This window comes from Nipponia nippon, unplaced genomic scaffold (assembly GCF_047370975.1).
Source record: "Nipponia nippon isolate SJK-2023a ecotype South Korea unplaced genomic scaffold, ASM4737097v1 scaffold_4, whole genome shotgun sequence".
Taxonomy (NCBI): Eukaryota; Metazoa; Chordata; class Aves; order Pelecaniformes; family Threskiornithidae; genus Nipponia; species Nipponia nippon.
Window position 1 is genome coordinate 64,549,580 of NW_028262358.1, and position 61,345 is coordinate 64,610,924.

The window sequence follows — 61,345 nt, forward strand, 5'->3', positions numbered from 1 at the left end:
GAGGTTGGTGAAGAAGCTGCAGTGAGGGCACAAGCTTACCAATAGAGCTCCTTGCTCTGTGAGCAGTGCGGGACCAAGAACAAGAGTCTCCAACAAAACCAGCTGCTTGTGAACCAGGTTCCTAGCAGGTACAAACAACAGTTTCCTCAGCCTCAACACCATACCCTAACTGAGTGCCTCCAACATTTATCTTATATTTAGCATTACAATCAGCACTAACTTCAGGGGTGACAGAGGACAGTGTTGCCGCTGCTGCTCTGACCTTTACAGCGTGTTCTCGAGCCTGCACTTCAGCTGTTGTTCTTGTAAGCATCATATGCCAAAGACAAAAGCATACAAAATCATTTGCATTTCTAGCAGAACCACAGAGGAAACTCTTCTGTTGGCTTTGCAAGTAGGTATGTTTGGCTATTTTGCTACAAATTCATCCTCCTAAGAACTCAACAACAGATTATTTCTGGGTTAAAGTGGTGAGATAGCTGCACTTAAACAGGCAATTCTCATTTGGTGGTATGTATAGGAATAAGGAATTTTTTTAAAGTGGGATTTCTATAATTTCCTATTAGAAAAGTTGGGTTCACCAGAATTGGAAAAAAAAAGTCATCTCTGGCTACTGCAAAGCAGTGGGGTTAATACATGGTACAATGCTATGGCTCCTCACCCAAGATACCACAGTTAACATTTGCAGCCTCCAAGCCATTGCAATGTGGATTAAACAAGTTAGCTGGAGCTGCCAGTGTTGGGCAGGCTGATAGGAATGCTCCCTTTTCTTGGAATTGCAAGGGAGAAGGAGCAGAGTTGTAGGAACTGCAGCACCTCAGCTGGATGCAGAACCTTCCTAAAATGCACTATCGCATGGAATTGAATGAGCAGGGCTTAAATTTGGAAAGCTTTCAAAGAAAACTCAAAGTGACAAATAAATCTGAAGCAAAACTTAATTTCCATCTGAGGAAGACTCAGTAAGCAAAAGATCCCTGCTTTTACAAAACTCACTCTGTGTGCATGTGTGCACGCATGCATGCACGTGTGTGGTTCCTGTGGTTACGGTATAGCAGGCCATTGGATTATCAAGCCCCTAATTTTGCCATTAGTTTTTCAGTTTGCTTCTTGCATGCATATTCTGTGGTCAAATCCATTAGTAAGTTATAGTGATAAACACCTGGAGTCTATCAAAAACAAAGAGAGTCTTATTCTGTAGGTACAACCAGCCTGGTGAACATACCAAGCAGAGACTAACTGCATAATATAGAACTCAAACAGGAATATGTTTTTTATGATGTGCCAGCATAAGGGAGATCAAAGACTAAAGCCAAATAAATAGCAACTGGGTACCAGCAAAGGAAACATATTTAGACCTTAAAGTAATCAGAAACAAACCCAGTGTATGCCAACACCCTCTGAATTCAAAACTAACATTTTCCTCCTTTTCATAAAAGGTTCAAGAGCTGGCAGATTTTGCTTTGGTTTTAAATCTACTGTTTTTATGACTGGGAGGGAATTTTCATTTCTCACAGACAATGGAACATGAAGCACAAGAATCATCCCCTCACCCCATCATCCACTTCTGGTGGTTTTAGGGAGTTACACCCCCTGCTGCCCTCTGATTGAATTTTCCTTGGCTGCTTTGTGGAATTTGCCAGCTTACATTAACCATTTATTGAGCTCGACTCCTTATCTGGAACATCGCCTCGCAAACTGCAACAATCTGTCTGGCACCTGGGGACTGGCAGAGCAAATTTTTCCAGGTGGTACAAGCAGACACCCAGAATTTCATGCCAACACTATTTTGTGAGGCAGTTGGATCAAAAGGAAAAAGCCCAAATGACTAATGTTCAGTGTCATGTTTAGTACATGCAATGTATCTACATAAACAGTTTTAAATGACTACTAGTACTAAAAAACACTCGCAGGGTGGGGGGGATGGTGGAGGGGTTGGAGGGGGAAGATACAAGGGTGGCAGTGAACTGACAGGCTGAGCCTGGGGGCAAGCAGTTACATCTGTGCTTGATTTGTCAGGGATTTACATTAGTGAAACTTTAACTCTGCAGATGATAAGTAAGATTACACTTACAGAACAAGTTTATGCAAATAAAGCTTAGTCTATGGAGCGTGTGAGTCCAGACACAGTGGATTTGGCAGGTTTCACTGAGGCTGGTGGCTGGGTTTAATAAATTCATTTACATAAAGGATTAGGACATCTGGAAAAGTAGCATGGCAGTTTACTGAGATATAAATAACGTTAATTGAGAGGTCACAGGTATGCAAAACACTCCATACATGCAAAAGAAAATAATGGAAAATGAAGGGGCAGACATTTGCATTTTACTCTTGGTTACATCAAGCTAAGCAGTAGGTACAAGCTGCCCCATGCTTTTCTAAATGCCACTACTGATTTTAGTTCCCATTACAGAACCCTACTTCATGATAGGTATGGACATAAACAGTCCCTTTTTCTTGAAAAACAAAACCAAAAAACCCCAAATCGGTGGTTCATCTCAACTAGCATCAGAAGACAGCCAGAACTCGAAAAACCTGTAGGAAATTGCTTACAAACTGATTTAAATAAGCAGTGGGGTAGATAATTCAGTTTTACCCAAAAGCCTGATACCCTGTTGTGATGGCAACAACATCTCCTTTCAGCAGCAGAAGTAACACTGAAAAGTACGTTTACGTCTAATTCCAACTTGCTTTACAAGTTCTGTGATACATACTTACTACACTTCTGGATTTGCAAGCTAATATCCTAGTGAACTGGTAAGCATGAGATACCAACAAGTTGTACATGATCAAGCAGTTTGCAAGAACTATACTGTACCCCAGGATTAATTTATAGCTTGGTAAGCAATTCTAATTCCTTGTCATTATTTTTAAGAGTATAAAATGACAGAGTTTCTCAGCATAAACCAGCAGTTCAGCAGTGCACAGGCAAACCTTTTGCAAAGGACTGTAATGTCCGTATGTTTATATTCCAAGCAGTTTCCAATAAAGATTATTTTAAAACAATTGAAATGTTGCTTATACAGAGCTAAAAATAGCTTACTTTGAGTTTTTCCCTTTTTCCAGTTTTTTTTATAAGCTTTGCTTAGTTCTGTCGCTTCTCCAAGATGCTAAGTACCTGCAAACAAAAGATTTGTGCACATGCATACTCATTTAGATGTAGCACCGTATACATGCCACATTGAGATGTACAGGGGAACAACAATGGTAAACTCATCTGAAGTAACATACTGCTCTCCGGCCTGGTTGTGCAAAAGTCCTGTGTGAAGCGACTTGGCTTTAACTTTTACCTGAGATAAAGCGATCTGTTAGAATCGCTGCAAAATACACTGAAGAAATATATATGCACAAAGCAAAATATTTCTATCACCTGGCCTTAAAACAGTCAGTTTTGCTCTTGTGCAATCCAGTTATATCATTGCTATATACAGACAGAGTGGGAATCTGATGGAAATATGGGGCAGGAGCAGCTGGGCTTATGTAGTCAGTGGGAATGTTGTTGCCGTACATATTGACCTTATCCAAGCAATTCAATATGTAAAACTAAAAGCCAAGACATATAAGCGTGAGGTATGGACGTATCAGCAGCCATGTTCAAAAGGGATTAGCTTTTGGAAGGGCCAGTTCAGCTGTGTGCTGCTGCTGGCATCTGTTAAGAGCAGGGGAAAACACTCTTCATGTCTTGGTCCATGAGCCAGATATATCACTTCATTCATCCTCGCGGTGGGATGTTGATAACATCTGAAAGCAAACAAAGGTGATGATTTGGAGCGGCTGCTAGTAGGCACTCGCAGTTCTCTTTCCACTTATCATGCTCTGCTTTGGTTGGATTGTTTCCCCAACAGACAAGATTATAACTTGCCTTAGAAAAGTGGCCATGTTCACTAGCGATTACAAATTGTGATCACAGTCCAAATGTAGATGAGGCTACAGCACCCCAAGAAATACAGCCCAGCTAAATTAATGGGGGTTGTACAATCTTGATTCTGTTTGTGACCTTCTCACCTAAGGAAATACATGCCTAAGTAATTTCCTTCAGTGTTTATGATAGACAAATGCCAGCAACCTTCAGCTACTCGGTTCTCTCTGTGGCTGGACTAGTTAGTTCCAGCCCATCCCTGGCACAGGCTGAGGGGAGAGAGCTTCTAGCCTCTGCTGCTCCTCTTTGGCATTCAAGCCATTACCCACTCCTGAGTCAGCTAGCTTTGTAAAGTCAGAGTTCAATTTCATGCTGCTTGAGAAACATTATAAAAATTATCTTCAATTTACTGTAAACCTCTACATCAAATTCCAGTTATTGTCAACCTATTAAATCTATTTTTAGTCCTCACTGCAGAATAGTCATATCTAAAAGAACTATTTAAATAAACTGCATACTAACTACCCAGTAGGTTACAGGTAAAATTGCCCTAGAATAGCCCCAGATCTGCGCTAGAGAGATATTGTTGCAGATGGCAGAGTATCTCACACCACCATGAGTCATTCTGGTTAGCACTACCCGCTATACAAACTTTCTATTTTCCACATCTCATGCAGTTTGTTCCTGAGGACACTTGGTAAAAACAGTCCCATTTTCCTTGAAGTGAAGATACAGCATTTTCCTAACACAGTATTAAATGTACAGAAAAGCAGCTTATTATTCTCTGTCTCAGACTAAGTTAATTGGATATTAGAATTAGAATCATGTTAAGTAATCTCTATCAAATCCTATTAGCTCCCTTGCTTTCTTCCAGAGTATCTGCTGAATGATACAAAGCTTGTAGAAGACTTAATCATTATATATGCTATGAGTGCAGCCGAAGTACTTTGTTTGTCAAGGTAAAAGAGACCTCCAGGCTTCCCATCATCCACACCACAGGGAGAGCTGACTCTCCCATGTCACCCTTGGCAGTAACCAAGAACAGCAAACTGGAGATACTAACCTCTGCTGCAATCATAATTTTCGCAGTTGTTCATGACCTGGGTTGAGAATTTAAATGCAAAAATATATCGAAATCCAAAGCTATAGTTCCCACAGCAGCTATAACTCAGTCATTGGTATTTGGACATACATTGTGGACTATAGACACAGTAATGCAAAACACTAAAGCTACCCCTGGTTATGGTTGGCTGGGGGAACCATAACTCTGAGTTTCCTGACTTTTGTGTTAAGATCTCAACCATAAATATTGCTTTAATGTAGCTTTGTGCAGTGGGTTTACATTGGCATTGGGAGGTGCTCATACGGAAACAGTAGAGAATTAGTGTGGTATGCTTATTAAATGAGTAATGCTTTTAGAATAATTCCTGGGGTGAAATCATGGCCCCAGTGAAGTCAACGGAGCCAGGGTTTCAACTCAGAAACATCCTATTTATTCAGGGAAGAAAGCAGCAAATGTCCTAGTGGTTTTGATCTTTATCATAAAGGAAAGAATTTCAGATCAGCTCCCTCCATCCAAATCAGGGCTCTAAAGGAGTAATCAATTTATTCTAAAGGGGTGATCAACCCCCCACAACCAGCAAATGGGGGTGAGGGGTTTGCCTCCACAGAAAAGCTTAGAGGCTATTGGATTTATTTTGTTTTGTTTTGTTGTTTTCCACATTAAACACCCCAACGTGTCTATTTTTTCACAGACAGTTATTTGCCAACTAAGAAAATTTTTTACTTACTCTAACTTTTCCCTGTTTATCAGTAGATGATAGTAGAGTTAAGGATCTTGTAGAGTATCAAGCAACTGAAAAAGGGTCCCGGTTGAAAAACTTTCAACAGAAAAGGTTCCGCCAATCTTGGTATTACTTTCAGTTGTTAATTTCTGCATGCTTATTTTGAAGGTGGAAGTGACATAGCATTATCTTGCCTGGTAGGATGCTAGAAAACATTTCTCCTAGAGGACTGGTTTTTACCTTGTCATGATTTCGCTTGCACAAAACAGCCTACTTCATTATGCAAATAAAAAATAAATAAATCGGAGATGGGCTGGTCACAAGAGGAGAAAAATTTTGTATCTTGCAGTCTGTGACCAGCCAGAGGAATGCTCCGTTTGTGCCAATCTGCCTTGTGTTTTCAGCTGGGAAAGACACTGTGCAAACTGATAGCAGATGGTAGAGCCAAAAATAGGTGCTTTACATGTTTGATTGAGAGCCAGCATTTTGTCATTTAGTTGTCTCACGTCATTGCACTGCGTTATGTTGTGCAATCGCATGTGACATGCCGAAATCAGCCTTACCAACAGTATTTTCTGAAATAGGACTCTTGCCCTGATGCAGTGGGCAAGAACTTGGTGTGTGTACTGTTTACTGTTCTTGGAAAGGCTTCATCCGTTGGAAGCCACCCTCTGAGGAAAATTTCTGCCAGCTTATCCTGATGGGAAGGGCCAGTGGTGGCACTTGGAGAAATCTCTGTTCAAAGACTCTCAGGGGAAGAAATCCATAGCTCTTGGCAAAGGCTGGCGCAGGGAGGGGGTCTGTGGAGAGAGAGAGGGTGGTCCCTGCAGAGCGGTCATGAGCCGTGCAAATCTAGTGCCACCAGCTTGCCTTGCAAAATGAAAATGTTCCAGCTCACTGCCAAAATATGTCACGTGGCAGAACACTGACATCCCCCTATTTTTAGCTGCAAAGGCAGCTATGAGTTCATTTCTTTCTTTCTTTGCTGAAGCAAGGCTCTGAGATTGCTCTGCCATGAGCATGAAATGGTGCATGTTGGTGAAGACTGAATTCGGGTTATGCAGGGGCTAAGTCTCTGCCTTAGTGCTGGGTAACCATATTTTAAGCTGTTGAGTTTTTTTATTCAGGAATCTCAAATCTACGCATTTCCATGCTGGTCATGCAATAGTTCCTCTTCTCCATTACATTTCATCATCTGAGCAAGAAAAAGGAGGGAAAAGGAAAGAATAGAAGACCAAGATCACTGCATGTGATGGCAATATATGACAATCTTCTTCCATGAGACTATTTCCATCATGCTGCCCTTGCCTCTTTCTAGACTTTTTAGAATGTTGTTTGCATGGCAAAAAAACCTAATAAAGCTAAGAACAGGAAAACAGGCCTCCAAAATTTCCAGTTAGAAGCTAATGAATGCAGGTCATTAGCTTCATGACGCCTTCTAGTTTAGGCTTGCTGAGCTTGTCTTGCCTGGGAGTCTCTTCCCTTGGTGATATTTTACTGAGTTGTGACCTCTCCTTCTTCTGCTTTTCAAACTTCCTGCAGTCAGTGGATGCCATTCCCATAATTTCCACATTCACTGGCATTCCCAAACCACATTAGATGTTTTCCCCCTTTTATTGTTGAAAGCTGCATTAGAAATCAAGAAGTATGCAGTTGAGACTGTAACACAAGTCAGGATACAAAGCCTGACTGCAGTGCTTCAAATGCCTTCCATGAGTTTCTCTTCTAATTAGACTTGTTTCCTCTAAGGTAAAAGCCAGTGGAAAAACATCCATCAGCTCCGATAGTGTCAGGTGTTGGGACAATACAGCACAAAAAAGTAAAGAAATTCTTATATTCAGTCCATCAAACATGGTAATCAGTGCCCCTACTAGCTCAGTCTCATATAACTCCTGCTTCCTTCCTCCTAGCTGCTTAATAAATCTGAAAGTAGTTAGAGGAGGAGCAGAAAGGTAGGTTGGCTGGTGTATCCCCTTTGCTGTCGCCTTACATAAATAAATGCCAATATTTTTTTCTGATTAAGCATTTTCAATGAAATAATTTAATTTCTTTTGACAAAAATATCTCAGGGAATTATGGCAACTCAAAGCAGCTGAGGATGTTCCTCCCAAAATGGTCAGTAGGAGCCCATATGTACAGGCATACATGCTTAAGAGGATGAAGGAAGCATATTTGGTAGGCTTTGCTTTGGAGAACAAATATATTCATGGGCATTTTACTCCCAAAATAGGGGAGGCTATGCCTGCTGCATTGCAACTGGAATATAATATTCTCTAGAAACAAAGATTTGCTATGTTTTCTTAACTGTATATTAAAATAACAAAAACTGTAAGCAGCAAGATATGGTGATTTAAATTTCCCAATTGAAAGTTATTGCATGCATATCTTTGGTAGATGTTTTGGCTGATTAAAGAAATAAAATCAAATGAACCTTAACATAAACCCTTAAGAATATAACCGTTGCAAAAATTGTCAGGAAAAGATCCTTGTTTAAAACACTGCAGTCTTCTGTGACATAGGTATTTTTAGAGGGATTTTTACTTTGCATTCGACATGGCTTTATGTTTACAATTTGTTATGTGGTTTTAATCCTGTTTTTTGTGATACTTAAGGTATGGGTATGGTTTTTGTTTAATTTTTAAACTACACTGCTTACTTATTGGTTTCTGATAGAACCTGGAAACAAAACAAAAATTAGGAAAGTTTTAAAGACTTAAAATGTTTGTCAGATTTTTTAGGTAGAAAATTAAAAACATATTGCACAAATGTTAAAGATAACACATAAATTACCTATCACATAGAAACATAAATCCTTCTATATAGTTCCAAATGGATTTTCCTTGAGATTTGCATCCAAAGAGTCCATCAGCTTCAGTGGGAGTTTGGAGTGGTCCCTTATGGCACAATCACTCCTTCCTGCTAGCAGTTTCTGCAGGACATGCCCTTATCGGAGAAGCAGGGCCAGCTCAGCCCCTTGTGTCCTCAGCTCCCGGGTAGCTCACCCTCCACGCCTGGAAGGGAGCTCAGAGTCCCTGCAAGAGATGGGGCCTTTCTGACATGCTTCTTCTAAGAGCTTTTCAGCCATAGTCTGTTGGGGTCCAAAGACCTTAAAAGCAAGAACCGAAAAATGCAAAATTATTTAATAGGGTAAAAGCTAGGCCTTCGAGTTGAGTTGAGACATGCATGCAGACCTTCCTCATAGCATAAATCTTGCAGTCACCAGTTCCACTTTAATGGGAGCACATTTAGCCATTTGCTATTTATTCCTTTTCTAACCTTTTACATTGACATATACCAATAACTTGTCCAATACCCATAATTCCCATGGGACAAAGAAGTGGTACAGGTCTGTGGAAACTGCTGAAATCAATAGAGCTACTTCAGACCTGGACAAGTGTATATGGAAAAGAGATCTTGCCCATACTTCATACAAGGGATCCTTGTTGCTGAAATCTGTGCCATAATTGCGGGTTTGTTTGGTTTTTTCCAGCTTTCTTACTGGCAAGTGCACCATCCTGACTTCTCTCTTTCTTTCTTTAGGAGGCTTTTTGCATAATAGAAAGGTATTTGGCAGAGGTCTGCTTGGTTTCTTTTTTTTTTTTTTTTTTGGAAGAACAATGATCTTTCCCTAGGGTACATTTGGATGCTGAAGCAAATGCAACTCCGAAAAGCAACTTTTTTTTTTTTTTTAAGGATATTCACAAGTTTGATCAATGACAGGTTGTTATCTAAGAGGATAATTCTTTTAATGCTGAGCTAAAATGTCAAATGCATTATTTACTAGGAGGTACCTTATTCTGTACAGAAATGTGAATTTTCTCTCTATAAAACTGTAGCATAATAAACCATGCTGTTTAAAGCAAAACAAAACCAGTATCATACATCTGATGAAGGAAAAAATGCAGCTTGCATATTGCCAGAGTAGTATTTTTATCTCAGCACAGTTAGTGGTATTCACAGACCTACCGCTTCTCCTGTTTGCTTCAATGGTAACAAATGGGAGATTTCAAATAATATCTCAAAGGTCATCCACAATTTGAAGGCCAAACCACTGCTGAAAATGAATTTGAACTATACCATTGTCTTGGTGATGTGGTGGTCGAGCTATGGTTGATGATACTATTCAGCTACACTGTGCGTGGAAAAAACCTTTTAAAGAAACTATTTGTATTTCTCTGCCATGCACACAGTCTGTAAACTCACAAAATAGAGTCTGAGGAAAAGGTGAAGAGTGAGATTCAGACTGCTTCCTACAGTGCACAAATCAGGACCAAAAAGCTTAAATCCATCCAAAATCCGAGGGAATAATTCAACCAGCTCCAACAGCCCTCCAGGACTGGTGATACCTACAGTCAGTAGAGTAGTAGCTTCCTGGTGGCTGTGTTTAAGCTCCCAGGCATGCACAGAAGCACTTTTCAATGGACCACATAGAAAGCTTAGCTTCTGTGCAAGCAACATCACTGTTTGAATCCATGGAGGATGGGGTCTCAGCCTTATCCTGGCTATTTGGTAGGTGGCCTGGGGCACAGCTCATGCACTTTAACAGCAGGAAGCACAGCACAAAGCAAAGCAGATGTTGCTGCCTGTGTTCAAAATCACAAGAGTGTTGACAGTGTCAATCCATGCCTAGGATTTTAAAATATTGTAGAAATTATAATTTCAAAGCACCCTTAGGCTCTAATCAGTGCTCAGCATCAGTGGGGAACTTCAGGCCAAGATAAGGGCTGGCAAAAAAGGGATCTCAAAACCGAAACACTCAGAGAACAGAACTTGATCTGTACTTTCTCTGTTGCCTCCAGAAGAGCCTCAAAGAGAAAAGGATCCAGGACAGAACAACAGGCAAGCTCAGGGGCTGCCCCATCTCCCCCACCAGGTGTATGGGGGATATATAGTCACATCCCACTCCCTCCCCTGGAAGGACAGAAGTGACCCTCAGCAGGCACCTCCAGTGGTCAAAATATCAGCAAATATGAAGCTGACATACAAATTGCTAATCGTTATTTACTATTATTTGAGATATCTCTTCAAAGAAATTCTTCTACCCTCTGATGTGAAATTCTAAAATGAAATCCTGGTGGAGAAATTCTAAATCCAGGAGGGAGGCTGGGGTGAGCACCAATTCAGTCCAAAGCAGATAATAATGAAGTAATTTTACAAGCAACATATACTTCATTGCTTTAAGGAGACTGCAGGAATCTGAACAAGCTGGCCCAAATGCAACTTCCAAACATGCTGAACTTCGCCTACTGTTGTTAATAACATCCAGAATAGGAAAAAAGTATATATTTTGTATATAGATAGAAACATACATATTTCTCTAAAATGTGAAGGAGATGAGAATGCAAAGGCATTGATTCAGATTAATAACTACCTTTTGACTCATATACAAAAGGAGGAAACTGAACATCAGGTTCTCCTGGTGCTCCCTGTCATATCACATCACCATACCACAATGACAAAGCCTGGAAATGGCGTATAATCAAACATTCATAATATAACAGTTTCCTTTCACAGTAAGACAAAAAACTGGCAAAGTAGCAAAACACAGCTATGATGAGGTCTGATTTGCAACATTCAAACTGGTGTTCATGGATCTTGGGAAAGAAGGAAAACTTTGCTTTCAACATTTTGGAAAAGTGGCAATCTTAAATCAACTCTGCTAGTTTTGTCTAAGAGTTGGCATGGATTTACTCAGACAACTTCATCCAAGTTCTGTTGATTGGCCAAGGAGATCTTAAAGTTAAAAACCAGATAATCTAGTAAAACAAAATAAAAGGCCTAATTAGTGATGGTAGCTCTGGCCTCATAAGAAAATAATGTGATGGATTTGGAACACAGATCAGAGCACTAGCTCCACAGAAGTGTTATTCCAGCCACAGAAGGTCTTAAATACACCTTTTAAAATGTATAATATAATGCCAGATGGTTAAGCCACATCTGAGTTTTTCAGGGCATTCACTATGCGATCAAAGTTAGATAATCACTGAAAGAGAGTAAAGTTGCTAAGGACCTGGCATTATAGTTAATGTAAGCACTGATAAATTGATTCTTGATCTTGTTCAGAAAAACTCTCGGTGGGTGGCATTTCTGTGAAATAGGTGTTAACTGGAGTAGCCCAGTTTCAGGCCATGTTTTTCAGTTGAAAATGTAGCTCTTTCTAGTACTTTAATGAAATAAAATTAATATAAAGCAATAGTTTGTCTAACTAATAGCCAAACTTCTGAATTCTTTTATAGCCAAAATGACATCCAGCTCTGAATCAAAATCTGAGCAGTTTCACTCTTGAACACAACCAATCCCTGGCTGGACAGTTTGGCTGCATCTACACTCTTTTTTGAAATCTTTATGTGAGTGGTAGCTAAACCACTCAAGTTCTCTGACCTATCAATATTGCTGTCTTCAATCAACCTGTCATTTACCGGGTGAGATTCAACTTTACATTAACACACATAAGATATGTGCACATAGGTGTCGAAACTGGCATTGTAGCTAATGGAGATCTACTCAATGCCATCAACAGGATATCTTGGATATTAGCAAAAATTTCTTCACCGAAAGGGTACTCAGGCACTGGAACAGGCTGCCCAGGGAAGCGGTTGAGTCCCTATCCCTCATCTACAGGTATTTAAAAGACCTGTAGATGTGGTGCTTAGGGACATGGTTTAGTGTTGGACTTGATGATCTTAAAGGTCTTTTCCAACCTAAATGATTCTATGAACAGTGTCTGAATGGCAATTCACCTCAATCCAAACTAGACACTTAGGGCATGGTTGATTGTATTTAGGTGTCCCATGCTATTTGAGATGCTCTAGGGTATCTGAAACACACCCATAGGGGAGGTAAAGGTGACACACACCCCACAGGAGACCAGTGATTTCCTAGACTGGCAGCTAGGAAGTCAGGCAGGACACCCTGGAGCATCTTAAATGGTATCAGGCACCTGTGGATGGACAGAATTCAGTGGCTGGTCAACCAAATCTCTCTTTAGACTCCACAGACAGTACTGATGAGTTCTCCATTGACCAGATTTGGATTCAGACACCTAATCCACGCACGCACAGACAGACAGCTAAAAGTAGAAGTCTTAATCCTGTAGAAGCCTTGATCCCACCCAAGCTGTTAGTCTGCAATGCGTAAAGACACATTCAACTCTGTCTGCCTAGGAGTTCATAGTCCTTTACATGGGCTATATCGGTCCCCTATAGGTAGGCTCCTGGGTTGTATTATACCCATATTGGTTCCCTAACAAACAAATCCCACAAACGTAGTTGATAAACACAAAGGTGGCAGAGAAAGGTGACAAACAGCTGTCCAGCCAAAGGTAAACATCTGCTCAGACCTGTACTAGTGGACAATGTGGGTTGAGATTCCAGATTCTTCCCCTTCCTGTGGGCCTTGAAGATAGCCTCCGCCCATGTCTGAACACCAAAGTGCACCCATGTGGTGTGAAGAGTCTCCACATGGACTCAAGCCCAAGCCCACTCTTGTTTCCCAAGATTATTTATTCCTCTATCCCAGAAAGCCACTAGTTGCACACAACACTGTGGAGTGGAGAGAAAATTCATGGAAAGCAGACAGGACTGCCATGGTATGAGGGTGACCATGGAGGATGTCTTTGTTCACGGCTCCAGTGGTATAAAGGAGGAAGACAGAGGAGTTGTCTGGAAAAAAAATCACTTAGAGCAGGAACATCATGAAAACCTTGTCAGGTGGTTTTATGCTGTCCAAGTTAAAATTGCCAAAACAGGTACCCTGGTATAAAACTCATGCAAACAACAGGAAATAGCACCTACATTTAGCAAGTTACAGTGAAAGGTAGCAGGTATATTAACTAATAGGGATACAACTATTATTGTTATGAAAGGTGTATGTATATATATATATATATAAACAATACATATATATAAACAATAATAGACTTTTCCAAGTCACCCGTTTAAAAAAAATACAAAAGAATGAACTGTTTTGTCTTCAGGCCTTTATCCTTCCTCGATCACAGGTCAGGAAGGAACTAATGAGAAACCATTATTGGACAAGGAAATAGCTTGATGGTATGTTATTTATTTAGTGCCCCTGCCCCCCTGCTGTTTAGCTTGTAAACAATTGCAAACACAGGCTGATCAGCAGAGCAGGCACCGAACGTCGACTCCACAGCCCAGAGGCTGGGTATAAATATGTTTAAAAGAGATGTCCGACTAGATCCTCAGCAGGTGTCCTTCACAGCAGCTTCATTAAGGGTCTCGCTAATGCCTAATTAAGCCTCTCTATATGCCTAATCCCAATGTGGATGTGACTGATTGAAGATTTTTCTGGGCTTATCCCGTAAAGTCACGACTTTTTGCAGTTCTTTTATACAGCCCTGACATTTTGGTGGTTCATTAGTAGTAAACACAGTTGTTATAAAGTTATAGAAGTTATAGCTTAGGGCATGAAAAGCAATTTGGGAGGATTATCTGTTTATTTTTCACTCTATTTTTAATGAGATGTTTATACAAGCCCTTAACATTAATTTTCCCCATGACTTCCACTTTTTAGTCATACAAATGTGCCAAATATGTAGCTAGGACTTCTTTCTTTCTTTCTTTTCTTAATAGAAAACTTAATTTTTAAATAAATAGTAATGTTCAGAGTTCTTAGGCTATGTTTCTTCCCCTAAAAGGTATTTCAACTTTTCACCAGAAAATAAATAAATTTTTAGAAATCATGCTTAAAGATTTGAAAAAATCTTTACATTTTTAGTGAGAAGGAGGAAAAAAGAGGATTTCCTCCCACTCTAGCGAATTAAAGCTATATTGCTTTATTATTAAAGGCTTGAAGTGGCTATAACTCCCCCCCCAGGTAAGACTTCTTAGGTATCTACATTACTTGCTCTGGACATGCCTAGAACACTTCAGCCTCGGCAATGCTGAGCAGCTTGGCACCTGTGTCAGTGATCTCAGGACCACTGCCGAGAGCACCTTGAAGGATCTGACCAACTAGATGGTCTCAGAGCACATCTCAGAGTGGCCCCTGCACAGCACAGAGAACCTGGTGCAGCTGGTACCTCACCTCTTATCACTTCTAGTTAAAAAAAACACTTACCTGCGATATGGGAAAGTTGTTCCAGCTCTGTTTCTCCCAGGCTCTACAATATCCAGGGTTATGGCCCTCCCTGTCTATCCTCCTGAAGTTGTTAGACTTTTCATTGACTAAGTAATCAACTGGCCATTGACGAAGGGACCAGCAAAGTCCTAGCTTCAAGATCAGTGGTTGAGACAAACACTTGGGAGAGGGCAGACCTTTAATGACTTGACCTGATACTCAGGCGTCCTGTGTATTAGCACCATTAGGTTCCCTAATTATTGCATTAAAAGTGCAACAGCTTCAATGGAAGGAATTAAAAGTGATCCCCATCAGAATGCTGTTGGGGTGTGACATTTGGAGAATTTGTCAAGGTGGAGGGAAATTCAGCTTTATGTGCACTTCTATGCCAATGGAGGGCCAGGACGGAGGGGACTCTCCTCTTCTTTGCTGTCATTACCTCCCAGTGGCAGGCAGGAGCTCACACTCTCAGCCAGGACCAGAGACAGACCTGTGCTCCCCACACAGCAGAGAGGACCAAGACTGTGAGACAGGAAGACTCTTCAGAAAGACCATGTTTCACCATGCTCTCTCCTGGTGGAGCCCCAACCCCAGTGGTGAGGCTGCCCTCGCCATGTACCAACACTCCAGTTTCCTGGATCCAGCAGGTCTCTGGCTGTCTTCAAAATGTGTAGGGCTACTGCCAAACCCTTCTCCTGCTTTTCCACAGTCTTCTGCAAGCAGCAGAGCAAAATGGCCACCATGCTGCAGCTACTTCAACCACACTCCTGTCAGTTCTGTGCTTCAGTCTGTGCAGCTATATGCTACTTTCTCTGCCCCCTGGAGAAACCATTCTACAGTCTAGTGGTACAAGGATGGAGGTCAGCCTGCACCTATATATTTTGCAGATATTCCTCAACATTTTTCTTCCTCGGGGCATTGAAGCATGTTTAATGAAGTCTGCAAAGTTGCCAGCTCCCCAAGCCTCCCTAATTAGGCACTTGTGATATGACAAGCTTCTTAACAATATTATTTACTTTCCCTGAGACATAGCAAGGGAATGTTATGTTTCACTCCATGCAGAAACCAGTAGCATGATGGATGAAACTTCAGGAAATATTATACTGGCTGGTTATTTAAGTTTTAATATAAAACATATTTGTGTCTGGGCTGGACCTGAATTTTTCAGCAACCTGAATTCCTGTAAGGATATTTTAATTTCTTTCCTTTGATGCAATTAGGCTTTAAAATCTTTCAGCTCTTTTGTTTTGCTAGGAAAGAAATATCATTTTAATTCACACAGCTCCTTTTGATATTACACTAAGATGTAAGGGGGGAGCCCTCTCTTCCACTGGTGGTGCTCTACCTCCAAGAAAAGGAAAAATATCCCAAACCGATTCAACTAGCTTGTCAGCCGTGTAAATGAGTGTGCACGTGACAACTGAAGGGGAACGAGGAGAGGGCAGGTACTGAGGTGAGGTGACAAGCATCCTCAGGGGTGCCACCCTCCACAGTGTATTCCTGTGAGGAGAGCAGAAATCCCCCACCTCTCTTCTCCCATCGCTCTCTTCTGCCCGCAGCCAGAGCATGCTGCTGGCCTGGGGTGCTGGGACCTACCTTAGTGGTACTTCCCACAGCAGCTTAAATTAAGAATAAAATGATGCTTTCTTCAAGCTGAGAGAAATGACACTTCCCTGCAGCATACACTTTCCTTAAGACCTGTTCAGCAAAATGAAAACCAATAGGTTTTGGAGATGTCCCGGGATGGAGCCTATATATCTTCAACATCCAGTCCCTGAAATGGCAATAAACACAGCTATGGCATCTGAACCACAATCCCCAGTAAGGTCTCTGGAAGTAACGTAGAGCTGCTTCTTGCTTACCAAACTGAGTGGCTCCGCCAGTGCCAAGGAAGCTGGCAATACTCTGCCGGTCACCTCTGTTATAGCCTTTCCAGGACTTCAGGCAACTGGGCATCACCTTTGCTGTGCTACTAAGCTGCTGTCATGACTAACAGCTTTTTCCAATAGTATTTTAATTTCAACTAAAATAATAGCCTCAGGAAAAACATAAAAACCCAAAAAGTTTACTACATTTCTTAAACCTCAAAAAAAAAATCTTCAGATGATGAAATTCAGAACTTCATTTTACACCTGTGGATCAACCTTAACATCAGGAGGTTCTGGGAGATGGCATCTCTTACATTATTCTGGGGGGGGAAGAAATATATCCCAAGCAAATTTAGATACATAGATGGATAGATAGATACATAGATAGACAGAAATTGCAGGGAACCTAACAAACACTCTTCAATAGACGCTAATGAGCCAGCAGCCAAATCAATTTAGTTATGCAACAATACTTGGTTTCTCTCCTCTGCAGCACCTCATGCCAAGGAAGGATTATAGCAACAGCAATTTGTTTCAGATTTACTCTGTCAGATCAGCTGCTGATAGCTTCAGACCACCCTAATCTGGGAGAGAAAATGAAGCTATCTGTTGACAGAAGAGCCGTTCGTGATTTTCCTGAGGCACTTCATTGTTTATGTAAAACCTTTAAGGAAGCCAGGGGTGATATGAGTTCAAACTATTTTTTCAAAAGATAACCAAAGAGACTTTAGATTTATGATTCTGTCTCAGTTCTCCTCGCAAGATATTGCAATCTTCTTGACTCGGATGAAGTGCAAGTCTAAACACCAATTGTGACCACAGTGCCTGCTACTACAAAATATTTGGTTTCTTCTCACAGAACACTAAACAGTGGCTTTGCTTTGGGAGATGTAAATAAATGAACTGCATTTTGAAACAAACCCCAGAGTTTACATCATCTTAACTATAAACTGTAAATTAGGTGCAATGGAAGTTACGTTAGATCTTTTTACGCTACTTAGAGGTAAGGCTTTCAAAGATGTCTAAAGAATTTAAATATCCAATTCCTATTAATTTTAATAGAAAGCTATGCACAGCTCCCTCAGGTAGTTTCAAAAACTTCATCTTAACAGACTTTGTTATAAACCCTAAACCTATTAGATCCTTGGAGAGATTCCCACTGAGTTTAGGAGATTTGGATCAGGCTCTCATCGCCTTTAGAGGCCAGGGATCTCCTCCTTGGGCATCAAGGACCACAGCATAGAGGCAGGGCTCCAAATGCCTCCCTAATTGCAATCCCCTAATCTGTCATTGCCAACTTTTTTTCCCTAGAAAGAGAGTGAAAAAGGCCACTGTAGTGCACAAACAAGCTTAGAAAGACTGTATATGACTCCTGCACCCACCCAAAGAGTCTGTAAATTTGCAGGCTTGCTTGGTTAAGGAAGCCGGCAGCTGCTGTAGCCTCTTCATGTGCCTGGAGAGAGCAAACCAGGTGATCTTGTCAGATAGCTTCAGTGCCAGGAGAGAGACCCGGAGGAAGGTATTACATTATTTTATACCAAGGTTGGCAAGACTGTCAAACAGCTTATGTCAACAGCAAAACTCCCATTGCCTGCGGTGGTGCTGGATTTCCCCTGCCTGGAGCGCCTGAGCGCTGGGGGAATTGCAAACTCCTGGGCACCACAGGCATCCTCACGGCTCAGGCCCATCTCTGCATCTTCTTACCATAAACTCTGACCAACATGGGGGAGGGCACGTCCTCAGGTCTGAGCTGTGCTGACACACTGTAGATGCGTCACCCCAGGACCAAGCCCTGGCTAAGCAGTGTGTCCATTACCTATGGCATCACCTGAGGGAACTAGTTAATTCTCCATCTTTGCAGGAGCAAGCTCTTTTTCCACAGGACTCATTGGAAGCATAAGTTAAACTGCAGTTTCTTTCATACACGGTATTTAAGTTTGCTTTTTCATCATAGAAACAATGCTGTTTGAGAGTCCAGATGACTTAATGCTGTATATTGCAAAAATGAGAAAATAACCACAGGTAATTTTAAACCAAACACAAAATTATATTAGTTGCACTTGACTTTAAAGCCAAATTTTGGATTAGGGCTCCATTTATTGGCAATTCTGGGAAAAGGTTTCAGTATAATCCCCAGTTAATGAAACCTTTGCTAGTGAATTTCCTTTGTCAACACTGCATTTAATGTGAGAAGTGCTTATACCTGCTAGATCATCAAAACCTGCAAAGCTAATAGACTCAACTGGAATGTAAAAAACAGGGAGGATTTTCATAAAACTTTAATAAAAGGTTTTGGCCTAGAATGGTGTAGGGTGATTCCTTTAAAAACAACTCTACTATTACTATTCTCCAGTTTCCAAATACTTTTTTGCCATGAAAATTGACAGACAGCTATGCTAAAAAAATATATATTGTAAAGTATTTCTTGGAAATGTTGCACAAATAAAAGAAAAAATTCAATTGTAAAATCCCTAGAAACCTAGCCAGGCTGAGTCTAAGCTTTAGATCCTTTTGGTCTTGCACATTGCTTACAGAGTCGGATAGATGCCAAGACCCAAATAAACTGGTCAGAGAGAAAGGCAATCTTGACCACTGCTAGCAAGCAGCAAGAGGAGAGGCTGGTCTAGTTCAGTGAAATGCTGGGGCTCCTCTGCTGCAGCACCAGGTTTCCCTCGGTGTTGGGACACGCGGTGACTGACAGGAGCATGACAGAGAGGAGATCTAATCCGATCTCCACCCAGCACATCCATCCCACCCCACCGCAGGGGCAGCCTGGGTTTAGCTGAGTAGGGATATCTGCATTGGAGGCAATTTGGAAAAGCCATCTTTAATGAAAGAGCTGTAGGGTGGCGTTTTCCTGCATATTTTTGGGAGACTTCTGTGCCAAAGGTGAAGTTGTTTCTGTTTGTATGTCACTCAGAAATGCTATGGGGCTATCTCTTGCTGGTAGCATTACTACTTATGATATAGGAAAAGTGCTTCCTCTTTCAGGAATTCAGAGTAAAAATGCTTTTGAACACCACTACATGACTCGTTTTCCCACAACTTGGAAAACTGCAATTTTGTAGTCAGCCCCAACACTACTTTGTTTCCCTTCGTCCAATGAAATGCCTCTTACGCTATAGTGTTATTCCCATAACTGGTTATCCACCTGAACTTTAGGTACTCCCTTCCTCCATCTCCTGGGTAAAGCCATCTGCCACAAGGGTTTGGGATCCAGCAGTGAGAGAGACTTTTAAAGAATCCTTCCCACTGCATGTAGCATGTGCTGAGACAGGACTTTGGAAATTCAATTAATGCTTCCATGAACACAAGTAATGTGTGAACGTGCCTGTGGCTGTGTACTTCCCTATGAAACCTTAGAACCAGGATTAAAGTGACTTTCGGGTCAAGCTGGATGATTGCACTAAAAGAAATGCTTTATTTTTCTTTTAAAATTTTAAACTCTTCATTTCAACCATGTTGACTTTGTGTTCACAAAAACAGGAATGCTCATGGAAATAGTATTAAAAATATTTTTAAATACTCAGGAAAAGCAAATTTTGAACTCCTACAAAAAATATTTGCAGTGGAAATCTCATTCCCCTCATCCAGTCAGGAAACAGAAATACACCATATACACTGTACAGCCATTACAGCTGTTTGAAGGGTGCCAAGAACTACTCATAAATTAACTACAGACATAGAATTTTGTAAATAAGTTTGATTAAGAACTAACCAAAATCTTCTCAATGGCAACTCAGCTGAAAAAAGGTGGAAACATTTGTTGGAAAATAAGGTGTTACACACTGCATCTCTAGCTTGACTGCCCAGTTATCTGAATAACTGTGTTACTTTCTGCCAAACGCAACCCGGCTGGCTGGTAAGAAAAACTTTAGCTTTATTTTTCTTCCCTTTTGCTTGCCTTATTGCTAGCTGAGTTTCTCACGACAGTGCTACCTGAGTGGGATCTATGGGACTGCATAGAGAAAATCCTAGGAAAACAGGGGAACTGGCCTTCAACAAAGACAACAAAGTATCCCTGCTTAAAATCCTACACCAGCACACAGACCTCGTCCTGATTTCTTGCAAAATCCCATTCTCACATTTATGTTTGAAGTCTCAATTTTGAAAAACACCTATACACATGCTTAAGTTGCTCTCTGTTTGAAATGTGCCTTAATGTGGTGCAGACCTGTGATTGACATTAAGCACGCTGTAAGCTTGCTTTTCTATAGAAATGCTTGCCTGAATTTCAGCATAAGCAGCCAGTTACAGGACAGAAAAACAGCTTCATAATCTTTTGTGCTTCTAGTCTATTACAGTTATAATCACCATAGTGCAGCATTTTCTCACACTGTACAACTGATCATATCCTGAAAAAAATCGTATCATTAGTAGGATATTTGCAGTTGGGATTCCACTTGAGCATAACAGCACCCTTGTCTTCTTTCTTCTAGAAGAAAGGTTAGAAGAAATACAAGCAGAACAACAGATTTCAGTGATAGATGGATGATGTGCACATCAAACTTCATACATACTCCTTGAAATATCATCTCACCCAAACCCCCACTGAAGCCAGTTTAATGCCAATGAATTAGGGAGTTGAATTCCTCTTCAGAAGCATCACTCTCTGGTTGGTGAGGAGAAATTAACATTACATCTGCCAGCAGCCAGTGCTACCTGCAAGTAAGCAAGGTTAAAGCAAAACTACTGTCTATCTGAAATCCCAAACCTTTCTAAATGCAAAAGTGTTCTTCCTTTCCCATGTAAAAAAAAAAGGTTTTCAGTGATACAGTAGGGTTATTTTAAAGATTTTCTACAGGCTGAAAGTTCAGTGATAGTGTAAACCTCCATTTTGAGTTGTTTTCTGGTGAATAAAGGTCAATCAGTTACTGGACTAAAAACAAGAAGTTGTCAGAGAATCAGATTACATTTCACAAGCAGGTAGAGTTGGTCCATCAGAAAAACTAGTTTTCAAAAGTAAGGAACGCTATAAGAAAAACTGGGAGGAGAAGAATAGATGGTAAAACCTGGAAATGCTCCTTAAAAATAAGTTATTACATTAAGAGAAAAAGGCCCAAGAACACTATTGCACAACCGAGGATGACAACTTTGGCTACAAATGCATTTTGACTCAATGGCAAAGAGGAGTAAGAAACCAGAAATAGAGTCACAAATAACAAATCCAAGACAAAGATACAGCAAGCAATACACACTACAAAGAGTGGAAAATTGAAAGAGAAAGCCAAAGATGTTCACCTGATCAGGCTGGTGATAAAAACAATCATAATAAGAGCAAAAGCAAACAATACAGAATGAGATGGCAGGGGTTAGAATATGTAATAAAAGTGCTGAAAAGGCAAAACAAATCACTCTTCTCTATTTTAAAGACCCAGAAAGATGCAGTACTTTCCAGTGCATTTGTAATTCCGAACATCTCTTACGGAGGAATCTTTTACCCCTAAATGGATTGAACCCCTTTTCTTAAAGGAGATACTTTAAGTGGCCACATGTGAATGCGTACATCTAGAAATAAGGGGTGCAGGTCGCAGACAGTAACATGGGCGTAGCAATCCTGGAAGGAAGTGATGCTTGTGGGAACTGAGGGGTCAGTGAGGCTGACCCTGCATGGCCCTCATTAGAGCCACAGCATGAGCCCTCAGCCTGATTTTCTAGAAAAATGGGTCAATATGGGAGTGCAGTATAACAGGGTAAGTAAAAAGGGCACAGGAGAGTGTGAAGCCACCAAAGCAGGAGGCACAAAGCGGACAGGGAGTAGGAGGAGGGAGTCCCGAGCTCTCTTGGAAGGCGACCATGTCCCAGCAGGATGGTGAGCCGAGGTGGGGGCCCCCATCTCCTGCTTCTTGCTGCGGACAGGGACCTCACAGGGGGATGGAGGACACTGGGGCCAGGGAGTCCCCCGCTAGGTGCTGTACCAGTTTGCAAGAAAGACAAGTTGCCTCTGCCATAAAGGTCACAATCCAGGTGCTGTCTGGCTGTTTCTTTTAAATACTTACTAGCCAGTCATTTTACTGCATTTCTACAGCCCACAAATCCATTTGTACCCCAAGTGGGATGGCCTGGGTGCCCCAGCCCTGGGGGCTCACAGCTTTCCTCCGTTCCCCCTGAAGAAGGCTCCTCCGGTCCACTGCCTTTTTGGCTGAGGGGACAGACCCCTTTGATTTACTTTCTGAACACTGGGATTTATTGTGATTTGCAATGATTCAGCCCTCAGCACTTCAAATGTTTATGACATTTTAAAATATTAAGAAATATAATAGTCACAAGTATAACATAAATAAATTTAAATATAATAAACTCCTCTTGCTTCCAGCCAATGCAAACTATGAAATCAGAAACTCGGGGACCGTCTGCCTGAGGAAAAAGAGACTAAATACACGTATACACACACAGAAGGCAAGGGATTTCTCCATCCTGGGAAATGCCTAAAGACTTAACCCCATATGCAAACAAAAGTTTTTTGCCGTTGGTTTAAAGCAATCTTCCTTAGGGCCATTTTTCAGAAGCCCATCACAGATGACCCGACTGAAGGAAAGCACGCCCTCAGACACCTCGGTAAACCTCTGCTCAAGGTTTGGCCAAGGAGGGGCCTTTCCTAAGCCCTACATTTTTAAGCACTGAGGGCTGACCAGCATTTCCCCTGCTCTTCTGCTATTCCCCACATTGGTGTCTGTCTCCCCATTTTATGCTCAGTCTGTAAACTCTCCACAGCAGCTATGGTGCCTTGGTTTATGTTGGCATCACACTTAGTGCCGCGGGACCATGATCCGTGACCATGCTCTCCAGGTGCTGTCTTAAGATTGGAAAGTAAAGTCTGCAGGTGTAGTACTACTACCTCCATGTGCAAGCGAGAAATATAAAGAGCAAAATGAGTATAACTTGGATAGTGGCTATTGCAGAGGCAAACGTAAATTACAAATATTTAAAAGATCTGCCATGTCTCCAATAGAGAGAGACTATACAGAAAGATACACAACATTATACCAGGATAAGAAAGGGGAACACTAGACCTGAAACTGGGGAAAAAATAGTTGTCAAGAGGCTGAGATATTAGTGTACAAAAGAATCTTCTAGGGAAGTAATATTGCCTTCAGCTTTTAGGCTGTTAAGTGCTGTATTGGACAAAAGCATTTATAGATACACAACAATGAATAATCTTGTACCGTCAAAAAAACGAATACATGATGCAGAATTTTCCTCCTCTGGAGCTGATAAATGTAAACAGCTATCTCCTTTTACCTTTTAGATATAATATGATATGAATCTCACTCTCCTTTGAATGTACCAATTCTTCAGAAATATTGTCCAAATAGTCCAGAAGTATTTTCAGCATAAAAGTTGCCTGTTAATGGTTCACATTGACTAATCTATGTTCAAAAATAACAAGAAATTTCTTTGGCTCTGCTTCTATTTGAGGAAAACATTTTACACTTAGAAAAAATAACAAATAAGAAATAATTATTCTTGGTTAGCTAAACACTCCACCAGATTTTTCACCCTTATATCAATGAAACTTGCAAGAATCACTATTTACATACATATTTTAAGGCACAGTTTGGCTTAAGGAAAGAAGCAAAACAATCCTGTCTGTTCACATGACATCATTCAAATTTAAATTTACTTTAAATTCTAATTTTTATTTTCTATAATCATGATTGTTCCATCACAAAGAAGTTGAAAAGAAACGTCTCAATAACTGCAGTCACATCAGCAGGACACAGGAAAACAGTATTAAACCATGTATGTTCTGACTTGAATATTGACATTTGATTCTTCCGGATTAAATCTGCATAGTACGCACTTAATTACAGTCAAATCATTATTAAGCTCTTTTCAAAAAATCTAGTTTTGATGTTTGATGAGAACAATTTCACCATTAGACTAGACAAGGTTAAGGTTGTCCATGAGCACAGGACTAGCACAGAGACTAAATCCTTTGCCATCCTCTGAAATCCTCTGAAAGGGCTAGACTTCTGCACTGGAACCTGTATATCACAGAATTACATTGTATTTGAGTATTTTTAAGTTTGCTGGCTTTAAAAAAAACAAAGAACAACCCTTTATTACTTTGAAAAATGAAAGCTTTTGTTAGTAAAATACCTTCTTGCAGTGCTCAAGCCCTTGAGTTCAAGTTCAAGAACCTGAACTAACGCTGAAAGCTAAGAATGTTCTTGCAAACACCCAAAGAAGTGGTTAGCGTTTCTGGTTGAAAAGAACCTATTTAACACAGTGAAACCTAAGCCAAATTAATTTTCTTCTCCAGCTAGGAGAAGAAAAAAATAATTCTTGCATCCCTTTCTTGCAGTGCATAAAAGTGTGCAAATAAGTTCTCATCACTTTATTTTGCGGAAGTACAAATAATTCTTTATAGGTGAGTTTCCTGTTTATATTCACAATTGTATAGTGGCCCCGCTCTGTTTCATGCAGCTGTTAGAATACTGAATCAAGGCATTGTCCACTATTTATAATTTCAGAAAGAGCATGAAGTATTGCCCAGTTCTTCTAAATCAGGCTACTTGGCAGAAGTGGCTTAAAATAAAATAAAAAAGAAATACAAACAAACCCTGGAAAATATCTTTGTGAAACCTGCAGAATTTCAAGAAGAGTTCAGAATAAAATTATTTTCTTTTTCCTATTGCAGAATTTTTTTCAATCAAAAGCCAAGGGAGCTTTCAATCTAGAAGCACATTCTCAGCAAAGATGACTTCCCATTACAACAATAAATATATTAAAATATTGATTAAAATGACAGAATATATTAACTATTGCTACATAAAATTTATCTTTGTGAAGAAGGGATCCTCAAAAGAAAAAAACTTGCATATGAAGTATTTTTACCTAGCTAAAATAGAAGGGAATAACGAAGGCATGTTGCATTGCAGCTGCTACGCTTATTAAAGGCCAGCCTCCCTGCCACTTTGGTCCCATCCGGTAGTACCTGAATTCCTTAAGTAATCCCACTGAATCCAATGGGAAAGCTCAGAGAGTAAGATACAACTGTTGTGATTAACAGTGGCAGAATCTGACCTTAAGGTCATTTTAATAAGCATTCTGGTGACTTGCTATTTCCTAAGGACCCCTTTTCATAATACATTCCATAAAAATAAGCTCTAGAAAGATATGGTTTCTCCTGCTCCAATATTCCAGACATTTGGAAATCCTGGTGAGAACAAAATGCTGCCTGGCTGTCATGGTGATGGCAGTGCCCAACAAGACATCTGTACGCTGAGGGCCATGTAAATGACAACATTAAACTATCCCCTGTGAGTCTATCCTGGAGCTGCCCTGGCTTTTCATCCCTGACAAACCAAGACCGCAGGTCTGACGTTGTCCCCTGGGTCTGCATGTCACAAAATTCCCTACCTGGCTGGCAGGTATCTGCTTTAGAGAAAAGGGAATGATAAAAACTAAAGGTGAGGAAGTTTTATTAGATCATTTTGTTCACCATCATCCCAGGGCAAGATTATTCCCTACAGGATATTCTTCAGTACTTTGCCTAGTCTGTTTTGAAGGCTCTATGGCAGAAGGAATATAGGCCAAGACTGAGCAAGCTTGGCAATACTGTGTGGGGAAACTTACATTATCCCAGCTGCAAGCCAAAGAGTATTAGTCCATCACTTTTAAAAGCACAAAACTTACTGACATTTTTAAGCACTAGATTCACTTCAGCTAACATCAGCCCTCAGCACAGCTGCAGCCAGCAGGGCCACAAATACCACACATGCCTTCAGGACCAGAGCTAGGCTGGGGAGTGGCCACACAGACGGCAGAGCAGGATTTGCTTTTGTGTGTGCTCGGACATGAAAGAGTTAGGTAAAGCCTTTAGAAAAGCACAAAAGAGGTGTTTAATCTTCAATATCAGGAAGCAAAGAGGATGTTAAAATACACACTTAGCTGCAGAACAAGCCACATGGCTGCATTACCAAGGTACTGGCTAGGCTGGCAGCCAGAGAAGCGATGCATCTGCTATGAAGCTCCTCTAAAGCAAGCAAATGTTCATAACACAGGGACTTATTTCCAGCTCAGTGTTACCTTACTGGGTGGAAAAGATGCTGATGACGCTGTTGGCTTTGCCAGGGCAAAAGGTTCCCAAGTCCCTAACTTAGGGACTGTTGCAGGGAAAGAACTGCAAGATCTCAGACTAACTTCTGCCCCTGCAGCTTCCCATTGCTGATGGATGGCTCCTGCAGCCAGCAGGCTCTGCCAGATCGGGTACCCATGACAGAGTACACCCACAAGGAGTTAAATACAAGTCCCAAACATAACCATTCCCCTCCAGTATTTTTATTGATGTGTCTAAGCCTAAATGCCGAAGTTTTAACTTGCCCCTGGTTATCAAGCTACTTTTTGCCCAATTTCATGAGTAAGTTTATACTCTGCGATAAAGGTAACACACAAAAATGTCAAACTATTCCTTAAGTACCGATTTATAGTTCTGGCATATCAACAAACGGTGTCTTCCAAAGTGTAGCAATATCTTATATAAACAGAACTTGTTGACAGTATTTCAACAGTAGAAAATATAAATGTGGTCTATTCTCTCGCTGAATTATCTTCTAGCTGTTGTCTCTGTGCAATAAGAAAACAGCACATGGTTTATGTACTGACCTGTCTAGCATAGAAGAAATGGAAAAGGTACAAACCAAGTGGTGCTGTCGCTGAAAAAAATACTTCAGGTCTTGAGTGCAAACTGTAATGTCCTACAAAGATTAATATAAGCATGCCAGGTTTATGGTTATTCATTATTAAGCTTCTGGGAAAACAGAACAATATATCCTGATAGTTTTAAATACATATTAGTCACTGCTGATTATTTAGTCCATATTTCTGTCACCATATTTCAAAATGACCTGAGAGAGCATTCCGAATTTGTAAAGTTACAAGAAAAACTGGCAAAAATAACTTTTTTACCCTTAAAAAGGACAATTAAATGCTGACCGTAGCAGACTCTCATCAAGAGACCAGCCAGAAAATGGAAGGCAAGAGCAGGAGACAGCTAACAATAACTTTGAACTGACCCTCAAACATCAGCTCCCAAACGATGCTCTCAGGATCACACAGATTGTATTTCCCATAATGGGAAATAAAAGCCCATCATGTTCTGCTCAAGTGAACAATTTGCTTTGGTCACAGGACTAAGAAGCTAAGTATTTCTAGCAAACATAGGTACTTACAAAGTCCTGTTTTAAAGTCTGCTCTTATGTTGGCCTTGGGAGGGCAAGAGTAACCTGGCCCGCCCCATTTAACGTGTAAATAGATCTCTCTGTAGGTGGAGAGGAAAGGGTAAATTAATTAGCCAGCTTTTTTTTTGTCTTATAAAGCTGTTTGTTGAGGTGGGGAGGAGAGCGGAGGGGGGCTCGAGAAACAAAACAGCCCTTGCAGAAGAGCCTTTAGCAATACACCTGAGTAAGAAAAAATGCCAGCTGAATTCAGAGAAATAGCCCACACACAAACCCTGAGCAGAATTACAACACAATTTATGTTAACTGATAAAATTTTTTATGCATATCAGAGGAGCATGTTGTGGCCTGGCTTAGATCGGGCACTATCCTGGCAGGTACGGAAAACACTGCTGAGGAGTTCACTGTTTCAGTAGGCAAGACAGAGCAAGAGTGAGGGAAAATGACTGTATAAGATAAATTTTGCAATGAAAAAAAGAGGATTAGGTAGACCATGGATGGGTGGTTCAGAGGAGGATCAGGAAACCCACACTGGCACAGGTGATTTCCCAGCACACTCTCCTCTTGCGCTGTTTGGGTGCGATGGGTTCAGCTGAGGTATCCGAGAGTTAGTCTCTTCTACAGACCCTGGTCTAGTTGCAAGGGTGAAACCAGCATCCCTCGGCTCCAGTTCTCCAGGGGTTCATGCTGCTTTTATAGCCCTGAACATCTCTTCCTGAAGGCAGGACTCCTGAAAAGAACTGCATGTTTTATACACAACATCAAGGTTGCTAAAACAATCAGTCCACCACAGAGTTCCTCCTTACTGTAGATGGCTCATTAACCACCACAGCTTTAGGTTTATAATTCAGCAATTCTACTGAAAAAAAAAACCAACCCAAAACCTGTATTAGGTAGAGGGCCACACTCTGAACTCAGCTGGTGGACCACATCCAGTTTTATATAGCTGTATCCAAGATCAGAATTTGATTCCAGCATTACCTTGAGCTTAAACAAAACCTCAAGGTGGGACCTGCCAGTAACAACAGGGGTTGAGAGGAGCAGACCTCGCTGGCTGGAAGTCTCCCTGCAGCATGCCCGGCATCCTTGGTAGCTCCTACGGGGAACCCTATGTTCAGATCTCCATCAACAAACCCTCAGATCTTCTAAGTGGATATTTTGTGGGATCTTTTGACAACTGTTGGTGTGCTAGCCCCCAAAGAGAAGAAGACGAAGAAGATGAAGATGAAGATGATGAAGACAATGAAGAAGATAAAGAATACGAAGAAGATGAAGAAGACAAAGAAGAATATGAAGAAGAAGATGAACAAGAGGAAGCAGAGGAAGCAGAAGCAGAAGCAGAAGCAGAAGCAGAAGAAGAAGAAGAAGAAGGAGGAGGAGGAGGAGGAGGAGGAGGAGGAGGAGGAGGAGGAGGAGGAGGAGGAGGAGGAGAAGGAGAAGGAGAAGGAGAAGGAGAAGGAGAAGGAGAAGGAGAAGGAGAAGGAGAAGGAGAAGGAGAAGGAGAAGGAGAAGGAGAAGGAGAAGGAGAAGGAGAAGGAGAAGGAGAAGGAGAAGGAGAAGGAGAAGGAGAAGGAGAAGGAGAAGGAGAAGGAGAAGGAGAAGGAGAAGAAAAGCAACCCTGTGTTTAAAGTTTCTCAAAATTTCAGCCTCAAAATTGCACAGGGGATACGGAGTCAGCCCAGGCCCCCCTCCATCCTCAGCCAGATCTGCATCCAGCATTCCTCTCTATGTTTACAGCTGGGGAGAAATTGAATTACCTACATAGTATTATTTTAGCATAAACGAACAGGAAGACTGCACCAAAATTGATGACCCAGCGGGTGTTGCCTCTCCCTGACTGTACTGTATACGCAGAGCTTTCTAGACTCCAATTTATTGGTTTGTCAGAAACTTCAGTTATTTTCATCAAGTTGAGTTTTACATTAAACATTCCTCCACTTAATTGGAACCATGCGGATACATTTGGGCAGCATCCATATTCCTGCTCAAATAAAAGGGGTACTTTGTTACAAATTCAGCATACTTTGCTGTTAAATTATATTTTGCTAGCAATTACAATTAAATATGAAGTTCACACTTAATAGCAGACCTTGTAATCATGTGGGAGTAGTTCTCCTTCCGTGAACATCATGCGTGGGTGGGAGAAGGGAGAGCCCTGCAGCCTCATTTTAATAATGAAATAAACAGTTCTGCTGGTGAGTAATTCAGGGATTTTTAAAACAGGGCAGTGGCAGGATGGAAATTGTTTAAGCAGCTTATTTAACCCTCTCACCTGCTACTTCTAGCTTGCTCAAGAATTACCCACCACCCAACTGCAGGCAGACAGGAGCAACACCAAGAGATTTGGGAAGGCATCAGGGAGTGGGGCACAGGGTTGTGTCATGCCTGGTTTTATTCTTGCTTTTAGTCCCCTTATGAAAATTGTTGAGGATAGCAAAGTCATATTTGCAGAAAGCCTTTAAAGTTCTCTTTTTTCCCTCAATTGAATTCTGAATTATAATAACAACAATTCTCTAAAAACATTCTGCTTTTCTGGCATTTTTTGTTGTGGAAAACAGGTAATGTTGTTCTGCAAATTGAGATTTCATTTTAAATTTCATTTGCAGTTTTATATTTTTACATTTATTCCCATTAGCTGTAAGTGTGTCTGTTATGGAAAGGTATCAAGTGGTTTCATTAGAAGATGAAGAGGAGATATTTTGCTATGGAAAAGTGGATTTGATACTTCAGTCAGTACAAAACAGGCTCTTTCAATTTTAAAAACAGAATGTGAAATATTGGAACTATTACATGTTATGGCAGTATTTCTACGATCCTGAAACATGTTTCTACTGACATGTCATGGAATTATAGAATACAAATTACAATGAAAAGTATGCAATATAAACCTTACAGGAAAACTTTCTCCTTCTAAATTCATTTTTTTTTTTTTCTGAAAACAAAGCTTTAAATTTGGATTTGTACATGAGGAAAACTTATGAAAGAATCTAGGGAACTAGGTCTAGAAGACACTGGGGTGAAATCTGTTTTACTAAAACAAAGAAAACCAAGATTAACTTGATGAAAATATTTCTGCCCAGCTCAAGCCAATTTCCTAGTCTTTGCCCTTAAAATCTCTTGCTGTCTTGCAAATGAACCTAAAAGTTCAACGCTGCCCATTTAGAAGCAATTGGAGCTTGTCCTCCACATACAGTTGATACTGCCCAGCTACTGTCACCCATCATTCAACCCAAGGCATGCCCTGCTTTCCCTCCACTAAGCCAGGTTCAGTATGTTTGAAAGACAGCTCCATACGTGTCCAACTTAGAAGAAAAGCAAATGACAAGACTGATGCTGTGTCAGCAATTCAAAGAAACTGCCCTTGCTGAGGATAGCAGCTGCTCGCATTTGTGGTCACGTTAGTGGCCAACTGGAGAGGTGCATGCATCACGGGGGCTGTGGGGACAGGATTTATAACCCCAGACACATGACTTCCACACTGAGACTTGCAGTGCGTACCGCAGAAATCTGCACTGAGCATCTCCTCGCTGCAGCGTGGAATTTAAAGGAGTGTTTTCCTTCTTCAGCCCGCACGCATATCCCGTTTCTTTCCACCGTTGTTCCTGCATAAAGCACACTTGGAGAAGCCAGCTCCATGCACGTGTAAGCCTTTCAGTTCTCTAGGATGGGGGAATTAAATAACTCTGAAAGAACCATCCTACAATGCTATCGCCCTATTTCTGATATCGCACCAGGGAATTAAACCCACAACAGCACACTGTTCTCACTATAGAGCCCGTCTTACTGTTTCCCCAGAGTGAACTGCTGAACTCTTCTGGTCATCCCCAGAGCTGATGTCTCTCTTGGGAACTGGTCATCTGCAGAGATAACATCTCTCCTGCGGGTCCTGAGGGATGGCAAACCGCTTCCCCCGGTTCAGCCTCTTCTGCTTTTACCTCTGCTCTCTGCCTGTGCTGCCATTACACCTGTAAATACAGGGAAGTCCATCTATTTCAATTATACGTGGGTGAACCTTGTGGCATTTGAAGCACTGAAGATCCCTTGAAATACTTTGGGGGTTCCCAAGCTAATTCCAACACAGAAAACACTTTTACTTGGTACAATCTAGCTCCATGTTTCTCTCACTACACAGTTTTCCAGTTGCAATTTCATTTTAAGCTGGGAACAGGATTTTCTTTGCACTGAGGCTTTTCTAAAAAGATGACAAACATGACTGCACAGATAGCACATCAAACTTTGGAATCTGCGCTGTTTGACTTGTTTTGAAATTTTACAAAATAATGATCTTTAAAATATCCTAGAAGTGCCCCCGCTCTGTTACAAAGTCCTGATGGGTCCCAAAGGACTTCTCTGGCCAGCACCTCGTGGTTTATTTCCCAAAGATTCTCAGTGCCGTGATCCAGCTCACACTTTCTCTGGAGGTGGCCAGATTTCCCCAAGGGCAGACAACACAAGAAAATTGCATCTGAAGAGACAAAACCAGAAATACTCTTCTGAGCCTGAAGCTCTTTCAGAGCTTGAATCCAAGTCCCCATCATCCTGCAAATATGCCTGAAAACGTACTGCACTGAAAGTGACTCTGCTTTGCAGCGACAGATGCCTTCTGCTCTTTAAACAAGTCCCCTTCAACAACACATATTCTCATCTGTGCATTTTTAATAGAAGCATAATTTTTGTCATATGTTATAATGAATAGCATACAACTAAACGGTGCGTATAAGACTGTAATTCCATCTAGGAGTTTGTTGACATTGATAAACCACTTGGGTTTTGCTTTTGTGGTTCATGCCATTACAGCAGCTCAACAGGATTACAATCCTGTTAGGTATAGCTGGTTATAGGCATTATGCCATATGATAATGACTGCAAGTTTTATTAAAGACAAGGTTTAAATTTAAATATGTAATCGAAAATTCTCATCAATGGTCTGACAATATGGTGTTAAAAAATACCTTTATGTTTTCACCTGAGTGGCCTGTTTATTTTATTTAAGATTCCTCATCTCAGGCCATGAAAATACTTTAGTTGGATTTAATTATATCTGTACTGAGGGACCGAAGCATTTCCCTTGTAATTTTGTGGCATCGCTACTTTTATAGGATATGAAAACCAGAACATTGCACTGCCCATAAAGGAAAGTGAACCAGACAAGTCTAGTAATTTCATAGTCTAAACCGAGTTAAGCAGATACACACAAAAGCAGATAAACAGTGAAAACTGTGGATTTACTTTTTTTTTTTCCCTTTAATTTCCAGACACTAACAGTGATAGCAGTCGCACTGTTAGGGATTGTTTAAAATATATAATAATATTTTCCTTTAATTTGATGAGAATTAATAGATTGGCTAATCCATGTGTGCATTTCCCTCAAAATGAAGCTTGTGTTAAGACACATTTTCCTCTTGTCTGCAAGTAAAGCTATGAAACCCATGTGAACAGGAGCTTTCATTCTTCTACACTTTACTCCAGGTTTGTCTGGATCAGCATGGGTTTTAAAAATTTCGGTCGTGCATCCTGTTCCTAGTGTGGCCTCACTTTGCTAATTGCCATTTAGTTCACAGTGAAATAACTTCACTAACGACTTCAGCAAAGTCCAGATGTTCTAGGCCAGACAGAAGGGAAATATTTCTGATCTGAATTTTTCTACTTATGCAAACCACTGGAAATGGCTACCGCTGCCTGACGGAAGACTGGGGGCACTAAGTCTGATGTCCTGCTGTTTGCCTCTGCCCAGTGTGCTCTGTGGAAAGGTTATTATCTGTAACACCCCCTGCATTTGAATTCCAGATTTCATTTTTTGCACCAAGTAAACATTTAGCAGCACCGACAGGAAAATCACAGGACAGGTCATGGCAGCCCACAGGTGCGGGGCACACGGGACAGAGCGCAGCTACGCTTCTCCCCCTTCCCACTGATGCCTTTACTGAGCTGCTGCTCGCCCAAGGCCCGCACACCAGCCTCGGGTGCCTCGCCACTGCTCCCAGCTGTTTTCTCTGTTCAGCCACAGGAACTCTCATATACTGGGAGAGAGCGGAGGTACTCACGCCATCTCCAGTCAGCAAAATTAGCGGAAGAAACTAGAGGGCAAGACTGCCCAAAGAGTCGGTGGAAGCTCTTCTGCTGAAGCCTACATGCTCTGGATCATCGTCTGGATGCTCTGCAGGTGATGAGAAGCTCCCAGACAGAGGCAACATTCGCAAAGCATCTGCTGTGAAGGCCAAGCCGCTGTTTAAAGCGTTAGGAGATATTAGGGTACATTTGCCCATTTATCCCAATTTCATGCAGTTTCAGATTCCACTCTAGACTAGAAAAACGGAACCTTAAAATTCAACATAATGGTTATTCCACCCCGTGGCTAGGGCCTTCTCTGTAGTACAAGATCTTTGCAGACATAGCTTTTACAACAAAGTCTCCAAGTGGACATGTGGTGTATACTGGTAAGAGATTTTTGCTAGCAGTGTTTATACCAGCTACCCAAATGACATAAGTTATAACTCTCAATAGAGCCTTTTGCTGATATAAGAACATTTACCAGAACTGACAATTTAATTAGTGGTATGTTTCTTTTCTTCTCTTCCCATGCTCTTAGCTGACAAAGCTGTATATGCAAAATGTTTGAATGCAGACAGACCTATTACTTCTGGGGAAGCTGTGCAATGGTCAGCAAATGAGTCCAGCTTTGATGGGGGAGTAGAGGGGGCTGAAGGAATACAGCCATGACGTGCGGTGAAGCAGCCTTCTCGAGGATTCTGGGCAATGTCCAACAGTAACAGACAAAAATCTGGGGTGGGATTTAGGGCTGCAGGTTGCTTTTACAGAAGTTCTCAGAGCCAAGGTGGAAGGAAACAGAAGACAACCACCAATGAAGCTAGTTTCTCAGTGATTTAAGATGCCTAAATCCTTTCACTCAACATGTGTACTAAATTCTCATTAGCCTTAAAATATCACAGTGATCAGAAAACCTTCAGTATGGCACCTTCCCACCAAACGCTGTCCTTGTCATCCAGTTATACCTCCTCACTCAACTAACCAACAGAGATTTTTCCTCTGTTAACATCCCACAATTACAATGACTCCTGGGAGGGCGAAATGGAAAGGGAGAAAGGCTTGGGGGGCCAGACTCTAGTCTCTCTTGCACATTATTAATAACATTGTCAGCTAAGTAATTAAATCATCCTCATTACAAATGCAATACAGAAAGAACACAACTTGATTCCAGGTGGGATCTGCAACACTGTCAATTTTTAAAAATATTGTTTAAAGTAGGCAAATTTGATCTGGAGCCATTGAAAGAATAAATTTGAAAGACCACCAGGTCATTTTTACAGAATCCCTTTTGTAAATGTAATCGCACTTTAATGGAAGTTACACTATATATACACACATAAACAAGAGAAAATTAGTGTATATCAGTTATGATAATGTTTTCTGCTGAGTACTGAAAAATTACTGGAAAACCACTTAATAACTATGTAATGTTTTACAATACTGTCAGCTGAGTGATTTCCTGCTCTAAGGGGAGACACGGCCCTGCAGTTAATTTCACCAGGTTGCACTCAGGGACTGTTCCTATGCATACAAGTGCTCTTAGTAGTTACCTTGTTTGTGATGATCTAAAAGGGGATACAGAACCCACCCTCTGACCTGCCAAAACCCAGAGACATGAGATGATAGTTTTGGTACTATAGGCAGGCAAGAGAAAAGGCCATAGAGAAGATTTCTGTTATTTGTTTTTGAAGCTTTAGTTTCATCCTAGGATGAGGGAGCCTAAGCATCTCTGCCACAGCTGCTCCAAGCTTTATTGACAGCATCACTACTGTAATACACCTACTAGTAATTTGTTTACCTCAGGATGACAAATTAAGTAATTCAGAAGAAATTAACCAGGAAGTGTAAAATTAAAACTGGGTAACTCAGACACTACGGCAGATCTCTGGCACGGGTACATCTGCCAGAACTGTTGGGTGATTTGCAGTTGGTATTGCCAAGCAGAACTAGAAGGTGCTGTCACCTGAAAGAGGTTCAGCCATGCAGCAAACCCCCTTTAGCTCTTTCCTTCTTCCCTTCATGTGGCTCACCGTTTGATCAGAGCTGCATCTTCCCCATACCATGCTGATCTCGGCACTGATCTGGAGTGAAAAGGGTTCAGACCTTACCTGTTCTGCATTTTGTAGGGTCGCTTTGTTTCCTATATTCAGTGAAAGCAAAATTGTGCATCTTTCCTAGGTTTAGACACATTTGTGGTTTTGCCCATTTATATATTGCTACAGTTAGATACAACTCCAAGTCCTACCAGCTGGTTTGTACAAAAGGTGGGCACACAGTTCTGATTCCTTGTTATGAAGCGGGCAAAAACTGAGTGACCTCTGTGTCTTTTAGAGTTTTTCAGAGGGGAGGAAACACCCTAGCCATTACTTTTTAAAACATACCATCCTGAATAAACCTGCTGTGGAAGAGGTGGAAAGGATCTTCTGTTGTATTAGGTGTTTTCATTCCAAATAGTTTTCTTTCTAGGACTAAATAATCTCTCAACCTGATTTAAGAGGTTCCATATCACCTTTCACTGAAGCCCGTGAGGATGAAGGGCCCAACTGTGTACATCTACTTGCTGTTTCCTCCTTTAAAAGTAGGGACAGTTACAGCATGCTCGCATTTACTGGGATTTGTTTAACTCACTTTCAGCATACCTGACTGGCCATGTGGGTTTGCAGTCTCATGGACTGCAATTTGAGCTTTGGGGTATATCCAGCTTGCATGCTGAGAGCAAAACTGCAACTTTGAACAGTTTTTAGGTGGTTGTGGTCAGGGTAAAGCGGCCATTTGGTACTGCGTACACCCTATTTTTAAGCACTGACCCTGCCTTTGATCTCCTTCCAACTTCTCCCACATACAGCTCACTAACAGAGCACAACACACTTCTTCCTCTATGGGAATTCTTGTATTTTTTATTTTTTAAGGAGGGAGATTCTCCCCATTCTTACCAAATTTGGAGAACTGACAAATATTAGTGTCTCCTACTCAGTAAACAGAAAAAGAAAGCACAGAAAAAGAAAACTAAAGGTCATTGAACTCAGGCTTTTTCTGTAACATATTAAGGCAGGACTACTTAAATGGGGGACTCTGACCCAGACCTGGCCGGAGGTAGCTTTGTTCACAGCACCACAAGGGCCCTGCACCAGAGGTATGCAGACATCTGGGTCAGTCGTCAGAGGCTCCCTTTGCAGTTCCTGAGGAGTAGGTGTTTCATTTCACTCACCATTTTAAATACCTACTTTAAGATGAGATTAAGTGACTCCCATTTTTGTTTTGCATTGGCAATAAGGAGAGTCAGGGGTGGTAACTGTACCTTGTAGATACATAGGTTTGATAAATCAACCTTGAAGCCATAAACAGAGACACGAAGGGAGAGATGAGGGTACTTACCAGAAGGAAGTCAATAGCAATCCTGGCATTTTGCCCATGGACTGCTTCTGCATTTTACTTTAGAGAGTCACTGAAGGAAAAAAAGCCCCAAAACAAAGTCCCAAGAAATTACTTGGACTTGAAGGACCAAACTTCTTGCTCCGCATTCTTAGTTCAGGATTGTATCCACTGAACTACAGATCAGGATCTCTCCTGCCTCCTCTCCTTCTTGCCCCAAGACTTTAGCATTCCTGACTGCACTGGTCCACCTTCGGCAGGGCAGGCGGGACACTACCTACATAGAGAGACTGAAAGGGCTGGATTAGTTCAGAAGAGAAATCAGTAGAAACTGCCACTACAGAAACTTCCTAATACAGGATACAGCTAATAAAACGGACATTCATGTGCTAGAATAAAAATATACCAAATTAAAGTATTGCACATTTAAAAATTCTTAAGCACTTCAGATTTTTAAGCACAAATGAGTGTGAAACTCTGACATCATTATTATTAAAGTCAAGAAATAAATGGGTAGAGCTAACATGAATATCTGCAAATACATTACCTCCTTCAAGGAGGGAAACGCATGTGCACATATGCACTTGTATGTGTGCAAACATATGCAGTGGGGGAGTCAGGAAAGGAAACAATTTTATTTTCCTAGACTCCCCAGGAAAAGGAAATTCAGATTATGGAGTATTTTCCTTACATAAGCAAACTAAAAGTTGCAAAATAACAATGTAGAAATTTCTCCTTTCATCAGCATAGACTTCTGAAGTATTAGACTAGAATATATTTTATAATGAATTTGTAAATGTATTCAAGAGTAAAATAAATATTATTATCTTAATCTAATGGAATATTTTTTTAAATATAGCTATGATAAAGAGAAAACACTAACTGCTTGATATAAATGGTAGCTGCTGTCTTGATTTTATGCATACAACAAATTAGCTCATGTTTAAAGCTCTAAGGATTTGTTTGGGCTTCTCATAGTCTTTCTGTTTAGCTTGATGTTATCCTACCATACTGTCTTCTAAGTATGGGAAGTTTACTTGGAAATGTTTATTTATTTTTTTTTCAGTTGACCACAATTCCTTGAGATAATTGTTTTAACATTGCCTTTATGGCTGGGCTGTTTCAAGTCTATGTAGCATACCAAAATTATCTTGCAAGACAATGTTCAATTTCTTTGTGAGTTTTCTCCCAGGATCCAAAACTTTTAATACGCTATTCTTTTCTTCCCTGAGGTAATTTTCTGATGATAGGAGTTAGTGGGCTTCTAAGCTTTCTATTCAAAGCATCTTCAAGGCATTTCCTTCCATCCTGTTCTTTGTTTTATGAATTTTCTCATAGCTACCCAAGTAATTTTTACCAAAGTTCAGCACAAAGTTTCACTAATGACTGCTCAACTACTATCAGTGAGTGGATTCCAGGTTCTCCAGGCCATTCAGATGCTGCAGACTGCCTTCAGACCTGGGAGCCGCTGCAGCCAGAAACAGCCAGTCCCTCAGAGATGGAGAATGTGAGGGACCACCAGGACACGAGGTTCCCTACAGGAACCAGGGAGACATTGCATGGATAAGATTTGGGTAGATCTGAAGAAAATTAATTCACAATCCAGTTATAAATCAGCTCACCAACTACATAAACCTGTTTTAGGAAAATAAAGTCGGCACTGACACTCTCCCAAACCTAAACATTACAGTAGAATCGTAGAATAGAATCATAGGATCGTTTAGGCTGGAAAAGACCTTTAAGATCATCAAGGCCAACCATTAACCTAGCATTGCCAAGTCCAACACTAAACCATGTCCCTAAGCACCACATCTGCATGCCTTTTAAATACCTCTGGGGATGGGGACTCAACCACTTCCCTGGGCAGCCTGTTCCAGTGCTTGACTACCCTTTCAGTGAAGAAATTTTTCCTAATATCCAACCTAAACTTTCCCTGGCACAACTTGAGGCCGTTTCTTCTTGTCCTATCACTTGTTACTTGGGAGAAGAGACCAATCCCCACCTCACTACAACCTCCTTTCAGGTTGTTGTAGAGAATGATAAGGTCTCCCCTCAGCCTCCTCTTCTCCAGACTAAACAACCCCAGTTCCTTCAGCCGCTCCTCGTATGACTTGTGCTCCAGACCCTTCACCAACTTCGTTGCCCTTCTCTGGACATGCTCCAGCAGCTCGATGTCCTTCTTGTAGTGAGGGGCCCAAAACTGAATATAGCATTTGAGGTGTGTCCTCGCCAGTGCCGAATACAGGGGGACGATCACTTACCCAGTCCTGCTGGCCACACTATTCCTGATACAAGCCAGTATGCTGTTGGCCCTCTTGGCCACCTGGGCACACTGCTGGCTCATATTCAGCCGGCTGTCGACGAACACCCCCAGGTCCTTTTCCACCAAGCAGCTTTCCAGCCACTCCTCCCCCAGCCTGTAGCGTTGCATGGGGTTGTTGTGACCCAAGTGCAGGACCCAGCACTTAGCCTTAAACCTCACACAGTTGGCCCCGGCCCATCAATCCAGCTGGTCCAGATCCCTCTGTAGACCCTTCCTACCCTCCAGCAGATCAACACTCCCACCCAACTTGGTGTCATCTGCAAACTTACTGAAGGTGCACTGGATCTCCTTGTCCAGATCATCAATAAAGATATTAAACAGAACTGGCCCCAAAGCTGAGCCCTGGGGAACACTACTCGTGTCCGGCCGCCAACTGGATTTAACTCCATTCACCACCACTCTTTGGGTTTGGCCATCCAGCCAGTTTTTTACCCAGCGAAGCGTGTGCCTGTCCAAGCCGCGAGCAGCCAGTTTCTCCAGGAGAATGCTGTGGGAAATGGTGTCAAAGGTTTTACTAAAGTCCAGGTAGACAACGCCCACAGCCTTTCCCTCATCCACTAAGTGCGTCACCTTGTCATAGAAGGAGATCAGGTTAGCCAAGCGGGACCTGCCTTTCATAAACCCATGCTGACTGAGCCTGATGACCTGGTTGCCCTATACATGTTGCGTGATGGCACTCAAGATGAAGGCAGTCCATAACCTTCCCAGGCACCGAGGTCATAGTGACAGGCCTGTAGTTCCCCAGATCCTCCTTCTGGCCCTTCTTGTAGTCATGTCACAACCATGAATCTCTCGTTGGCACATCATATGACTATCAAACTATAGGATGATGGCAAGTCATCTGTATTTTGGAGGACTCTTTATCAAATATTCTGTAGGTTAAACTTCTGTTCCATTATTACCAGCAGACTGTGACTTTGTGTACAAAGATTGGCATCCATGATACAAAGCAGTCTTATGCCCTAAAGGGTTTCCAAGCTAAGCAGATGAAACACACAGCAGAAATAAAAAGCCACGCTACCCTCACTCTTTGTAGTTGGTGAGCTGAGGGACAGATTTGCTCTAGGTTTCACAGCAATCACTAGCAAAGCTGGGAAACGATCCAAGACCCATGTCCTAACCATAAAACCATGCTTGTTCTCCTGGCATAGAGAGAAACAGGAACATGCCAGAGATGCAAAGCAAACGCCAAGTTGTAGAACGGGCCCCTAAAGTATTTTGTTCCCTGGAGAGAGATTAAAGTCTTGCAGTACATATAAACACCTGCCTAATGATGACAGAATTGAATTTATTGCTTCATGCAGCAAAAATGCCTCAGAAATCAGATACTAGACGTACTACTGAGATCATCCAAAACATAGCATGTGTTGTAGTTATCACAAACTTCAGGTGATCAGCCTAAAACATCTGCGGCACATGTACTATCTGGTGAACACCAAGGCACAGCTCGTAGAAACTCTGCTCAGGACCCTCCAGAGATTGTAAAGTAGCTGAGACATGATAGACTCGAAAGAACACCTCTCTTCATGAACCTCCACCACTACCCTAGCACAGCAGCTCCAGTGGAAGCACTGCCAAATGTCTAAGCTGTGCACCCTCTCCTTCAGCTTACCACACTCTTAGGTTAGTGAAAACATATTTCTGAGGCTGGGATAATAAGTTTGAACAGAGACCTTAACAAGAACCGCTGCACCTTTTCCTTCAGGAATCAACTATCTTCTATAAGCCACAAAGTATTTCTAAAAGGAGAAAACTGGGCTTCAAAAATGTTAATCAAATGCAACATTATAAACAAATCTTTCTAATCCCTCTTGATACATCCACATGGTTGAAAACCAAAGCTATCATAACCAGCACCTGTTGGAATAAGCAGTGTCATGCCCATACAAAAAAGCTTTCCAGCTCTATTGGGTTTAAAGTTGATATGAGTAAGGCTAATTTCCATTAAATTGCCTATACTAAATCTGACAGTGATGTTAAAGATGAGGTACTGTAATTTATATATTGGCTGTAATATGGTTAAAATCCTGGTACAAATGGCAAAACAATCTACACTGCAGTCATCTGATATTGTTGGATTTCTTTTCTCTTATGAAAAAAAAAGGTTTCATAACTTTTTATTGATAGATGGAGTCAAGATGGTCACTCTTAACTGAAGAGAGTTAATCGTGCAGGTTGAGGAGGAACCATATTTGCAGATTGTAAATTAGGTGAAAAAGATTCATGTTTGTTTATTTTCATTTCTTCTCCTCTGGACAAAAATCCCTATTTTATTATCTGCAGCAACTGGCAAATATTTTGAAATACAGTCCTTACAAATTACAAATTTAGCTTCACTCCTCAGATCTCAGGCCAACAACAGCTAAGAGAAAGAAAAAACAAATAAATCCTTGCCCCCACTCACCCTTTCACCACCTTAACGATTCTGTTCCTCTCAGAAAAACTTAAGAGAACTGGCGAACTTTGCAGCATGCCAGAGAAGCCAGAGCACACGGGCTACTTTAGATCAAAGGGAGAAATGACTTCTGAAGTGCCAAGAACTCCCTCACTATTATACCAAAAAAGTGCCAGCTCACCTTTTCTGCTAGATGAAATATCATGGAGAGAGAAGAGCTGGTGTCTAGTATGGGCAGGCCTGGGTCATTAAAGACTCGGTGGAGTGGGAAAAAAACTAACTCTCCATTCCTTTTGGAAATAGCCCATCCTGGTGCACAAAGGCAATATACTTGCAGGGCAATAGCTGGCATGTGCCAAATTCAGCCCTGGGCTGACTTCAGTTTCTGAACTGGCTCGATAAGTAGTTCGAAGTGAAGTGCATCACAGCAATGTAATTTGCAAGATGACAAAGGCACAGAAGGTATGTCCACTGCAAAAATGGAGCAACCTCAGAGGGGAAAAAAATGAAGAACTTTTAAACAAGATTACCTACAAGTATCTGGACAGCTAACTGGATTAGGTATGTTCACAGTTCTAATATTCTCAAATGATAGTAGAAAGGTTTTTCGCTTCTTTCACTTCTATAATCTACCACCCTGAGCCACCTTCAGTCTCTGCTAGCTTTAAGTTTTGAGCCAGCTGCTAATCAAACAGATTCCTGAAAAAGTCTAGCTCCTTGACTTCCAAAGGATTGAAGTAGCTGCCTCTTCTTTGCTTGCTTTCTCTGCAAGTGCTAACGATTCCTTTTGTACCTTTTCATGGCTGTGACCATGAAACCAGAGGTTTTAGGCATCCATTTGGGCTCTTTTAGCACTCTTGGGAGCCTGTCCATCATATCTTTTCCCATCAGAAAGGCCCCACAGGGTGAGACCAATGTGCTTTGACCAGTTTTCTGTCTCCCACAGTGGCTGTTGCAGAAGTTGCTTAGGGAGAGCACGTGAAACGAGCCACTATGAGGTTCAATCCTCTTGCTCCTGCATCCTGCTATTAGATTTCAGGTGTCAGAGGGAACATCGCTGCCTATTCCCAATAGTATCTGGTTTGCACCTTTTATCCATTAGTCTAATCCATTTTGAACCTCTTGATGTGTTCTGACTCCACACTTTCTTGCAACAGCAACTTGTAGAAGTTTATCACATACTTTGAAGAAAGGCACTTTTAAAAACCTGTTTTAAATTATGTCCTATCAGTTTTGATGCATGTTCCTTGATCTACTGTTATAGGATTTGGTAAACAAGTTTAGCACTCGTCTTCTGCACTGCCTTCTTGATTTTGTAAATCAGCTTCACCCTCACTCAGCCTTCTCTCCAAACTGAAGCGAGACAGACCATAAGCCTGCTATTGATTCCCCTTAATAGTTTTAGATGTCCTTTTCCATAGCTTTTTTTCTTTTTTTAAAAGAAAAGACTACGCTCTTCTTGAGATGTGGAGACCAATTGTATGCAGTACTCAAGATGCGGGGGCATGAAGATTTTCTACAGTGGCAAAATGTCACCCTTCCTGATACGGGCAATTTTGGCTGCAGCTGAACACTGAGCCAACAATGACAAAGAACTGCTAACTCAGCATGGCCTGGATTACTCTAGAGCACCACAGAGTTGTTTCGGAGACGCCCAAATTAACTCCAGACAAGAGACTAGATCACACAACAACACAGGATAATGCCACGCAGAGATACTTGCTTAAGCCTTGCAAGATTTATAACTACATTGACGCAGTGCAGAGACTCCTCCTAGATTTGGCAGTACCTTGCCCAGCTAGGGTGCCTACAATCACAGCGCATCAGATGAAACGGACAGGCCAACAGTCCCTCCTCTGCATTTGACATGTCTTCAGAACGATACCTCTCTTTTGGGGAACCCTCTCCTCTCGCACCAAGGTGTCCAGAGCTCTGTATCCAACGTGACCAACGTCTGAAGTCCATGTACTATAGATTAATAATGATCAATAAAAATCAGTGACCAACAAATTCTCCCCAATTTGAAACTTGTTTTCAGTCACCGAGAAAATTTACCAGTACCCCATCTGAAGGGCAAGGCATAGCTGTTATGTGACAGAAGAGGATGAACTACTTCCTCCTCACCCAGTGCTGCACGTCTTCTCCCTCCCCATGTACGCCACTGATGCACCTCAAAAAATATTTATGAGTTCTCATTCAAATACTTCAGCTGATAAATTTAATATCACATTCCCTGGGGTAAGCAAAAAATAAAATATTGCATTGGCCTTCGCACATGTGGAGATTATATTACTTTACAATGAAACCCAGCAAGCTGCACATTACAGTTTTTACCACAATCTCCTTGGTAGGAATGTTTCAAATACATTGCATATGTGTGAATACAATATGAGCATACTGAAATGCTTTGAACACTGTAATACATCAGACACTCGAGGCAGCGGGGAAAAAAAAAAGCCTTCACCTATCTTGGCTCTTATCTTAAGTCTATATTGTCCTTTAAGCGCTTAATTTGACACTGGTGTTCTCCAGTCTCATAGACGGCGCTACTTAACGGCGTACAAAGCGAACTTCCAAACAACTGACTACTTAAACATCTCCCCCAAACCTCTGTCAGTTTGTACCTCGGTCATGAAATATCTCTGTGAAAGAAAGCAGACAAGACTGCTTGCTCTGTGCGGTACAACTCTGAGAAAAACAGATTAAAGGAGTGGCAGCTGTACAACAAAGTCCTTTGGTTTATGCAAACGCCTTTCTACACGCCGTAAAAGTCTAAACATCTGACTTACTCGGGTTTTACAGGGCTACAATACTGGAAAATACGCATAGAAATCGACAACGTTCAAAGGCATTAAAGAGTTTCATTTCACATTCGTTTCCCGTGTCGCCAGCTTGCTGGGATCACCGCGGCACCTGCTGCCACAACCCCGGCGCGGGAGGCCAGGCCCGTCCCCGGCCGCCGCCCGCCCCTGGCCGGGCCCTGGCCGGGGCAGCGCTGCCATCTCCCGCCCGCCCGGGGAAGCGCCGCCGGCCGCGGCGGCCCGGGCCCGGCCGGCTGAGGGGCCGGGAGGCCCGGCACAGCTCCCTCGGCCTTAAACCGAAATTTCCATAGCTGTGAGCGTCCGGCATTCCTACAGAACAAGGCCCAGGCAAGTTGGTGCACCCAGAAAATGAAAACACCACCCCCGGTCACCCTTCGTGAGCATTTCTAAGTGACTCGGCGACCTCCGCGCAGGAACTCGGTGGCAGAGGTAGAATCTACATCACCATTTTTAACCGCAGAACGGTAGTCTGGGGTTTTTTATACACAGCAGCCTTCTTCACAGCAGAGCTCTAGCTCATTTTGAGGGTCTGCTGGTCTGCTTTGCCTTCGAATTCTAATTCTGTAAGACAACTGCAGCAACAGCAGCATATGACTGTGTGTTTAAAGAATATATACGTGCCAAGAGACTTGAACAGGGTTGCACACGCAGCCTTTTTTTCCCTAATATTACCCGGAGCTTTGTAATCTGCCGTTGAGATGGCACACGCATGCGTACGTGTGCATGCATCTTCACTCCTCCACTGAATTCTTCTGTCCCTTGACCGTCGTCCTCCCTATGGACCAGTGCCAGAGGACAGTGAGAAACGTACTTCGCCGCTCCTTTCATAGATGATCATTGGCAAGAAACCACCGGTGAGACAGGGGCCTCTTGAGGCTCAATATCAGATTCTCCTGCGTCTCGCTGACTTGGCCCCTTGCTATTCCTGCTCTGCCCCCACCTCCTATTAAATATGTTGACCAGTCTGCTTAACTACCCATCGCTTTTTCTTTCCTACACATCCAATCCTCCCCCTTCGCCCATCATATGGAAGCGCTCCTCCTCTCCCCCCACTTTCCTATTACATCTCAAGCCCATGAATGGGAACGCTTGAACTTCCCAATAAAAAGATTTTATGAAGTTAGCTGGGGTTAAAAAAAAAGTAAACAACCCCCTGTCAAACAACATATACACAACAGAAGTCTCAGAAACAGCTATGTTGCTTTAAGCAAAGTTAAAAAAATCAAAATATTTGAGATGGACCCTCTACTAGGAATAATTCCAGGCCATGGAAAATAAGCAATAAAACAATGTAATTCCGACCTTATGGGAAGGACTAACTAACATTATCTATATTCACAACCATACTAGCTCAGTCAATAACTACATGATGGATTTTATCATAAGGTAATGGAGACAGCCATACAAAGGGCACTGCAATGCCATCCCTGTTTCTTGGCTGTAGGCCAGTTTGGCTAAAAGTTTTTTTTCTCTTCTGAATATATGCAAAATCACTCATAGCTCATGTCCAAACAGAATTTTTAGGGGTGTTTTCACACAATTGCAAGTAGAAGAGGCACATATATTCCAATTAACTTTCATTTGAAGAGGAGATGTAAATAGGCTTGAGGGTCAGACAGAATGATGATGCTGTTCACAAGGATCAGAAAAGGATCAAGACATGCTGGTCTTAAGAGGAAAATGTTAAAAGCTGTCATGCCGAGTTTAAAACAGATGGTTAGATAGCCATGAGGGAAGAGTCAGAACCAGCCGAGATTTTGATTTGGATATAAAACATATCCATGGAAGGAACGGAAGGGTGAATAGTCAGTCTCTGCAGAAACGGGAATTGAATTTATATGTTTTTGAAAGTACAGTAGCTTGCTAAATTCCATGCACATAAAGGCATTTCTTGTACACGTGCTGACAAACATTGTATTTTGCTGCCCTGAAAAAAGCAAAGCCAAAGGGTGTTACTTGAATATTGTCCATTCAAATAAATGGATGAAAAAGAGAATATATACCATAGCTTGTATTGACATACAAACACTTCTATATATATGGATATCTGAGGGTGTTTCATTTTTTTGTGGAGGGGTTCTACAAAACATGACCTCCCTCCCCTTAAACACATACTCTTAAAACTAGAAATATTTCAGGTTTTTTTTCCCCCCATTTGCCTTCCTAAACCTGTCCTAAGCATCTGTATTATGTTATCCAACACACTGGCTGCTAACAATACAATCAATATAAAAGGTTACTTAGGGGGCATGGCTTTTTTCTGTCCTCAAAATACAAAGCTTATTTTAACAGGGATTTGAACTCTTACTGTGGAAAATGTCTTAGAACCATTTGGGGGGGGAAAAAAAAAAGGAAAAAATGAAGCATACTGGAATTACAATTTTTTGGAGTATGAAAACAGGAAATTTGCTTTAATAAACATTTTTCTGCACATTAGCATGAAATATTTTTTTCAGTTTCATAACTTTATTGTAAAATTTTACAAGGCAGGAACTTGGCATGCTAGGCACTGACCTAAATGCCTATTATTTCATTGCTTTTAGAAAAGAATATCTGACCACTTATGCATTGGTATTTTTGTAGAGTATCGACATACAAACTACTGTTATACTTCAAACAGTAGAACTTATCTTACAGACACTAACCTCAGTCAGGCTGCACCAAAGACGAACAGATTTCTGACACGTACTGAGCTAAAGGACTACTTAGAGGTAACAAACTTCCAATCAGATAAGCAAAACAACGGCTAGGTTGATTTGTACATAAACATTTTTCCCCTTGTGGATATATATTTTTATATAACTCTGCTTTGTGCTTAATAGTCTTTCAGCAATATGAAATATCAGGTGATCATTAAAAGGTTTTTTTTTTTAAACAAACCAACCATGTACAAAAAAAATTACTATATTGGTTTGTAAATTTTTGAAAAGTGTAGTTGTTTACTTATAGAAAGTATCCCCATTTTATGTAATACCATATTGGTCGCACAGGTCTCAGTGGAAATACTTTAAAAACTTTTGCTCAAGTACTATAAAAAGTCCCCCCAGTTGCTTTTGCATTGGAAGAGGAGGAGGAAAGCTCCTGTAAGACAGTGATTTTCAAATTAGTTTTCACTCATTCATATAATATTACCCGACCCAGACACTTTTGGAATTGAATGGAGGAAGCACAGTTCCCAATAGCTGAAAGTTCAGGTATTTGTATAGTGTTTTACTTCCATAAAAGATTATATCATCATTTACAACAGGTCAGCTACATGAAGTTACTGTGGATTTAGCGTTTTTTGTAGGTGGATCTTCAAAAATAATGCCAATGCATGAGAAAATTTTGAATGTGTGTAGGATCATTATATACAACAGCATCCTAACCACTTCATTTGCTTAATTTGTTAAAAAGACTCTCAAAATAAACATTTGCTTGCTGACCAATGGCTGAATAAAATCCTGTGTGTTTACTTAACTGTCTAAAACTACTGAGAAAATAATTTGCCATTTTTTCTGTTTTCCTTCAGGCTACATAAATCAAGCCACAACTGTGCTCATCCAACATTCAGTATCCGGTTCAATGGCCTAACACAAAGTTAAAAATCTTACTGAGGCTGACAAATGGATGTATGTTCAGAGTTCCTTTACAACACTGGATGAGAGACCTTCATGAGGTCTCCAGGAAAGGGAGCATGTTTTAGGGACCGTGTTTGCACCATCTTCAGTAACATGGACACAAGAGGGGCACTGGCTCGCCGCTGGGATATCCAGGTTATGTAGTGCAAACAAGGAACAAAACCAAACAGGTGGAGGCAATTCTAAACCAGGAACATTAGTCAGACAATACCAGGGTTTATGCTTATTTGTAACAGGAAGTGTCAAGGATACTGTGTGCATTAATACTAAATATATTTTTTTCTTCATGTGGGATTAGTGCTCACCCTCCACAAAATGCTTTCTGCGTTAAATAAGACTGGAAGATATACTTTTCTCTTGGCAAAGCAGGCAGAATAAGCAATGCTCTCCAAAGGAATGGTTGGAGCCCGCAGAAGTGCTTGTGCAGCATGACAATTTGCTGCTGACAAGCCCTGATCTCCTGACATTTGTGCTACTGCAAAACATATCAGCATGTTACAATGGGAGATCCTGATGTGAATGAGCTGTCCTGATAAGAAATTACCTTCAAGTGAGCACTCAGGATCCCACTACACATTATGAGGACACATACTTCCTTCTTAACCAGACTTAGCACAGAGTAGTACTGCCATTATCCCAGACTCCAAGGGACTTGAAACAGTAAAAAGCGCACTGTCATGGGAAAGCATGGAGGGCAGGTATAACCAGCTCCCCTATGGGAGCCACAACTCCATCAAAGTAGGAGCTGTGCAAATACATGGTGGTGGTGGTGCATTGGGTTTGTGTGGCAAGGTTTTGGTAGCAGGGGGGGCTACAGGGGTGGCTTTGGTGAGAAGCTGCTAGAAGCTTCCCCCATGTCCAACAGAGCCAATGCCAGCTGGCTCCAAGACAGACCCACAGCTGGCCAAGGCCAAGCCCCATCAGCAACAGTGGTAGCACCTCTGGGATAACATATTTAAGAAGGGGGGAAAAAAAACCTGCACATTTGTAACCAGAGAGAGGAGTGAGAATACGCGAGAGGAACAACCCTGCAGACACCAAGGTCAGTGAAGAAGGAGGGGGAGGAGGTGCTCCAGGCACCAGAGCAGAGATTCCCCTGCAGCCCCTGGTGAAGGCCATGGCAAGGCAGGCTGTCCCCCTGCAGCCCATGGAGGTTCACGGTGCAGCAGATAGCCACCTGCAGCCTGTGGAGGACCCCACACCAGAGCCAGTGGATGCCTGAAGGAGGCTGTGACCTCATGGGAAGCCCATGCTGGAGCAGGCTCCTGGCAGGACCTGTGGAGAGAGGAGCCCATGCTGGAGCAGGTTTGCTGGCAGGACTTGTGACCCTGTGGAAGGAACCTATGCTGGAGCAGTTTGTGAAGAACTGCAACCCACGGAAGGGACTCACAATGGAGAAGTTTGTGGAGGACTGTCTCCCATGGGAGGGATGCCATGCTGGAGCAGGGGAGGGGTGTGAGGAGTCCTCTCCCTGAGGATGGAGGAGCAGCAGAGACAACATGTGATGAACTGACTGTAACCCCCATTCCCCATCCCCCTGCGCCACTGGTGGGGAGAAGGCAGAGAAAATCAGGAGTGAAGTTAAGCCCGGGAAGAAGGGAGGGGAGGGGGGAAGGTGTTTTAAGATTCAGTTTTTATTCTCTGATTACCTTACTGATTTGAGTGGTAATAAATTAAACTAGCTTCCCCAAGTCAACTCTGTTTTGCTGGTAATTGGTAAGTGAGCTCTCCCTGCCCTATCTCAACCCACAAGCCCTTCGTTGCATTTTCTCTCCTGTGTCCAGCTGAGGAGGGGAGTGATACAGCAGCTTTGGTGGGCACCTGGCATCCAGCCAGGGTCAACCCACCACACGCCCAGACACTCATGCTTTTACAAGCTAAGGCAAAATGCACAAGACACAGAAAAGCAGTACTGGCCACAATAACACATAGGTGGTTCCAAAACAAAGTGAGCTTAACTGTTCTCAAGCTATTTGTTTATTTTGAATCTCACACAGGATGTTCTTCCAGTATCGTCTACAAGTCTGTACTTAGCACCTTCACAATGACTTACTAGCATTTCTTCAAAGCACTGTTAGCTTTCTACTTCACATGGAAGCATAAGAATTTAGGCCTGGAAAGGACTACCAATCCATGCAAAACCACTAAAAACTGGTATTTTAGTCCAGAAAAAGAAATTCATTCTGCTGCTTCTGCCAACCAAAAGCCACAAAACATGCATTGTTGAGCAAACCATTCTGCATTATTCCTGTTTCACAACAAGAAAAACCTACAAGGGACATCAAATATGATCAGCAACAGAGGATAAGTCAGGGTCAGTCCTGGCACTCGTAACTCCCAAGTTTTTAATTCCGTCTCATGTTTAACACTGTCTAACCACATCCTTTCAGAGGACAGGTAACAGGTACCTTTAGGGTGATGACTACAGATGGCTAAAATTTAAAAAGTAATCCAAAGTCTACTCCTCTGAAACCCTGCAGGACACATCAATATTAGTAAAATCTTCTATGGCAAAACAAAAACACCATCTGTCAAGAAAGTGTGAAGAAAACATGTCTCTTTACAAAGCAGAGGTCTCAGAGAACCATATACTAAGTCTTCCAGTATGAAGGACTAGCAATCACTTGTCTTCCTCAGCCAATTTGAATTACAAAAAATTAACTTTTACAAACAGTGAAGGTTGAACCATAAAGTTTGAGTGGAATTTAGTTCTCAGGAAATTTTTGAAAATAAATTGAACAGTAGGGATAGTCCTAAGTATTAAAAGCATAGAGTAAACTGAAGTCTTAATCAGTTCTCCAACACTGACCCTGCATAGGTTCTAAGGTCATATCCAGGAAACAAACATTACAGGGAAAACCCAAACTTTATACCTAAACATTTTGATCAGAAATTTAAGATGTTAACCCCATTACTTCTGGCAGAAGTATTTAGGAAGTGTTGGTTCTGTTCCAATGAAAAAAGCCTTGGCACAAAGAAAGCTGTCATTCCCTAGTATTAATATTCATTGCCATGTAAAATGATCAAGTGACTTATTTAAAAAGAAACCATAGCCCTGAAGTTATATTGAGGTATCATTCCATTGTTGCAAAAAAAAGGCTGCCTAAAAAACTTGCTCATGGACTACAGCTCTCCTTACTTGAACCCCTTTTCCTAAGGGTTAACTGATTACACTTGATGGTGCATAAGAGGAAATGCATAACCCAGCTACTGCTGAAGAAGCAATTCCAATATCCCATGGTATAAATGAAACACAGAAACCATTCTGATAATGAAGATAATGTTATTTTTCTCACACTGAAAATAAAGTTAAAATGTGTTAAATTAAGTATTTTGTGAAGTTGAATAGTTGGAGTGTGCTAGACTCTCCTCAAATTGCTTGCTGTTTTAAAACACGTTAAACCCCTTAAGGACCTATTTACATTACAATTAAGATAAATAACTTGACTAAACATTGTAAGAATTGTTAACACATTGCAAATTTAAGTCTTATACAACTATAGATTCAGTGTGCATCTTCCCCATATATGGCTTTTAAAAAAACCCACCAAAACTATAAAACTTGTCATAAGGAATTCCACTGCTCATGTCAGAAGTAAAAAGCAGTGTATCAACTCCAAATCCACGAAAACAGACATCTTGACTACCCTTAGTGCAAATCTGAAACTGGTGCTGTTGTACTGTTCTAGCCTAACCAAATGCAGGTAATCTTCCTGCAACCTTCTTGTAGGTTGTGAATGCTCGCAGAACATCTTTCTTTACCCAGCACATCCTATTTCTCTACAGCGTTACAGTTAGACAGGAAATCCAGCAATGATACTGCAATGCAGCATACTACTTTCAATCAGCTTTCTCCATAAATATTGAGGGAAGTGCAAAGGGGAGCAACTTCAGATATTAAATACAGAACACAAGGTGAAGAGCCTTCTACAACCTCTATGGAGGTCAAGAAGCAACAGCCAGACAACTTCTTCAGTTTTATTAAAGCAACAGGTTATCAACTTTATGTTTACTTATCCTTTTCAGTGACAGTTCCTTTTCCTTTCACTTCAAGATCATAATCTCAGAATTACAGTTCACCTGCACACGAACATTTCTTCCTTCTTCACCGTATCCTTCGTATTTTCTCCCTCCAATAGCAAATTAGAAAATAGTCCCCTCTGAAACTTCAGTATGTGTTGGTATTGGTGCTTCACCTCACAAGATACTATTAGTAGATTTATGAGAAAGTTGTTCCAGCAGAAGTTTTCCATGTTGAGTCGACCTCAAGCTAAATTAAGTTTCACTTCAAAGGGCAAATGCAGTTTTAAAAAAAAAAAAACCTTAAGATCTATTGTTTGCCCATGCTAAAGAAACCAAAATTTTATCAAACAGCCCTAAAACCTCAAGCAGGTTAACATCACATAATCATATACATCCAGAAAGCAAATATCTATACATGATACTTGCCTGAACCCCCTTTGTAGTCAGTGAAGTGTATCTGAACTGGGGACCATGCTCTTCTCCAGTCTCCTGGGTCATTTTATGTTAAAAAATAAAATGAAGAGCTGTATTTTAGCCAAAGAGCCAAACAGCTGGAAAAGCTCCGTTTGCTTGCACAGGCTTAGCAAAGACTTCCTCAAATTTGAGAATGTAAGTCTATGGATTTAATCTTTTTTAAAAATCTTCACCCACTACCCTGGAGGAGCTTATTGGATTGCACATTTGCTACCCTGCGTCCAGAGATTTAAGGAATTAAGATGACTTTGCTACTCCTAGCAGGTAAAAAAATGTTCTGGTACAGAACCATGTTCAATTAAGAAACAATTTTCAATCTCAGCAACACACAACCCATTGAATCCAGGTACTGAGCTCCCGTTTTGGACCCCAATTCTCTTTGTGAATTTAACTCTGATCAAACAGCCAGCCAAGGAAAAGCAAACCATAAATCCTATTAAGACTGCCAACACTACCACCATTTCAGACCATTCTTTCTCTAGAATGTAGCTGCAGACATTATAAAAATACAATGAACAAATAGCATAAGTGTATTTTATCCAAAACCCTTGGAACATGCAGCTTAAGACACGAGAAAAGATGATGCATCCTTTGGTGTGCTTCTGTATACAAGTCAGATAGTCAGCATTATTAGCCAAACTCAACTGACGAAGTTTTTCAACAGTTAGTATCTTTCAACTCCATTTAAAAAGGATTATCCTTACAATTTCTATTCTCAGTGTTTAGAAACCCCCAGTAATTTAACGAAATAAGACCTGCAATGAAGGCTCTTATCTATAGGAGTGAATTTCTGTAATTTCAACTATATTCAAAAACATCCAAATGGAAAATGGTAACGTTCATACATTTGTGTTAAGAACTTCCCTCTATTTATAGTATTACAAATGTTACCTTAACTAAAACGTTAAAAGCTACCATTTCACTCCTTTACTAAGAGATTCAGACAAGACAACATATGTAAGTTTAGCTCAAGGATACATTTCTTGTTTTTAACCAGACTTGGAACAGGTGATTCCATCATTAAGTACACCTGAAAAGGATACTACAGGAGCATCTCAAAAATCCAAGTCATCCAGATCTAGCTACTAGAAAGATGTGACAGGGTGAAAGCCAAAAGACACTTCAAGAGCTTTAATGAGAGCTGGAAGAAAGTACACCTGAGCCCAGCATCTGGAGAAGATGCCTGCCTCTACCCAACTTGAATGCCTGGGGATGTCAAAAAAGGAGTTAAACTGTAATAAAAATTCAGACTCAAAAGCGCAAGAAGTAAACAGATTTACACATTCCTCTCTCCTCAGTCTACAGGTACCCAGCCCCACATACTCACATTCACATCCTCCTGATCAGCACAATTCCTTATGACTCCACTTAGAGCTGCTCCACAGAAAATATAAGACACATAAAACAACTTGCAGGAGAGAGAAAAGTAATCTTGAATTTCAGTACCGACCTTGCCTTATTATGAAAAAGCAAGAAATCCGACAAAAACACAAGTTCTGTCTGTCATCCACCTACTAGGGAAACCAAGACACTGGGCAAGCCAGAATTCAACACTGCCTTGTTTGAGCAGTGAGATCTCAACTACTTGGCTACCTTGACTACTGAGAACTCCTACACAGAATCAGATCTAGATGATCATGACAATGCTTCTTATAAATAAGCTAATTCTACCCATAATTGGCTTCAGAACTGGGGACACGGACACACACAACACACCCAACAAAACACACCTTGTGTCAAGTTCCCTGAATAAATTAAGATAGCACTTAAAAAGCTCCTGCAACATCTCAGAAGATTTGGGTAACGGTAAGGCTGTTCTCCTCATTTGTTTCAGCAGAGGGAGCCAAATTTTCATCACAGATGCAGCAGTACTTTGGACTTTCCCTAACAAGGGACTCAGAATCCCTGCAGAAGCACAGGCCTAAGCACTGCCAAGCTAAGGTAGTAATCAACTGCCAGCATTTTTTCAACTGAGAAGCAAAGATCCGTAAGTTGGTAGCCTCTGGGGTAACAGGAAACTGAAGCACCCTAGAATAGGAATGGCAGGGATTACCAGTATCTTTTTAGCAAGCTGACAAAGTTAACATACTAATGAACTACACCAAGACCTGCAAAGTCCTTTCATCTTCTGATGTTTTCCTTTGCAACTCAAAGAACTATTCCACAGATACCCACCCATTAATCACACACACACTAGTCAGGTTCAAAATTTATTTTCCATTCATTTCTTGCACTTGAAGTACTCTTCGATGACATCTTTGGCCTGAGATTCTTTGCCATAGTCCTGTAACACAAGATAACCCATTAATAACATACAGACCCATTCAAGATCTTACAACCTATTTTTAAAAGGACAACTGAGATTCTGACACATTTCCTCAAGGCATTCCCAAATATTCCCAAAATTCCATACAAGTAACCTCAAGCAATCTGCCAGCTGCTTTCCCTTCATTTTCTAATAAATGACTATTCTAATAAAGGACTGTTCTGTTTCATTCAAGTGTAACACCCATTGGTATGGATTCTAACAAATTCTTCATTTCTGCCTGAAGAAAGCCAAGTAAAGTACATGACACAGCAACAGAAATATGAAAACACATGCAGAAAGCCTTAGTCTTTATTGTGAAGATGTAGCCATCTCTTGGGACCTCAAAGACAACAAAGTCTTCAAGGCTCGTACTGTGGCGTTACTTTACCAGCTTTATTTTAAAATATGCTCTGCAAAACATTTTCAAGTTGAGCAGACACATTTAACTGGCATTTTTTTCTTCAGCAAAACTTCACCTCTTCTAGTTAAAAGGCCTTTCTGTTAATGCTTACTGACAAGTGGGCATAGATACTTTAAAGACACAACTATTAACTCACAAAATTAATGAGTACTTTAAATAAACATGAAAGGGAATACAGAACAGGGAAGCAGTTTACTTTCACTATCAACAACGGAAAGCAACTGTTTAAAAAAAAAAAAAATCTAAGAGCTCTATTTAATAGTCCCCTATCTAAAGCATCCTTATCTTTACTGTCTATTTTCAGAAATCAAGAAATAAGCTAGAATTCGCATCATCTTACTTTGACAACCACACAACTGCAGCCCACTACTTTGCGAGGTTTTCCTTCTCTGTCGATCTTGCAGAGACCTACCCATTCACCCAGTTTCTTGTTGTCATCAACCTGTGTAAAACATTGCATCACATTAGAGCTAGTCATTTCTAACACAACTGGGTCCAGCAAAAAAGCTGCTGTACTCTCAGAAGTATTGGGTAACGGAGGGCTCTTTCCTCACAATTATCAGTAGAGGGAGCCAAAGTATCATCATTGTACAGCTTGCATTTTAATTTGAAGAAAAAAAATCATGTTAAGACTCCTCCCCTGCTCCACAACCACTTGCAGCATTAATTCCAGCCCTTATTACACAGGACATGAAAATTCATTTCAACTTTGTAAAATACCCAATACACATCCTGTGCCATTTACATCCATAGCTTTTCTACTGCTTATATGACAATCACATAGAACTAAAACAATCTCTACTAAGAGAAATTTTGCTTAGATAAACCATATACAGAGTTACAGCATACTGTTTCAAAGGTTCAGCTCTCTATATGCTGAAACAAACAGCTTATATTGCAAGCGGGATAACTGTTCCAAACTTGCGTCTGAAGTTCCGACACTCACCTTTATTAAGTTGATCTGATGTTCTGCACAAAGTGCTTCAACTAACTTTACATACGTGGGTTCATCACAATTTGAAGCCAGAACACAAAGATGGGCTTGGCGTCTAAAAAAAAATGAAAACTGACAAATGTAACTTCAGACGCTGCTTAAACTTTCTTTAATAATCAAAACCGCGAAGACCAAAATTCAGCACATGCATTTCTAGATGACCACTTCCTAAGCTTAATTTTTCATTTTGAGACACCATATGCTTTTGAAATACTAAATATACTTTTGATATCATCTACTGCTTTTTATGTTTTTCATATACGTAACAGACTACTCATATATTGCTAGCTTTATTATCAGATTCTATTCCAGTTTTGGCAGCTTCTAAAAATCCCACTAAATAAACTCTCAGCCATTGTAAAAAAGTATAACGACTGGATAAATACCAGGTCCGATAAAGAACTGGTGTCACTGTTAGAAAGCAACCAAGTTACAAGCTGCTTTTTCTTTTTTTTCTTCTTTTACCTCAGATTAATAACCGAAGAAAAATCAGTAATTTAACATTAGAATTGTGATTATTAAAAGCTTGAATTTCCACATCAAGTTGTTATAAGCTCTTCAGAACAATCTTTTCTACTTACGTTCAAAGAAGCTGTTATGACAGGGCCTCAATTCTAATTAGGCTCTTTGTATACTGTGGTACAATGTTAAGAATACCAAAGGGATACCTGACAACAAAGAGAGTTGTATAGGTCTTCTATGCTTAACCTAATGTAATTTGACCACTACAAACAAAGTCAGTTTTCTCTCTAGCCTTCTTCTTCATGAGTTTCACCAGAATGTTTCATAAACATTTCCAAGCAAGAACCATCACACACAAATGTATATAAACCTTGCACATACATCATCCTCTTCACACACAGCATATGAAGTTGCAGCTGAACTCAAAAGGACTCTTTACAAACTAGCTGTCAGCCACCTTAGTACTTCTCTTCCATTACTCTGTACCTTGCCTTAGAGGTTTTCGCATACAGGTTTGTCAGACTGCTGTTGTCACTCATAAGAGTGAAGGGGTATCCGACAAATTGTTAAGTCATCACCCAAACACTGCAGCATTACACTTAAGCAACATCTGTCCTTAAAAGTATGTGCCTACACAGGTGAGTACGTATGTGTATGTGTACGCACATATATATAGAATACTTAACCCTACCAAGAAACCAATACTAATGACCATGGTTGGCTCATACATGACAAGTTTAAAATTGCTTTGGTATTTTACCAAAGCAATTATTTACAGCTGCAACACAAAAAAAAAGCTAGCAAAAAAGTAAAGGCAAGCTATGAATTTCAGTTTTTCCTCATAAAAACTAAACTAACTCTTCCAAGTTAAGTCTGGCATACATATTAAGCCTCTTAATTAAAATTCTTATAAAGTTTTGAGAAGAGTTTATCATGTTTTAAAACACAAGGTTCCTGAGCCCCAGATTTCCATAGCTGCATACTTCAAGTATCATTCCATTTTCTTCACAGAACTAATCCATATGAAAACTCAATGGCACTGGGGTCACAAAAAGGCAGAACGTAATACACTACATGCTGTTATTCTTGAGTTACTGAGTTTAGTATCTGTATTTTAAGATCACAATTAAAGACCCTGAAGATGATATAGCAAAAGACAAAACTCCTTGGCAGAAAAACAGTCTTGCAACAGCTTTCAACTAAATATCTGGACAAAGCGAGCACTGTATGTGTTCAACACACTTCACCACAACATACCTCACGCAGTTTTGCTATTCACCGTAGACAAAATGGGAACACCACTTACTTGTCCAAAGCTTTGGCTGCTTCACGAATACCACGAGCTAGGCCATCATGGATAAGTGCGGTCTTCAGCACTTCTTGCAGGGCGGTGTTAACATCCATTACACCTCCAGCAGTAATGCTAAAGAGACAGATATTATTGCTCCCATCATGCCAACATGTTACAACTATAAGCAAAAGCTTCCCGTTCACCTGCAAGCATCCCATCATCAGCAAGAAATATGAAAAACAGGCGAGCTGAAGAACTAAGCCAAAAGAGAAGCTGAAAAGAAGAAATTGGAAGAAACGAAGAAAGATGACATCCTGCCGGCAAGCCGGCCAGCTCTGCTCCCTTCCAGCGCAGGGGAGGCCCTGCACACAGCCACGCCGCCAGCCAGGCCCCACGCCGCGCACCCAGCCTCCGCCCGCAGGAAACACCCGGCAGCTCCACGGCGGGGCCTGCGCGGCCAGAGCTGCAAGGCCCGACACGGAGCGGCGCCGTCAGGCGGGACCCGGCCCGCCCGGCCCCTCCGCCCCCACTCACCCTTCCTCGGCCATGGCGCTCTCAGTGGGTGCTGTTCCCGCCCGGGTTCCTGCTGCAAATACAGACACAGGCCGCCTGAGTGAGTGGCGCCGGCCGCCCCGGGGCCCCCGCCCGGCCCGCTCCCGCCGCGATGCCCCGCCGGCCGCGGGGATTCAGCCCGGCGGGCCCCGGCGCCATCACGGCTACTCACCCCGGCACCGCCACCAGCCGCCGCCAAAGAGGGGGCGGGCCTTCCGCCTCACGCTCTTATAGCGAGCGAGGACCCCGGCCCGCGTGAGGGCGGAGGCTGCCCGCGGCGCTGCCTGATCCGCCGCCTCGCCGTGGGCCTACTTCCCTCGGTGCCGGAGCGGAGCACGCCCGGCCCGGCCGACGGGGAGCGCGGCCGCCTGGGGGGGAAGCCAACTGCAGCAGCCGGCGGGGGCCCACCTGGGGCGAGGGGCCATCATCTTCCCTAGGGCAGCGAGTGCAGCCGTTGCTGCTGAAGCGGTCTGGCTGCAAATGGCACCGTTCCTCAGTGCCTGCAGCCCGGAGGAAGATGGGGAACAAACCTCACTTCAGTCTCCGCCTACTTTCAGCGGGGGTTACAGGGCTCATCTGCAACTCCGGCACCTCAAAAGTGCAACCGCAGGTTCCCGCTCCTGTCAGGTGCTTGCGCAGGTTAGGCCTGGCCTGTGCGCGGGCAGGACAAGCGGCTCAGCTGATCCGGGCGTCGGCAGCACGGCCCACGCTTTTCAAACATGTCAGGTGCTGTCAGTCAGTCTGATGGGGGACTTTGTCCGACCTATCTGTTTCAGACTTGGCAATTTGACCGTTGGGCGGTCCCCATACTGACATCTTCGTAAAAAATGCGTAGTGGCAAAATATAACAAAAATAAGTAGCAAATATTGATAGCCATGGTTGGTGGCTAATGCAGTCGAACACGTTTGTCACCAACGTTGTCAGGCACCTTTTCTACAATATGTCTTTCTTTGATCTTCCTGGTATCGTCAAGCGGCAGGCTGTAGGCTAAATCCAGGTAGTGCGGTGTCGCTGCCCATGCAGGGACCCACCAGGGCCCATGAGGGCAGGGGAGGACAGAGAGGGAAAGTGGAAACCCCTGGGCTGGCTCAGAGCTGCCTCACAGGCCTGGACCTCAGGCGGGACCAGCACAACCTTTCTGAGTCTGCAGGGGGGAAAGGCCAGTCTGGGGGCTGTGGCTGCAGCACGCCCAAGCTCCAGCTGTCCCTCTCCCTGCCTACGTCGACTCAGGCGGTCGGGTACATACCCTTTATATTACAGAGATCTAGAGGGGGGGCAGAAGCTAACCACAGCCCTCTGAAAAACAGTCATGGAGGCAGAAGTGTAGTGTGGGGACACTCCTTACCCTGCACTCTGAGCTACCAAGGGCAAACCCAGTAGGAACAACACTGCCTGTTACTCACGCTAGCCACCTCCAACTGCTGCCATGTATTGCTTGAAACTCTGAACTGCAACCCCAGTTGTAATACCCCAGTGGGCTGCAACCACTGCAACCCCAAGACAGGTATTCTCATTTAGCAGCTCCTGCGGGACATTTGCCCATGACTTCTCCCCTCCTTCCTTCACAAAAAGTGGAAACATATAATTTCCTTCATACTGCTCAGACCCCAGAAAGCACGCAAACACACAAATTATAATGCCCACCTTCTTTCCCTCTCCCCGGGGAGAATGTTCTTCCCTGTATCCATCTGTCACTTAATCTTCTTGTGCCCCTTAAAAAGCCCCAAAGATGCCTAATCTATAGAGGAGTTATTGTACTGAGTGGAACAATAAACCATTATCTCCCGCAATGTCATCAAAGGATAACAAGAAGTCCGTAGCCAGCCATAAGACCCATCAGTATTGCCAGATAAGTGCAATATATATTCTGTCCAGGAGATGGAAGTATGCACATCTGAAAGATTTGTATTACAACAAAAGTAATAATCACAGTCAAATTATAATCTAATATTCTAGAAGTAGAATATGCAAAAATAGTTTTCCTAGCACACTTGCAAGAAAACAAAGCTGCGCTAAGATAAAAGTTATGCATGTATAGAGGGGAGGTTTGCGTTGACACTGAAGTCTCAGTTGAAATGTTGGTATACTATAGTAGGTGGACGTATTTGTGTGTAATAATTAATGGAAGTGTGTGATCCTGTTTGAAAGTCCACTCCACTGCACAGTGTGTTAATGTGAGCTCAGCGTTCACGTGGGCACTCTGCACGCTGCTGGCACTACTCCACCTGCTCCACTTTTCTGTCCAGATTCCTACACGGAGTAGCTAGTTTCTTAACCTCTGTATTTTCTCTTGGAGTTACGATGTCCGTTTAGCATGCCACAGTTTAAATGCTGGCGTACAGCCATGGAGCATGACATGTTTAAGCCAAGGATTGCAGTCCTGTGCTAAGAGAGTACTTCTAGTGCACTCGAGGGTGGGTGAGCCCGGTAACAAGCAGAGTGCTCAAAAACGAGGAGCTGCCAGATG

General features: G+C 41.8%; 1 protein-coding gene and 4 non-coding genes across 5 annotated transcripts; all 5 read right to left on the bottom strand.

Annotated features, from left to right (window-relative positions):
• Positions 1-54,630: 54,630 nt before the first annotated feature.
• LOC148053345 (small nucleolar RNA SNORD100) lies at positions 54,631-54,714 on the bottom strand. The gene has a single exon (XR_015709049.1). It is a non-coding gene; the product is annotated as a small nucleolar RNA SNORD100 (small nucleolar RNA).
• A 332-nt stretch (positions 54,715-55,046) lies between these two features.
• On the bottom strand, positions 55,047-59,145 carry RPS12 (ribosomal protein S12). Its single transcript, XM_087777472.1, has 6 exons — positions 59,050-59,145; positions 58,860-58,911; positions 58,341-58,457; positions 56,525-56,627; positions 55,919-56,020; positions 55,047-55,133 (listed from the first exon to the last, which is right to left on the bottom strand). Exons 2-6 carry the CDS (start codon positions 58,871-58,873, stop codon positions 55,071-55,073), a joined length of 399 nt encoding a protein of 132 aa, XP_087633598.1. The 5' UTR covers positions 58,874-58,911; positions 59,050-59,145; the 3' UTR covers positions 55,047-55,070.
• Positions 55,476-55,610, bottom strand: LOC148053346 (small nucleolar RNA SNORA33). Its single transcript, XR_015709047.1, has one exon. It is a non-coding gene; the product is annotated as a small nucleolar RNA SNORA33 (small nucleolar RNA).
• On the bottom strand, positions 56,088-56,173 carry LOC148053347 (small nucleolar RNA SNORD100). The gene has a single exon (XR_015709048.1). It is a non-coding gene; the product is annotated as a small nucleolar RNA SNORD100 (small nucleolar RNA).
• On the bottom strand, positions 57,547-57,618 carry LOC148053348 (small nucleolar RNA SNORD101). Its single transcript, XR_015709037.1, has one exon. It is a non-coding gene; the product is annotated as a small nucleolar RNA SNORD101 (small nucleolar RNA).
• Positions 59,146-61,345: the final 2,200 nt, after the last annotated feature.

What these genes read in the sequence shown, in the direction of transcription:
- RPS12 (XM_087777472.1), bottom strand. An exon ending in GCAGCCAAAGCTTTGGACAA is followed by an intron (nt 56,628 to 58,340) that starts GTAAGTGGTGTT and finishes ATTTTTTTTTAG; the next exon opens with ACGCCAAGCCCATCTTTGTG. An exon ending in GCAGTTGTGTGGTTGTCAAA is followed by an intron (nt 55,134 to 55,918) that starts GTAAGATGATGC and finishes CTTGTGTTACAG; the next exon opens with GACTATGGCAAAGAATCTCA.